General features: G+C 42.0%; 1 long non-coding RNA gene across 2 annotated transcripts; it reads right to left on the bottom strand.

Moving 5' to 3' along the window:
* Positions 1–11,747: 11,747 nt before the first annotated feature.
* LOC148315705 (uncharacterized) lies at positions 11,748–69,436 on the bottom strand. Of its 2 annotated transcripts, XR_015840665.1 has the most exons (5): positions 69,332–69,436; positions 69,156–69,256; positions 15,545–15,645; positions 15,369–15,469; positions 11,748–11,808 (listed from the first exon to the last, which is right to left on the bottom strand). It is a non-coding gene; the product is annotated as an uncharacterized LOC148315705 (long non-coding RNA). The 2 variants fall into 2 exon arrangements; XR_015840666.1 differs by lacking the exons at positions 69,156–69,256; positions 69,332–69,436 and adding an exon at positions 61,905–62,006.
* Between the last annotated feature and the right edge of the window lie 2,653 nt (positions 69,437–72,089).

Genomic DNA, 72,089 nt, shown 5'->3' with positions numbered 1-72,089 from the left:
GGGCATGCTCGCGTCACAGTAAGCCGAAGAGGAGCACCTTCCCCGGGCACGGGCGGTTCCAAGCGGCCCCTAAGTTTAACCGAATGGAAGCTCCGGAGGAGGAGGGCATGCTCGCGACACAGTAAGCCGAAGAGGAGCACCTTCCCCGGGCACGGGCGGTGCCAAGCGGCCCCTAAGTTTAACCGAATGGAAGCTCCGGGGGAGGAGGGTGGGCGTGTGTCACAGTTAAGCCGAATTGGAGCACCTCTTCCGCCCGGGCACGAGCGGAGCGCGAAGCTGTCAGTTATGAATGAATAAATGAATAAATAAATAAATAAATAAAGAATGCCACCTTTCATTTCACAGGGCACACCGGACGGCGTACCAGCAGGTAAAAGTCGGAGTAATTAAATAAATACAAAAAGAATGGCTGGGGAATAAAAAAATAATACGTTTTAATAATAATTTGTTTTTTTTGTTATAACATGAATTTCACTCTCTCTCTCCCCGTATATATATATATATATATATATACATATATATATATATATATATATATATATATATATATATATATATATGTATATATATATATATATATATATATATATATATATATATATATATATATATATATGTATATATATATATTTATATATATATATATATTGTATTTTTTTTTTAAGCATTTTTGAAGGTGCGCCGCTACTTCGCGGATTTTCAGTTTTCGCGGGTGGTCTCTGTCCCCATTAACCGCGATAACCGAGGGTTCACTGTACTCCATAAAATTTACAAAAAGCGAGGTGAAACACTCAACCAGGGCTGCTTTTTTGAACATTTCTCGAGGGCCATGGCGAGCCATTTAAAAAAAGCTGCACAACTAACGTATAAAATATTGATAAATTTGCTCTGCCTGATGTGTGTGTAAAGTTTCACGAGTTGTCGTTCATATTTAGAACCTCATAATCAGCGTTGTTTTATTGCCGAACAGTGCAATGCCACTCCCACAACTTTTCACGAAAAAGGACGAATTTCGTATTGTGACATCCTCATGGCCGAAACAGTCATCCGAGCATATATGAGGGCGACCTTGTTGAGTTGCACAGAGAAAAACATCCAAGAAAATAACTTGTATTAGCTTTTACCAGTTAGTGGCGCTACTACTACGATGAAAAATAAGTATGTAGATGTCTTCAGGGCTGAAGTATCCTCAAATGTGTACAACTTGTGTACACGGGCGGTTCCAAGCGGCCCCTAAGTTTAACCGAATGGAAGCTCCGGAGGAGGAGGGCATGCTCGCGACACAGTAAGCCGAAGAGGAGCACCTTTCCCGGGCACGGGCGGTTCCAAGCGGCCCCTAAGTTTAACCGAATGGAAGCTCCGGAGGAGGAGGGCATGCTCGCGACACAGTAAGCCGAAGAGGAGCACCTTCCCCGGGCACGGGCGGTGCCAAGCGGCCCCTAAGTTTAACCGAATGGAAGCTCCGGGGGAGGAGGGTGGGCGTGTGTCACAGTTAAGCCGAATTGGAGCACCTCTTCCGCCCGGGCACGAGCGGAGCGCGAAGCTGTCAGTTATGAATGAATAAATGAATAAATAAATAAATAAATAAAGAATGCCACCTTTCATTTCACAGGGCACACCGGACGGCGTACCAGCAGGTAAAAGTCGGAGTAATTAAATAAATACAAAAAGAATGGCTGGGGAATAAAAAAATAATACGTTTTAATAATAATTTGTTTTTTTTGTTATAACATGAATTTCACTCTCTCTCTCCCCCCGTATATATATATATATATATATATATATATATATGTACAACTTCGAGAAGATAGGATCATCTGAGTCATGTTGCCGGAGCTTTTGTTGCCACAAAGTACAATCGGACTTTTCAGCACCGTAATAGCCACGCCTTTTGCCAAAACGTCACAAAATTCGGCAGAGAGTAAGATCATTGTCTTGAGTCTTTTCTGACTAATTTTCAGTCGGATTCGTCAAAAGGGCACCGTGCAGTACGTGAAAATTAAAATAAAAACACATTTTTGATTCCACTTGGCGGCGCTGTGTGTATAACAAAATAATAACATTAAGATGTCTTCAGGTCGGGACGTTTTATTTACAGGTGAAGGTTTGGATTTTTAGGAGCATGTGCAGGGGAGTTATTAAGCATTCATTTATTTGTATTAGGTTCATTTTGTCTTCTTATTATTGATATTTGACTGATTCATTAAAAGCAGACAATTATGTTTTAGGTCAATTTTTTACCTGACATGTTTCGGCGAGTCTTTCGCCTTCTTCAGAGTGTCGCATGATGGTGTCTTGAGACCCGTCCGTCTTTATCAGCTGATGTTCCATGAGGGTGTGACTTACCTGTCAAAAAAATGAAAAATCAGAGCAGTAAAAGAACAAGCACAACATGAACATTACAAATCAGCAATCACTGACCACTGCAAAAGGGAAAACCACATCATGGACCGGGTGAAGGGCAGGGTCATCCGCACCGAAGAGAACAAACAACAGCGCTGGATCAGAGAGGCCATTGAGATCTGCAAGCGAGGCATAAAAACCATGAACAGAGACAAGGGAGCCTTCATCCTCTCTACCACCTGGAGCAGCATCTTGGCGGAGTGAACGGAAAACGGGGGGTGTGACTTGCCTTCATTCTTGTGACAGGTAAGTCACGCCCTCATGGAACATCAGCTGATAAAGACAGGTCACAAGACACCATCATGTGACACTCTGAAGAAGGCGAAAGACTTTCGTATTGTGACATCCTCAAGTCCTAAACACTCATCCGAGCAAATATAAGGTAGATTTTGTGAACCTGCCCGGAGAAAAACATCAACGAAAATAATTTGTATTTGTTTTAACCAGTTGGTGGCGCTACCACTGCGATCAAAAAGAAGTTGGCAGCCGTCTTCAGGGCCTGAATATCCTCAAATGTGAAAATTTTCGAGAAGATTGATCATCTGAATCATTTTGCAGGAACTTTTGTTGCCACGGAGAATAATCAGACTCTGCGGCACCGCAATAGCCACGCCCTTCGAAGGAAAGTCACAAAAATAGGGATAGAGTAAGATCAATGTCTTGAGTCTTTTCTAGCCAATTTTCAATCGGATTCGTTAAAAGGGCACCGTGCAGTACGTCAAAATGTAAAAAATGATATTGATTGGCGCAAGGTGTATAACAGAATATAAACATATAGATGTCTTCAGGTACCGACTCTTTATGTACATGTGAAGTTTTGGATTTTTAGCAGCATGTGCAGGAGAGTTATTAAGCATTTTGTCACAAGAAAAAGGACGAATTTCGTATTGTGACATCCTCATGGCCGAAACAGTCATCCGAGCATATATGAGGGCGACCTTGTTGAGTTGCACGGAGAAAAACATCCAAGAAAATAACTTGTATTAGCTTTTACCAGTTGGTGGCGCTACTACTACGATGAAAAATAAGTTGGTAGATGTCTTCAGGGCTGAAGTATCCTCAAATGTGTACAACTTCGAGAAGATAGGATCATCTGAGTCATGTTGCCGGAGCTTTTATTGCCACAGAGTACAATCTGACTTTTCAGCACCGTAATAGCCACGCCTTTTGCCAAAACGTCACAAAATTCGGCAGAGAGTAAGATCATTGTCTTGAGTCTTTTCTGACTAATTTTCAGTCGGATTCGTCAAAAGGGCACCGTGCATAATGTGAAAATTTAAATAATAACAAATTTTTGATTCCACTTGGCGGCGCTGTGTGTATTTAGGATCAGGGTGCAAAAGAATGACCCCTGTAAACATGCAAAAAAGGGCAAAAGTCGGACTTTCAAAAATTCATAACTCACTTCCTGTTCATATTAGACGTTAAAATATCAAATTTCTCGCCATGCCCGATGAGACTGCCAAGTTTGGTGAGTTTTTGTGCATGTTTCGGGGTCAAAAATGCGATCGTACAATCGGAAAAATAATAATAATAATAATTTCTACAAAAACAACAGGGACTTCGCAGCGGTCGCTGCTCAGGCCCTAATAATAATAATAATAATAATAATAAAAGTAATAATATTTTCTACAAAAACAATAGGGACCTCGCAGCCGTCGCAGCTCGGGCCCTAATAACAATTTCTAGAAAAACAATAGGGACCTCGCAGCGGTCACTGCTCGGGCCCTAATAATAATAATAATAATAATTTCCACAAAAACAATGGGGACCTCGTAGCGGTCGCTGCTCGGGCCCTAATAATAATTTCTACATAAACAATAGGGACCTCGCCGCGGTCGCTGCTCGGGCCCCAATAATAATTTCTACACAAAGTCCATTGTGGTGACCCGCCCCCTTTTAAGTAAATTCAAAATGGCCGACTTCCTGTAAAACCTAGCTTATTGCTCCAAGAGACTTTTTTGTAGGTCTTGGTCTTATACATACAGTGAACCCTCGCTACTTCGCGGTTCACCTTTCGCGGGTTCAGTGCTTCGCGGGTATAAAAAATATTCGGGGGCATTGTAGTTTCGCCGAGCGGCACGACGGGGCGCTGGAGCGGTTAGACGGCCGGCGTGCGCCGAAGAAGAGCGTGGGCGAAGAGGAGAGTGGACGAAGAAGAGCACGTTCCCCCGGACACGATCGGTGACGACGTTTCGCGCGGTTCGGACCGTACCAGAGCTCCGGCCGGCGTGCGTGGCAGTTAAGCCGTAGAGGAGCAATTTCCCCGGGCACGGGCGGTGCCAAGCGGCCCCTAAGTTTAACCGAATGGAAGCTCCGGAGGAGGAGGGCATGCTCGCGTCACAGTAAGCCGAAGAGGAGCACCTTCCCCGGGCACGGGCGGTTCCAAGCGGCCCCTAAGTTTAACCAAATGGAAGCTCCGGAGGAGGAGGGCATGCTCGCGTCACAGTAAGCCGAAGAGGAGCACCTTTGCCGGGCACGGGCGGTTCCAAGCGGCCCCTAAGTTTAACCGAATGGAAGCTCCGGAGGAGGCGGGCATGCTCGCGTCACAGTAAGCCGAAGAGGAGCACCTTCCCCGGGCACGGGCGGTGCCAAGCGGCCCCTAAGTTTAATGGAATGGAAGCTCCGGAGGAGGAGGGCATGCTCGCGTCAGAGTAAGCCGAAGAGGAGCACCTTCCCCGGGCATGGGCGGTTCCAAGCGGCCCCTAAGTTTAACCGAATGGAAGCTCCGGAGGAGGAGGGCATGCTCGCGACACAGTAAGCCGAAGAGGACCACCTTCCCCGGGCACGGGCGGTGCCAAGCGGCCCCTAAGTTTAACCGAATGGAAGCTCCGGGGGAGGAGGGTGGGCGTGTGTCACAGTTAAGCCGAATTGGAGCACCTCTTCCGCCCGGGCACGAGCGGAGCGCGAAGCTGTCAGTTATGAATGAATAAATTAATAAATAAATAAATAAATAAAGAATGGCACCTTTCATTGCAGAGGGCACACCGGACGGCGTACCAGCAGGTAAAAGTCGGAGTAATTAAATAAATACAAAAAGAATGGCTGGGGAATAAAAAAATAATACGTTTTAATAATAATTTGTTTTTTTTGTTATAACATGAATTTCACTCTCTCTCTCCCCGTATATATATATATATATATATATATATATATTGTATTTTTTTTTTAAGCATTTTTGAAGGTGCGCCGCTACTTCGCGGATTTTCAGTTTTCGCGGGTGGTCTCGGTCCCCATTAACCGCGATAACCGAGGGTTCACTGTACTCCATAAAATTTATAAAAAGCGAGGTGAAACACTCAACCAGGGCTGCTCTGCATGTTGTGCTGGGCCACCTGGAACAACAGCGGAGCTATGCAAGGATGCTCTTTGTGGACTACAGCTCGGCATTCAACACGATCATCCCAGACATCCTCGTCGCCAAACTGGACACTCTCGGCCTCCCTGCCCTCACACACTTCTGGATTAAGGACTTTCTGACCAACAGACCCCAGACTGTGTTGCTCGGCCCCTACACGTCCTCCACCCTCATGGTGAGCACCGGTTCCCCCCAAGGATGCGTGCTGAGCCCTCTCCTGTACGCCCTCTACACCTACGACTGCAGCCCGGCCCACGGCAACAACACCATCGTCAAGTTTGCTGACGATACGACAGTGGTCGGTCTGATCTCGGAAGGTGACGAGACAGCCTACAGAGAGGAGGTAGGGAGACTGACAACTTGGTGCAAGGACAACAGACTGCACCTTAACTCTGCTAAAACAAAGGAGATTGTCGTCGACTTCAGGAGGAACAAGACGCTGCCGCCCCCCCTCTGCATCGAAGGCGTGTGTGTGGAGAGGGTCCACACGTTCAAGTTCCTGGGAGTACAGATCTCCGATGACCTTTCTTGGAGTCACAACACCACAGCAGTGGTAAAGAAGGTCCGCCAACGTCTGCACTTCCTGAGAGTCCTCAGGAAATTCAACCTGGACAGGAAGCTGCTGCTGGCCTTCTACCACTCGTCCATCGAGAGCCTGCTGACGTACTGTGTCTCCACCTGGTACAGCGGCTGCACTGAGGCGGACAGAGTGAGGCTCCAGAGGACAGTCAAAACAGCGCAAAGGATTATTGGCTGCCCTCTCCCCTCGCTGTCGGACATCTACACCGCCCGGTGCCTCAGAAGGGCTCTCAACATCGTCAAAGACAATACCCACCCAAACTCACACCTGTTCGACCGGTTGCCCTCTGGCAGGCGCTACAGATGCATCAAATCAAGGACCAATCGACTGAGAAACAGTTTCTTTCCGAGAGCCATCTCCATACTGAACTCTCACACACACACGAGACCACCCTAACCTTGCAAAACAGCATTGTGATGTGTTTCTATATGCCCTATTCAGTACTATTCTATTCTTATTTTCTTATCTAATTTATATATTGTCTGTATTATTGTTGTATTGCACTGGAGAGGGGAGCCCTCTAATCTCGTTGCACACTTGAGTACAATGACAATAAAGGGATTTCTATTTCTATTCTATTCTTTTTTTAACTTTTCTCGAGGGCCATGGCGAGCCATTTCAAAAAAGCTGCACAACTAACGTATAAAATATTGATAAATTTGCTCTGCCTGATGTGTGTGTAAAGTTTCACGAGTTGTCGTTCATATTTAGAACCTCATAATCAGCGTTGTTTTATTGCCGAACAGTGCAATGCCACTCCCACAACTTTACACGAAAAAGGACGAATTTCGTATTGTGACATCCTCATGGCCGAAACAGTCATCCGAGCATATATGAGGGCGGCCTTGTTGAGTTGCACGGAGAAAAACATCCAAGAAAATAACTTGTATTAGCTTTTACCAGTTGGTGGCGCTACTACTACGATGAAAAATAAGTTGGTAGATGTCTTCAGGGCTGAAGTATCCTCAAATGTGTACAACTTCGAGAAGATAGGATCATCTGAGTCATGTTGCCGGAGCTTTTGTTGCCACAAAGTACAATCGGACTTTTCAGCACCGTAATAGCCACGCCTTTTGCCAAAACGTCACAAAATTCGGCAGAGAGTAAGATCATTGTCTTGAGTCTTTTCTGACTAATTTTCAGTCGGATTCGTCAAAAGGGCACCGTGCAGTACGTGAAAATTAAAATAAAAATACATTTTTGATTCCACTTGGCGGCGCTGTGTGTATAACAAAATAATAACATTAAGATGTCTTCAGGTCGGGACGTTTTATTTACAGGTGAAGGTTTGGATTTTCAGGAGCATGTGCAGGGGAGTTATTAAGCATTCATTTATTTGTATTAGGTTCATTTTGTCTTCTTATTATTGATATTTGACTGATTCATTAAAAGCAGACAATTATGTTTTAGGTGAATTTTTTACCTGACATGTTTCGGCGAGTCTTTCGCCTTCTTCAGAGTGTCGCATGATGGTGTCTTGAGACCCGTCTTTATCAGCTGATGTTCCATGTGGGTGTGACTTACCTGTCAAAAAAATGAAAAATCAGAGCAGTAAAAGAACAAGCACAACATGAACATTACAAATCAGCAATCACTGACCACTGCAAAAGGGAAAACCACATCATGGACCGGGAGAAGGGCAGGGTCATCCGCACCGAAGAGAACAAACAACAGCGCTGGATCAGAGAGGCCATTGAGATCTGCAAGCGAGGCATAAAAACCATGAACAGAGACAAGGGAGCCTTCATCCTCTCTACCACCTGGACCAGCATCTTGGCGGAGTGAACGGACAGCGGGGGGCGTGACTTGCCTTCATTCTTGTGACAGGTAAGTCACGCCCTCATGGAACATCAGCTGATAAAGACGGGTCACAAGACACCATCATGTGACACTCTGAAGAAGGCGAAAGACTTTCGTATTGTGACATCCTCAAGGCCTAAACACTCATCCGAGCAAATATAAGGTAGATTTTGTTAACCTGCCCGGAGAAAAAAATCAACGAAAATAATTTGTATTTGTTTTAACCAGTTGGTGGCGCTACCACTGTGATCAAAAATAAGTTGGCAGCCGTCTTCAGGGCCTGAATATCCTCAAATGTGAAAAATTTCGAGAAGATGGATCATCTGAATCATTTTGCAGGAACTTTTGTTGCCACGGAGAATAATCAGACTCTGCGGCACCGTAATAGCCACGCCCTTCGAAGGAAAGTCACAAAAATAGGGATAGAGTAAGATCAATGTCTTGAGTCTTTTCTAGCCAATTTTCAATCGGATTCGTTAAAAGGGCACCGTGCAGTACGTCAAAATGTAAAAAATTATATTGATTGGCGCAAGGTGTATAACAGAGTATAAACATATAGATGTCTTCAGGTACCGACTCTTTATGTACATGTGAAGTTTTGGATTTTTAGCAGCATGTGCAGGAGAGTTATTAAGCATTTTGTCCATTGCGGCGAAGGAAATCTGAAGTGAAAACTTTGAAGCCCCGCCCCCGTCATATAGTATTTCGGAAACAAAAGATTTTAGCCCCAATTTTAGCCCCAGTGTTTGTCCCAGGTCTTAAGATGCTACAGACAGAATTTTAAGGCAATCAGATGAAGCCTTTAGGATCAGGGTGCAAAAGAATGACCCCTGTAAACATGCAAAAAAGGGCAAAAGTCGGACTTTCAAAGATTCATAACTCACTTCCTGTTCATATTAGACGTTAAAATATCAAATTTCTCGCCATGCCCGATGAGACTGCCAAGTTTGGTGAGTTTTTGTGCATGTTTCGGGGGTCAAAAATGCAATCGAACAATCGGAAAAATAATAATAATAATAATTTCTACAAAAACAACAGGGACTTCGCAGCGGTCGCTGCTCAGGCCCTAATAATAATAATAATAATAATAATAATAAAAGTAATAATATTTTCTACAAAAACAATAGGGACCTTGCAGCCGTCGCAGCTCGGGCCCTAATAACAATTTCTAGAAAAACAATAGGGACCTCGCAGCGGTCACTGCTCGGGCCCTAATAATAATAATAATAATAATTTCCACAAAAACAATGGGGACCTCGTAGCGGTCGCTGCTCGGGCCCTAATAATAATTTCTACAAAAACAATAGGGACCTCGCCGCGGTCGCTGCTCGGGCCCCAATTATAATTTCTACACAAAGTCCATTGTGGTGACCCGCCCCCTTTTAAGTAAATTCAAAATGGCCGACTTCCTGTAAAACCTAGCTCATTGCTCCAAGAGACTTTTTTGTAGGTCTTGGTCTTATACATACAGTGAACCCTCGCTACTTGGCGGTTCACCTTTCGCGGGTTCAGTGCTTCGCGGGTCTAAAAAATATTCGGGGGCATTGTAGTTTCGCTGAGCGGCACGACGGGGCGCTGGAGCGGTTAGACGGCCGGTGTGCGCCGAAGAAGAGCGTGGGCGAAGAGGAGAGTGGACGAAGAAGAGCACGTTCCCCCGGACACGATCGGTGGCGACGTTTCGCGCGGTTCGGACAGTACCAGAGCTCCGGCCGGCGTGCGTGGCAGTTAAGCCGTAGAGGAGAACCTTCCCCGGGCACGGGCGGTGCCAACCGGCCCCTAAGTTTAACCGAATGGAAGCTCCGGAGGAGGAGGGCATGCTCGCGTCACAGTAAGCCGAAGAGGAGCACCTTCCCCGGGCACGGGCGATTCCAAGCGGCCCCTAAGTTTAACCGAATGGAAGCTCCGGAGGAGGAGGGCATGCTCGCGTCACAGTAAGCCGAAGAGGAGCACCTTCCCCGGGCACGGGCGGTGCCAAGCGGCCCCTAAGTTTAACCGAATGGAAGCTCCGGGGGAGGAGGGCGGGTGTGTGTCACAGTTAAGCCGAATTGGAGCACCTCTTCCGCCCGGGCACGAGCGGAGCGCGAAGCTGTCAGTTATGAATGTATAAAAGAATAAATAAATAAATGAATAAAGAATGCCACCTTTCATTTCACAGGGCACACCGGACGGCGTACCAGCAGATAAAAGTCGGAGTAATTAAATAAATACAAAAAGAATGGCTGGGGAATAAAAAAATAATACGTTTTAATAATAATTTGGTTTTTTTGTTATAACATGAATTTCACTCTCTCTCTCCCCGTATATATATATATATATATATATATATATATATATATATATATATATATATATATATATATATATATATATATTATATATTTATTATATATATTGTATATTTTTTTAAGCATTTTTGAAGGTGCGCCGCTACTTCGCGGATTTTCAGTTTTCGCGGGTGGTCTCTGTCCCCATTAACCGCGATTACCGAGGGTTCACTGTACTCCATAAAATTTACAAAAAGCGAGGTGAAACACTCAACCAGGGCTGCTTTTTTTAACATTTCTCGAGGGCCATGGCGAGCCATTTCAAAAAAGCTGCACAACTAACGTATAAAATATTGATAAATTTGCTCGGCCTGATGTGTGTGTAAAGTTTCACGAGTTGTCGTTCATATTTAGAACCTCATAATCAGCGTTGTTTTATTGCCGAACAGTGCAATGCCACTCCCACAACTTTACACGAAAAAGGACGAATTTCGTATTGTGACATCCTCATGGCCGAAACAGTCATCCGAGCATATATGAGGGCGGCCTTGTTGAGTTGCACGGAGAAAAACATCCAAGAAAATAACTTGTATTAGCTTTTACCAGTTGGTGGCGCTACTACTACGATGAAAAATAAGTTGGTAGATGTCTTCAGGGCTGAAGTATCCTCAAATGTGTACAACTTCGAGAAGATAGGATCATCTGAGTCATGTTGCCGGAGCTTTTGTTGCCACAGAGTACAATCTGACTTTTCAGCACCGTAATAGCCACGCCTTTTGCCAAAACGTCACAAAATTCGGCTGAGAGAAAGATCATTGTCTTGAGTCTTTTCTGACTAATTTTCAGTCGGATTTGTCAAAAGGGCACCGTGCAGGATGTGAAAATTAAAATAAAAACACATTTTTGATTCCACTTGGCGGCGCTGTGTGTATAACAAAATAATAACATTAAGATGTCTTCAGGTCGGGACGTTTTATTTACAGGTGAAGGTTTGGATTTTCAGGAGCATGTGCAGGGGAGTTATTAAGCATTCATTTATTTGTATTAGGTTCATTTTGTCTTCTTATTATTGATATTTGACTGATTCATTAAAAGCAGACAATTATGTTTTAGGTTAATTTTTTACCTGACATGTTTCGGCGAGTCTTTCGCCTTCTTCAGAGTGTCGCATGATGGTGTCTTGAGACCCGTCTTTATCAGCTGATGTTCCATGAGGGTGTGACTTACCTGTCAAAAAAATGAAAAATCAGAGCAGTAAAAGAACAAGCACAACATGAACATTACAAATCAGCAATCACTGACCACTGCAAAAGGGAAAACCACATCATGGACCGGGAGAAGGGCAGGGTCATCCGCACCGAAGAGAACAAACAACAGCGCTGGATCAGAGAGGCCATTGAGATCTGCAAGCGAGGCATAAAAACCATGAACAGAGACAAGGGAGCCTTCATCCTCTCTACCACCTAGAGCAGCATCTTGGCGGAGTGAACGGACAGCGGGGGGTGTGACTTGCCTTCATTCTTGTGACAGGTAAGTCACGCCCTCATGGAACATCAGCTGATAAAGACGGGTCACAAGACACCATCATGTGACACTCTGAAGAAGGCGAAAGACTTTCGTATTGTGACATCCTCAAGGCCTAAACACTCATCCGAGCAAATATAAGGTAGATTTTGTGAACCTGCCCGGAGAAAAACATCAACGAAAATAATTTGTATTTGTTTTAACCAGTTGGTGGCGCTACCACTGCGATCAAAAATAAGTTGGCAGCCGTCTTCAGGGCCTGAATATCCTCAAATGTGAAAAATTTCGAGATGGATCATCTGAATCATTTTGCAGGAACTTTTGTTGCCACGGAGAATAATCAGACTCTGCGGCACCGTAATAGCCACGCCCTTCGAAGGAAAGTCACAAAAATAGGGATAGAGTAAGATCAATGTCTTGAGTCTTTTCTAGCCAATTTTCAATCGGATTCGTTAAAAGGGCACCGTGCAGGACGTCAAAATGTAAAAAATGATATTGATTGGCGCAAGGTGTATAACAGAATATAAACATATAGATGTCTTCAGGTACCGACTCTTGATGTACATGTGAAGTTTTGGATTTTTAGCAGCATGTGCAAGAGAGTTATTAAGCATTTTGTCCATTGCGGCGAAGGAAATCTTAAGTGAAAACTTCAAAGCCCCGCCCCCGTCATATAGTATTTCGGAAACAAAAAATTTTAGCCCCAGTGTTTGTCCCAGGTCTTAAGATGCTACAGACAGAATTTTAAGGCAATCAGATGAAGCCTTTAGGATCAGGGTGCAAAAGAATGACCCCTGTAAACATGCAAAAAAGGGCAAAAGTCGGACTTTCAAAAATTCATAACTCACTTCCTGTTCATATTAGACGTTAAAATATCAAATTTTTCGCCATGCCCGATGAGACTGCCAAGTTTGGTGAATTTTTGTGCATGTTTCGGGGGGGCAAAAATGTAATCGAACAATCGGAAAAATAATAATAATAATTTCTACAAAAACAACAGGGACTTCGCAGCGGTCGCTGCTCAGGCCCTAATAATAATAATAACAATAATAATAAAAGTATTAATATTTTCTACAAAAACAATAGGGACCTCGCAGCCGTCGCAGCTCGGGCCCTAATAACAATTTCTAGAAAAACAATAGGGACCTCGCAGCGGTCACTGCTCGGGCCCTAATAATAATAATAATAATAATTTCCACAAAAACAATGGGGACCTCGTAGCGGTCGCTGCTCGGGCCCTAATAATAATTTCTACATAAACAATAGGGACCTCGCCGCGGTCGCTGCTCGGGCCCCAATAATAATTTCTACACAAAGTCCATTGTGGTGACCCGCCCCTTTTAAGTAAATTCAAAATGGCCGACTTCCTGTAAAACCTAGCTCATTGCTCCAAGAGACTTTTTTGTAGGTCTTGGTCTTATACATACAGTGAACCCTCGCTACTTCGCGGTTCACCTTTCGCGGGTTCAGTGCTTCGCGGGTATAAAAAATATTCGGGGGCATTGTAGTTTCGCCGAGCGGCACGACGGGCGCTGGAGCGGTTAGACGGCCGGCGTGCGCCGAAGAAGAGCGTGGGCGAAGAGGAGAGTGGACGAAGAAGAGCACGTTCCCCCGGACACGATCGGTGGCGACGTTTCGCGCGGTTCGGACCGTACCAGAGCTCCGGCCGGCGTGCGTGGCAGTTAAGCCGTAGAGGAGCACCTTCCCCGGGCACGGGCGGTGCCAAGCGGCCCCGAGGTTTAACCGAATGGAAGCTCCGGAGGAGGAGGGCATGCTCGCGTCACAGTAAGCCGAAGAGGAGCACCTTCCCCGGGCACGGGCGGTTCCAAGCGGCCCCTAAGTTTAACCAAATGGAAGCTCCGGAGGAGGAGGGCATGCTCGCGTCACAGTAAGCCGAAGAGGAGCACCTTCGCCGGGCACGGGCGGTTCCAAGCGGCCCCTAAGTTTAACCGAATGGAAGCTCCGGAGGAGGCGGGCATGCTCGCGTCACAGTAAGCCGAAGAGGAGCACCTTCCCTGGGCACGGGCGGTGCCAAGCGGCCCCTAAGTTTAACCGAATGGAAGCTCCGGGGGAGGAGGGCGGGCGTGTGTCACAGTTAAGCCGAATTGGAACACCTCTTCCGCCCGGGCACGAACGGAGCGCGAAGCTGTCAGTTATGAATGAATAAATGAATAAATAAATAAATAAATAAAGAATGCCACCTTTCATTTCACAGGGCACACCGGACGGCGTACCAGCAGGTAATAGTCGGAGTAATTAAATAAATACAAAAAGAATGGCTGGGGAATAAAAAAATAATACGTTTTAATAATAATTTGGTTTTTTTGTTATAACATGAATTTCACTCTCTCTCTCTCTCTCTGTATATATATATATATATATATATATATATATATATATCTATATATATATATATATATATATATATTTATTATATATATTGTATTTTTTTTTAAGCATTTTTGAAGGTGCGCCGCTACTTCGCGGATTTTCAGTTTCCGCGGGTGGTCTCGGTCCCCATTAACCGCGACAACCGAGGGTTCACTGTACTCCATAAAATTTACAAAAAGCGAGGTGAAACACTCAACCAGGGCTGCTTTTTTGAACATTTCTCGAGGGCCATGGCGAGCCATTTAAAAAAAGCTGCACAACTAACGTATAAAATATTGATAAATTTGCTCTGCCTGATGTGTGTGTCAAGTTTCACGAGTTGTCGTTCATATTTAGAACCTCATAATCAGCGTTGTTTTATTGCCGAACAGTGCAATGCCACTCCCACAACTTTTCACGAAAAAGGATGAATTTCGTATTGTGACATCCTCATGGACGAAACAGTCCTCCGAGCATATATGAGGGCGACCTTGTTGAGTTGCACGGAGAAAAACATCCAAGAAAATAACTTGTATTAGCTTTTACCAGTTGGTGGCGCTACTACTACGATGAAAAATAGGTTGGTAGATGTCTTCAGGGTTGAAGTATCCTCAAATGTGTACAACTTCGAGAAGATAGGATCATCTCAGTCATGTTGCCGGAGCTTTTGTTGCCACAAAGTACAATCGGACTTTTCAGCACCGTAATAGCCACGCCTTTTGCCAAAACGTCACAAAACTCCGCAGAGAGTAAGATCATTGTCTTGAGTCTTTTCTGACTAATTTTCAGTCGGATTCGTCAAAAGGGCACCGTGCAGTACGTGAAAATTAAAATAAAAACAAATTTTTTATTCCACTTGGCGGCGCTGTGTGTATAACAAAATAATAACATTAAGATGTCTTCAGGTCGGGACATTTTATTTACAGGTGAAGGTTTGGATTTTTAGGAGCATGTGCAGGGGAGTTATTAAGCATTCATTTATTTGTATTAGGTTCATTTTGTCTTCTTATTATTGATATTTGACAGATTCATTAAAAGCAGACAATTATGTTTTAGGTAAATTTTTTACCTGACATGTTTCGGCGAGTCTTTCGCCTTCTTCAGAGTGTCGCATGATGGTGTCTTGAGACCCGTCTTTATCAGCTGATGTTCCATGAGGGTGTGAATTACCTGTCAAAAAAATGAAAAATCATAGCAGTAAAAGAACAAGCACAACATGAACATTACAAATCAGCAATCACTGACCACTGCAAAAGGGAAAACCACATCATGGACCGGGAGAAGGGCAGGGTCATCCGCACCGAAGAGAACAAACAACAGCGCTGGATCAGAGAGGCCATTGAGATCTGAAAGCGAGGCATAAAAACCATGAACAGAGACAAGGGAGCCTTCATCCTCTCTACCACCTGGAGCAGCATCTTGGCGGAGTGAACGGACAGCGGGGGGCGTGACTTGCCTTCATTCTTGTGACAGGTAAGTCACGCCCTCATGGAACATCAGCTGATAAAGACGGGTCACAAGACACCATCATGTGACACTCTGAAGAAGGCGAAAGACTTTCGTATTGTGACATCCTCAAGGCCTAAACACTCATCCGAGCAAATATAAGGTAGATTTTGTTAACCTGCCCGGAGAAAAACATCAACGAAAATAATTTGTATTTGTTTTAACCAGTTGGTGGCGCTACCACTGCGATCAAAAATAAGTTGGCAGCCGTCTTCAGGGCCTGAATATCCTCAAATGTGAAAAATTTCGAGAAGATGGATCATCTGAATCATTTTGCAGGAACTTTTGTTGCCACGGAGATTAATCAGACTCTGCGGCACCGTAATAGCCACGCCCTTCGAAGGAAAGTCACAAAAATAGGGATAGAGTAAGATCAATGTCTTGAGTCTTTTCTAGCCAATTTTCAATCGGATTCGTTAAAAGGGCACCGTGCAGTACGTCAAAATGTAAAAAATGATATTGATTGGCGCAAGGTGTATAACTGAATATAAACATATAGATGTCTTCAGGTACCGACTCTTTATGTACATGTGAAGTTTTGGATTTTTAGCAGCATGTGCAGGAGAGTTATTAAGCATTTTGTCCATTGCGGCGAAGGAAATCTTAAGTGAAAACTTCGAAGCCCCGCCCCCGTTCATATAGTATTTCGGAAACAAAAAATTTTAGCCCCAGTGTTTGTCCCAGGTCTTAAGATGCTACAGACAGAATTTTAAGGCAATCAGATGAAGCCTTTAGGATCAGGGTGCAAAAGAATGACCCCTGTAAACATGCAAAAAAGGGCAAAAGTCCTTAAAATGTAAATTTTAGTGCTGTAAATGCATTTTCAGCTCGCGCTGTACACATTTGCTATGAGAGGCATTATCTCATAAGGGAAATATTGGACAATGAAATTAATGACTGCCCAGGCTTCAGGATGTCTTTTTACACTATATAAATGTGGAAATTTACTTTGGAAACGTTTGGTTTAGCTGTTATAAAAGTTTGGTTTTTTAGTGCTGTAAATGCATTTTCAGCTCGCGCTGTACACATTTGCTATGAGAGGCATTATCTCATAAGGGAAATATTGGACAATCAAATTAATGGCTGCCCGGGCTTCAGGATGTCTTTTTACACTATATAAAGGTGGAAATTTACATTGGAAACGTTTAGTTTAGCTGTTAATGAAGTTTCGTTTTTTTAGTGCTGAAAATTCATTGTCTGCTGGCGCTGTACACTTTTTCTAAATGTTGCAATATCTCATGAAGGAAATACTGGACAATCAAATTAATGACTTTCCAGGCTTCAGGATGCCTTTCTACACTATATAAAGGTGGAAATGTACATTGGAAACGTTTGGTTTAGCTGTTATAAAAGTTTGGTTTTTTAGTGCTGTAAATGCATTTTCAGCTCGCGCTGTACACATTTGCTATGAGAGGCATTATCTCATAAGGGAAATGTTGGACAATCAAATTAATGACTGCCCAGGCTTCAGGATGTCTTTTTACACTATATAAAGGTGGAAATTTACATTGGAAACGTTTGGTTTAGGTGTTATAAAAGTTTGGTTTTTTAGTGCTGAAAATGCATTTTCAGCTCGCACTGTACACATTTGCTATGTGAGGCATTATCTCATAAGGGAAATACTGGACAATCAAATTAATGACTTCCCAGGCTTCAGGATGCCTTTTTACACTCTATAAATGTGGAAATTTACATTGGAAACGTTTGGTTTAGCTGTTAATGAAGTTTCGTTTTTTTATTGCTGAAAATTCATTGTCTGCTGGCGCTGTACACTTTTTCTAAGTTTTGCAATATCTCATGTAGGAAATACTGGACAATCAAATTAATGACTTTCCAGGCTTCAGGATGCCTTTCTACACTTTATAAAGGTGGAAATTTACATTGGAAACGTTTGGTTTAGCTGTTATAAAAGTTTGGTTTTTTAGTGCTGTAAATGCATTTTCAGCTCGCGCTGTACACATTTCCTATGAGAGGCATTATCTCATAAGGGAAATATTGGACAATCAAATTAATGACTGCCCAGGCTTCAGGATGCCTTTCTACACTATATAAAGGTGGAAATTTACATTGGAAACGTTTGGTTTAGCTGTTATAAAAGTTTGTTTTTTTAGTGCTGTAAATGCATTTTCAGCTCGCGCTGTACACATTTGCTATGTGAGGCATTATCTCATAAGGGAAATACTGGATAATCAAATTAATGACTGCCCAGGCTTCAGGATGTCTTTTTACACTATATAAAGGTGGAAATTTACATTGGAAACGTTTGGTTTAGCTGTAATAAAAGTTTGTTTTTTTAGTGCTGAAAATGCATTTTCAGCTCGCACTGTACACATTTGCTATGTGAGGCATTATCTCATAAGGGAAATACTGGACAATCAAATTAATGACTTCCCAGGCTTCAGGATGCCTTTTTACACTCTATAAATGTGGAAATTTACATTGGAAACGTTTGGTTTAGCTGTTAATGAAGTTTCGTTTTTTTAGTGCTGAAAATTCATTGTCTGCTGGCGCTGTACACTTTTTCTAAGTGTTGCAATATCTCATGAAGGAAATACTGGACAATCAAATTAATGACTTTCCAGGCTTCATGATGCCTTTCTACACTATATAAAGGTGGAAATTTACATTGGAAACGTTTGGTTTAGCTGTTATAAAAGTTTGGTTTTTTAGTGCTGTAAATGCATTTTCAGCTCGCGCTGTACACATTTGCTATGAGAGGCATTATCTCATAAGGGAAATATTGGACAATCAAATTAATGACTGCCCAGGCTTCAGGATGTCTTTTTACACTATATAAAGGTGGAAATTTACATTGGAAACGTTTGGTTTAGCTGTTATAAAAGTTTGGTTTTTTAGTGCTGAAAATGCATTTTCAGCTCGCACTGTACACATTTGCTATGTGAGGCATTATCTCATAAGGGAAATACTGGACAATCAAATTAATGATTTCCCAGGCTTCAGGATGCCTTTTTACACTCTATAAATGTGGAAATTTACATTGGAAACGTTTGGTTTAGCTGTTAATGAAGTTTCGTTTTTTTAGTGCTGAAAATTCATTGTCTGCTGGCGCTGTACACTTTTTCTAAGTGTTGCAATTTCTCATGAAGGAAATACTGGACAATCAAATTAATGACTTTCCAGGCTTCAGGATGCCTTTCTACACTATATAAAGGTGGAAATTTACATTGGAAACGTTTGGTTTAGCTGTTATAAAAGTTTGGTTTTTTAGTGCTGTATATGCATTTTCAGCTCGCGCTGTACACATTTGCTATGAGAGGCATTATCTCATAAGGGAAATATTGGACAATCAAATTAATTACTGCCCAGGCTTCAGGATGTCTTTTTACACTATATAAAGGTGGAAATTTACATTGGAAACGTTTAGTTTAGCTGTTAATGAAGTTTCGTTTTTTTAGTGCTGAAAATTCATTGTCTGCTGGCGCTGTACACTTTTTCTAAGTGTTGCAATATCTCATGAAGGAAATACTGGACAATCAAATTAATGACTTTCCAGGCTTCAGGATGCCTTTCTACACTATATAAAGGTGGAAATGTACATTGGAAACGTTTTGTTTAGCTGTTATAAAAGTTTGGTTTTTTAGTGCTGTAAATGCATTTTCAGCTCGCGCTGTACACATTTGCTATGAGAGGCATTATCTCATAAGGGAAATATTGGACAATCAAATGAATGACTGCCCAGGCTTCAGGATGTCTTTTTACACTATATAAAGGTGGAAATTTACATTGGAAACGTTTGGTTTAGCTGTTATAAAAGTTTGGTTTTTTAGTGCTGAAAATGCATTTTCAGCTCGCACTGTACACATTTGCTATGTGAGGCATTATCTCATAAGGGAAATACTGGACAATCAAATTAATGACTTCCCAGGCTTCAGGATGCCTTTTTACACTCTATAAATGTGGAAATTTACATTGGAAACGTTTGGTTTAGCTGTTAATGAAGTTTCGTTTTTTAGTGCTGAAAATTCATTGTCTGCTGGCGCTGTACACTTTTTCTAAGTGTTGCAATATCTCATGAAGGAAATACTGGACAATCAAATTAATGACTTTCCAGGCTTCAGGATGCCTTTTTACACTATATAAAGGTGGAAATTTACATTGGAAACGTTTGGTTTAGCTGTTATAAAAGTTTGGTTTTTTAGTGCTGTAAATGCATTTTCAGCTCGCGCTGTACACATTTGCTATGAGAGGCATTATCTCATAAGGGAAATATTGGACAATCAAATTAATGACTGCCCAGGCTTCAGGATGTCTTTTTACACTATATAAAGGTGGAAATTTACATTGGAAACGTTTGGTTTAGCTGTTATAAAAGTATGGTTTTTTAGTGCTGAAAATGCATTTACAGCACGAAAAAAACAAACTTTTATAACAGCTAAACCAAACGTTTCCAATGTAAATTTCCACATTTATATAGTGTAAAAAGGCATCCTGAAGCCTGGGAAGTCATTAATTTGATTGTCCAGTATTTCCCTTATGAGATAATGCCTCACATAGCAAATGTGTACAGCGCGAGCTGAAAATGCATTTACAGCACTAAAAAAACAAACTTTTATAACAGCTAAACTAAACGTTTCCAATGTCAATTTCCACCTTTATATAGTGTAAAAAGACATCCTGAAGCCTGGGCAGTCATTAATTTGATTGTCCAATATTTCCCTTATGAGATAATGCCTCTCATAGAAAATGTGTACAGCGCGAGCTGAAAATGCATTTACAGCACTAAAAAACCAAACTTTTATAACAGCTAAACCAAACGTTTCCAATGTAAATTTCCACCTTTATATAGTGTAAAAAAACATCCTGAAGCCTGGGCAGTCATTAATTTGATTGTCCAATATTTCCCTTATGAGATAATGCCTCTCATAGCAAATGTGTACAGCGCGAGCTGAAAATGCATTTACAGCACTAAAAAACCAAACTTTTATAACAGCTAAACCAAACGTTTCCAATGTAAATTTCCACCTTTATATAGTGTAGAAAGGCATCCTGAAGCCTGGAAAGTCATTAATTTGATTGTCCAGTATTTCCTACATGAGATATTGCAACACTTAGAAAAAGTGTACAGCGCCAGCAGACAATGAATTTGCAGCACTAAAAAAACGAAACTTCATTTACAGCTAAACCAAACGTTTCCAATGTAAATTTCCACATTTATATAGTGTAAAAAGGCATCCTGAAGCCTGGGAAGTCATTAATTTGATTGTCCAGTATTTCCCTTATGAGATAATGCCTCACATAGCAAATGTGTACAGCGCGAGCTGAAAATGCATTTACAGCACTAAAAAAACAAACTTTTATAACAGCTAAACTAAACGTTTCCAATGTAAATTTTCACCTTTATATAGTGTAAAAAGACATCCAGAAGCATGGGCAGTCATTAATTTGATTGTCCAATATTTCCCTAATGAGATAATGCCTCTCATAGCAAATGTGTACAGCGCGAGCTGAAAATGCATTTACAGCACTAAAAAACCAAACTTTTATAACAGCTAAACCAAACGTTTCCAATGTAAATTTCCACCTTTATATAGTGTAGAAAGGCATCCTGAAGCCTGGAAAGTCATTAATTTGATTGTCCAGTATTTCCTTCATGAGATATTGCAACACTTAGAAAAAGTGTACAGCGCCAGCAGACAATGAATTTGCAGCACTAAAAAAACGAAACTTCATTAACAGCTAAACCAAACGTTTCCAATGTAAATTTCCACCTTTATATAGTGTAAAAAGATATCCTGAAGCCTGGGCAGTCATTAATTTGATTGTCCAATATTTTCCTTATGAGATAATGCCTCTCATAGCAAATGTGTACAGCGCGAGCTGAAAATGCATTTACAGCACTAAAAAACCAAACTTTTATAACAGCTAAACCAAACGTTTCCAATGTAAATTTCCACAATTATATAGTGTAAAAAGGTCTCCTGAAGCCTGGGAAGTCATTAATTTGATTGTCCAGCATTTCCATTATGAGATAATGTCTCACATAGCAAATGTGTACAGCGCGAGCTGAAAATGCATTTACAGCACTAAAAAACCAAACTTTTATAACAGCTAAACCAAACGTTTACAATGTAAATTTCCACCTTTATATAGTGTAAAAAGGCATCCTGAAGCCTGGAAAGTCATTAATTTGATTGTCCAGTATTTCCTTCATGAGAAAATGCAACACTTAGAAAAAGTGTACAGCGCCAGCAGACAATGAATATGCAGCACTAAAAAAACGAAACTTCATTAACAGCTAAACCAAACGTTTCCAATGTAAATTTCCACATTTATATAGTGTAAAAAGGCATCCTGAAGCCTGGGAAGTCATTAATTTGATTGTCCATTATTTCCCTTATGAGATAATGCCTCACATAGCAAATGTGTACAGCGCGAGCTGAAAATGCATTTACAGCACTAAAAAAACAAACTTTTATAACAGCTAAACTAAACGTTTCCAATGTAAATTTCCACCTCTATATAGTGTAAAAAGGTCTCCTGAAGCCTGGTAAGTCATTAATTTGATTGTCCAGTATTTCCCTTATGGGATAATGCCTCACATAGCAAATGTGTACAGCGCGAGCTGAAAATGCATTTACAGCACTAAAAAACCAAACGTTAGGAGTGTTTCCTTACACTTAGATACGTTTATACTGTGTATATTTGCATGCTTTTTCTGAATGTCTGCTGCTAATGTTATACATTAACGGCTACATTACGCCGCCGACTCTGTGTGATCTATATCTTTGCTGCTGTAACACCTCAAATTTCCCCATTGTGGGACTAATAAAGGACATCTTATCTTATCTTATCTTATGTTTATAACAGCTAAACCAAACGTTTCCAATGTAAATTTCCACCTTTATATAGTGTAGAAAGGCATCCTGAAGCCTGGAAAGTCATTAATTTGATTGTCCAGTATTTCCTTCATGAGATATTGCAACACTTAGAAAAAGTGTACAGCGCCAGCAGACAATGAATTTGCAGCACTAAAAAAACGAAACTTCATTAACAGCTAAACCAAACGTTTCCAATGTAAATTTCCACATTTATATAGTGTAAAAAGGCATCCTGAAGCCTGGGAAGTCATTAATTTGATTGTCCAGTATTTCCTTCATGAGATATTGCAACACTTAGAAAAAGTGTACAGCGCCAGCAGACAATGAATTTGCAGCACTAAAAAAACGAAACTTCATTAACAGCTAAACCAAACGTTTCCAATGTAAATTTCCACATTTATATAGTGTAAAAAGGCATCCTGAAGCCTGGGAAGTCATTAATTTGATTGTCCAGTATTTCCCTTATGAGATAATGCCTCACATAGCAAATGTGTACAGCGCGAGCTGAAAATGCATTTACAGCACTAAAAAAACTAACTTTTATAACAGCTAAACTAAACGTTTCCAATGTAAATTTCCACCTTTATATAGTGTAAAAAAGACATCCTGAAGCCTGGGCAGTCATTAATTTGATTGTCCAATATTTCCCTTATGAGATAATGCCTCACATAGCATTTACAGCACTAAAAACCAAACTTTTATAACAGCTAAACCAAACGTTTCCAATGTAAATTTCCACCTTTATATAGTGTAGAAAGGCATCCTGAAGCCTGGAAAGTCATTAATTTGATTGTCCAGTATTTCCTTCATGAGATATTGCAACACTTAGAAAAAGTGTACAGCGCCAGCAGACAATGAATTTTCAGCACTAAAAAAACGAAACTTCATTAACAGCTAAACCAAACGTTTCCAATGTAAATTTCCACATTTATATAGTGTAAAAAGGCATCCTGAACCCTGGGAAGTCATTAATTTGATTGTCCAGTATTTCCCTTATGAGATAATGCCTCACATAGCAAATGAGTACAGCGCGAGCTGAAAATGCATTTACAGCACTAAAAAACCAAACTTTTATAACAGCTAAACCAAACGTTTCCAATGTACATTTCCACCTTTATATAGTGTAAAAAGGCATCCTGAAGCCTGGGAAGTCATTAATTTGATTGTCCAGTATTTCCCTTATGAGATAATGCCTCACATAGCAAATGTGTACAGTGCGAGCTGAAAATGCATTTACAGCACGAAAAAAACAAACTTTTATAACAGCTAAACCAAACGTTTCCAATGTCAATTTCCACATTTATATAGTGTAAAAAGGCATCCTGAAGCCTGGGAAGTCATTAATTTGATTGTCCAGTATTTCCCTTATGAGATAATGCCTCACATAGCAAATGTGTACAGCGCGAGCTGAAAATGCATTTACAGCACTAAAAAACCAAACTTTTATAACAGCTAAACCAAACGTGTCCAATGTAAATTTCCACCTTTATATAGTGTAGAAAGGCATCCTGAAGCCTGGAAAGTCATGAATTTGATTGTCCAGTATTTCCTTCATGAGATATTGCAACACTTAGAAAAAGTGTACAGCGCCAGCAGACAATGAATTTGCAGCACTAAAAAAACGAAACTTCATTTCCAGCTAAACCAAACGTTTCCAATGTAAATTTCCACATTTATATAGTGTAAAAAGGCATCCTGAAGCCTGGGAAGTCATTAATTTGATTGTCCAGTATTTCCCTTATGAGATAATGCCTCACATAGCAAATGTGTACAGCGCGAGCTGAAAATGCATTTACAGCACTAAAAAAACAAACTTTTATAACAGCTAAACTAAACGTTTCCAATGTAAATTTTCACCTTTATATAGTGTAAAAAGACATCCTGAAGCCTGGGAAGTCATTAATTTGATTGTCCAGTATTTCCCTTATGAGATAATGCCTCACCATAGCAAATGTGTACAGCGCGAGCTGAAAATGCATTTACAGCACTAAAAAACCAAACTTTTATAACAGCTAAACCAAACGTTTCCAATGTAAATTTCCACCTTTATATAGTGTAAAAAGGCATCCTGAAGCCTGGGAAGTCATTAATTTGATTGTCCAGTATTTCCCTTTTGAGATAATGCCTCACATAGCAAATGTGTACAGCGCGAGCTGAAAATGCATTTACAGCACTAAAAAACCAAACTTTTATAACAGCTAAACCAAACGTTTCCAATGTAAATTTCCACCTTTATATAGTGTAAAAAGGCATCCTGAAGCCTGGGAAGTCATTAATTTGATTGTCCAGTATTTCCCTTATGAGATAATGCCTCACATAGCAAATGTGTACAGCGCGAGCTGAGAATGCATTTACAGCACTAAAAAAACAAACTTTTATAACAGCTAAACCAAACGTTTCCAATGTAAATTTCCACCTTTATATAGTGTAGAAAGGCATCCTGAAGCCTGGAAAGTCATTAATTTGATTGTCCAGTATTTCCTTCATGAGATATTGCAACACTTAGAAAAAGTGTACAGCGCCAGCAGACAATGAATTTGCAGCACTAAAAAAACGAAACTTCATTAACAGCTAAACCAAACGTTTCCAATGTAAATTTCCACATTTATATAGTGTAAAAAGGCATCCTGAAGCCTGGGAAGTCATTAATTTGATTGTCCAGTATTTCCTTCATGAGATATTGCAACACTTAGAAAAAGTGTACAGCGCCAGCAGACAATGAATTTGCAGCACTAAAAAAACGAAACTTCATTAACAGCTAAACCAAACGTTTCCAATGTAAATTTCCACATTTATATAGTGTAAAAATGCATCCTGAAGCCTGGGAAGTCATTAATTTCTTTGTCCAGTATTTCCTTCATGAGATACAGCAACACTTAGAAAAAGTCTGTGTGACAGCCTGGAGAGACTGCTGACAGGAGGGAATAGACCCCACTGGGGCTGACATGGGCTAGCTACCCATGCTGGCAGTCTCTGACACTGTGTTCAGTTTGTTGGAGACACCCGCCAAGTGCTACAGAAAGTCTACAAAGAATGACACCCCTACAGCCTGCGAGAGCGGGGGCGCAAGATGGCTCAATGACTGACCACACGGTTACAGACCTAGGAACAAACATGACTACGAGCAAGAACACGGTGCATGAGACAATGGCAGCAGGACACTCACTTCAGGTCTGCACCTGTGGCTGGGCAAAAGTAACATCAGTTACAGGGTTGAAGATCCACCAAGGAAAGAAGCGGTGTTTGGGAAAGCCGAGTCAAGGGCCTCGCATTGACCAATACTTCTTACGAAGTAATGCGTCAAATCAGTCGAGTGAAGCACAGCGACGGGAAAAAAACCAAAGTTCGCAGAGCATCAGCCCCCCTGTCACTGAGGAGGGTATTATAAACACAGAATTGCAGGAGGTAGAACCCACCCAGCCACAGAGACCTCCCAAAGAGAACAAGATCAAAGGGCACAGACAGAGTGTGAGGTGGCCCAAAACTATTGAGAAGAGAGAGTGGGAAACCGTCAATAACGACCTGGTGAAAATGTTGGAGCAACAAGTGGGCACTGCAGAGAGAAAGCTGGAACACATCGGTGACATCATCTACCACTATGGAGAGGAGCGCTTTGGAGTGAACAGCTGGAAAACCACCAACAAAATACCACCACCAACCAAACCTAGGAGGCAACAAGAGATAGAGAGACTGATCAGGGAAAGAAGGGACCTGCGGAAACAGTGGAGAAAAGCCTCTGATCCAGAGAGAGAAGGTCTCATGCTGCTCCATGGGGACATCAAGCTCCGGTTGAAAACCTTACGAAGAGCAGAGAACTTGAGGAAACTTCGCAGGAAGAAGGAACACACAAGAACCCTGTTCTATAAAAATCCCTTCAAGTTTGTCAAAGATCTCTTCGCTAAGGACAAAAGCGGGTTACTGCAAACTTCAAAGAAGGAACTTGAAGAGCACCTGGAAAAGGTCTACCAAGACACGAAAAGGCATGAACAGCTAGCCATCCCACATGATATCCCCCCCATTCGACCACCAGAGGTCAACATCGAGACCGGCCCTCCAAAATGGAAAGAAGTGGAGAACATGGTGGGCGTGCAAGATCAGGATCTGCACCAGGACCAAATGGAGTGTCATATAAGCTCTACAAGAACTCACCAGATGTCCTACGCTATCTTTGGAGGCTAATGAGAATCGTCTGGCAGAAGGGGATAATACCAAAGGCATGGCGAAGGGCTGGAGGTGTACTAATTCCAAAAGAGAAGGACGCAGATATCAGTCAATTTCGGCCAATCAGCCTTCTCAACGTTGAAGGGAAAATCTTTTTCAGCGTCTTGACACACACCACCTACCTGGAGAAAAAACGAGTACATTGACACATCCGTACAAAAGGCTGGAATTTCTGGATTCTCTGGCTGCTTGGAGCACACCAGTATGATCTGGCATCAGATTCAAGCAGCGAAGAAGAACAAAGGGGATCTTCATGTCATCTTTCTCGACCTAGCCAATGCCTTTGGTTCAGTTCCGCATAGCCTTCTCTGGGAGTCCTTCAACTTCTTCCGCGTTCCAACATCCATCACTACCTTGGTAAAATCCTACTTTGAAGACCTGCAGCTGTGCTTCACAACACCCGACTTCAAAACATCATGGCAGCAAGTAGAAGTAGGCATCATGGCAGGTTGCACGATCTCACCCCTGGCCTTTACAATGGCCATGGAGGTCATCATCAGGGCCTCAAAATGGGTGGCGGGGTGAGCGAACCAGGAACGGGATCCGCCTTCCACCGTCCGAGTATATATGGACGACATGACCACTCTGACCACCACTGCAGCTTGCACCAGGCGGCTACTTGGTAAGCTGCAGGAAAACATCAGCTGGGCCCGGATGAAAATCAAGCCGAACAAGTCACGTAGCATCTCGATAATCAAGGGAGAGCTAAAAGACGTGAAGTTCTGCATTGGTGACGAACCAATACCAACGGTGGCAGAACAACCTGTCAAAAGCCTGGGCAGATGGTATGACTCAAGTCTTAAGGATAAAAACCAGGTGCAGCAGCTAAGACAGGATATCATCAACGACCTGAACAACATCAACAAGACTCCACTACCAGGGAAGCTCAAGCTCTGGTGTCTGCAATTTGGGCTTCTCCCTCTCGTGATGTGGCCACTCACTGTCTACGAGGTCCCACTAACAACTGTGGAGAAGATGGAGCGAGCCATCACAGTATATGTGAAACAGTGGCTTGGTGTCCCACGCTGTCTGAATAACATCAGCCTCTATGGCAAAGGAGTCCTCGAACTGCCCATCACAAGTCTCACTGAAGAATACAAGTGCTCTAAAGTGAGACTACAGATGACGCTGACGGACTCCAGAGACCGGACCATCAGTGAAACGGCACCACCCCTGTCAACTGCACGGAAATGGACACCATCCAGTGCAGTGCAGCATGCCACAGCAGCCCTGAGGCACAGCGATATTGTGGGACACGTCCAGAGGGGAAGAGGAGGCTTTGGCCTTACAGCAAGCAAACCAACTTGGTGTAAGGCCTCAACCGCAGAGAGGAAAAAAATGGTCGTGGAGGAGGTGCGCCGCCAGGAAGAGGCTGAAAGGTCTGCAAAGGCTGTCTCGCTTGCCAAGCAGGGACAGTGGATGAGGTGGGAAGGCCTGGAGAAAAGAAAGCTTGGCTGGAGGGATCTCTGGGAGATGGAAGCTAGCAACATCAGCTTCATCATCAGAGCTACCAATGACGTGCTGCCATCCCCAAAAAACCTCCACCAGTGGTATGGCGAAGATCCAACCTGTGCCCTCTGCCCAACACCAGCAACTCTCAAACACATCCTGACTGGTTGTAAGACCAGCCTCACACAAGGCCGCTATACCTGGAGGCACAACCAGGTCCTCAAGAGCTTGGCAGCAGTGCTTGAAAGCAGGAGAACTACCATCAACTCCTTGCCCTTAAGAGCCACCACTACCATTACAGCACCAAAATTTGTCCGAGAGGGACAGGAAAAGCCCAACCATCCTTTTCTCAAGCCAGAAGTTGGTCAGCTAACCAAGGCTTGGGATTGGAAGATGCTGGTCGATATAGGTCAGCAACTAATCTTCCCAGCAGAGATTGCAACCACCACCCTAAGGCCAGACTTAGTGCTGTGGTCCCATTCATTGAAGACTGTCTACATTGCAGAGCTCACAGTCCCGTGGGAAAATGCAGTTGAAGAGGCCTATGAGCGTAAGAAGTTGCGCTACACTGAACTGGCGGCGGACGCACAACAACGAGGGTGGAAAGCCAAGGTCTATCCCGTCGAAGTTGGATGCAGAGGGTTTCTGGCCTCATCAACCATCAAGCTGCTGAAAGACCTGGGAATCCATGGACAGGCTCTGCGGCACACAGTCAGATCGCTCTCTAAAGCGGCTGAAAGAAGCAGCCAGTGGATCTGGATGAAGAGGAAGGACCCCTACTGGGCTCATAGATCAGCAACATGACCCCCGTCCCCCCTCCCCATCCCACCACTAATCTGCGTCATCCCACTTGAGTACCCAGGGCAGAACCATCCACCACAGTTAATTGGGCATGGGACATAAGCGCGGGCGTGATCAACCGGCCGCTGGCCACCATCGATGAGGGTGTCTAGTGATAAAGGCCGAAACACCCAGTGATTTGATGGAACACTACTGACGATGTGTCCCAAATTGACATCTTTCCCATTCCAACCATGAGACACAACCCCCATGCCACTCTCCATAGCAAGCCTAACCTCATGAGAATACCATCTATCGGCACAATGGACAGTTTACCATCACGTCCATGTTTTTATGATTCTGCTATGTGAGGCATTATCTCATAAGGGAAATACTGGACAATCAAATTAATGACTGTCCAGGCTTCAGGATGTCTTTTTCCACGATATAAAGGTGGAATCTTTCATTGGAAACGTTTGGTTTAGCTGTTATAGAAGTTTGGGTTTTTATTGTGCTGCAAATGCATTTTCAGCTTGCGCTGTGCACATTTGCAAAGTGAGGCAATATCTCATAAGGGAAATACTGGACAATCAAATTAATGACTGTCCAGTCTTCAGTATGTCAGTTTACACTATATAAAGGAAGAAATTTACATTGGAAACGTTGAATTAAGCTGTTATAGAAATGTGGTAGTTTAGTACTGCAAATGCATTTTCAGCTCGCGCTGTACACATTTTCTAAGTGAAGCATTATCTCATGAGGGAAAGACTGGACAATCAAATTAATGACTGTCCAGTCTTCAGTATGTCAGTTTACACTATTGTTAGGTTGAAGATATATTTTATCCCATATTTTACTCTATTAGTATTGCAAAAGAATTGTTCCACAGCGTGACCTATGTTTGACCATATGGATGAGAAGACTTCAAGAGAAGCGGATGCCTGAAGACAGGATCAACGTCTACAACATCAAAGGAGGTGTGCCGAGACACACCTCTGAACCAAAAGGACTGAGACTTTAGTGCCAGAGCACTAAAAGGCATATCTGCCTTTTCAATCAGTAAATGACTGCCATTGATGTCTGTCTTTCCTCTTGTGTCTGAAATGTTTACATGTTCCTGCTGGTGCTCCCCCCTTCGTTCCTTAGTGCAAATACATTGTATTGTTTAGGGACTTCCCAAATAAAATAGAGGGCTCGGCGGAGTGTGCTCCAGAACGAAGTTGGAGATGTAACTGAGCACACCTCCGTTCGTTCTCCTCGCGAGTAAAAGATCAACTCTTGTCTTCCTTTCATTCATTTTGCCTTTGTTCAGTGAATGCTTAGGTGATTGAACCTGACATTATTTTGGTCCTTCGAGCGGGAAGCCAAGATACCTGAGGATTCCAGCGGGTGTGGTGAACTCCAGAAAGACCATGGCCATGGCAGGCTCACTAGAGAGAGCCTAAAAATCCTTTTCCAGGACTGGACCTCACCCCACCAGCTGGGATCTGACGGTTGACGGCGATCCAATGGAGGGAAGACAACAGTGGTGAGATATTTTTTTTTAGGGGGGAAGTGACTGACTGGAGGTCATTGCGCGTTAAGAATAAATAAATAAGTGTTCAGAATAAATAAATGAGCATTAAGAATAAATAAATAAAAATAAAACATAAAAAAGAAAAAAAAGCAAAGAAAGACATGAAGTAGAGATGAAATAAGAAAAGAGAAAGAAAGAAAGATAGATAGAGAAAAGAGAAAGAAATTGTGTATAGATAAGAAATCCTGTGCATACTAGTCGATGGCAGGTCCATGAAGGACAGTGGAGTGAGAAATAAAAAAACCCTGTGAATACTAGTCAATGGCAGGTATATGACGGCGGAGTCCGAGAAATTCCGTGGAGAAAGTAGGACGGCGGAGTCTGTGTGTACACTTAAATTCCGTGTGTGAATGTTTGCGCAAACCGTATGTAAAGTGAGTGAACGGTGTGATTGGGGATTACAAATACCACTTGGTATTTTATCCGATGTAATACAGTAGGGTTGTACACAGCAGACTGGTGTGGATGCAAAGGCAATAATTCTCCACCTGAAAAGGTTGAATTGAGAATTACCACAACAGGAAATTTGAGTTGCTGTCCTACTGATGAGAAACCAGTTTTTAGAACACCTTAGGTGTTGACAAACTGGTCCAAATTTTCTAAAATGGGGATATTAGGTAGTAAAATAAAACCCAGGGATACGCTGCAGTGTAGAGATTGGAAGTTCATCGAAAAACAGGATCCTGATAAAACTCAGTATTTAGATACATGGATAACTGAACATGGCTTTAATGGTCAGTTAAATACACAAAAAATAGCCGCATTGCAGGGATCAATCATAGGAAAGACGAAAAAGACCCCAAAAAGATTAAGAAAAATGGCTTTGAGGAAACAGAATATTGGATGAGGGTAGCCTTAAAAAGAGAAGAGGGATACAGGAAACAAAAAGAGAATGAAAACAAAATAAGCAAAGGAAAGGAATGCGAAAAGTCAGATAGAGCAAATTACACTGAAATAGGAAGAGTAAAACAAAAGGATGATGAGACTTTTGAGCAACACAAAGTGAGAATGACAGCTGTGTTTAAAAATCACAGCGGGCTACAGGAAAATGGTAATGTAAATGGGCCATTTCAACAGCAGTTGAAGAATGCTTTACATGCAGGCTCAAGAGAGGTAATTCATAAGTGGGTAAATAAACATTTCATTTGCCTGCCAACAGGTACCCTGGAGGAGTATGTAAATCACGCCCTCCATGCTGAGAAGATAGAAAATAAAAAGAAGCAGAGGTCTATAGACAGGACAGGTCAGGTAGGACAGGTAGGACAGGAGGTCTTTTATCGAGGTGGAAAGGGCCTAGGTAGCTTTAGAGGACAAAGGGGCAGACGACAGAGAGGAGGAAGAATAGGAAGAGGAGCAAACAGGCAAAATACATCAGGCTGCTGGCGTTGTGGTAAAGAAGGCCATATAGCAAGAGATTGCCCTGAGAAAAAGCAACCTTCAGCATGACTAGGATAGGAAGCATCTAAACAGGATTTAGAGGCTGATCAAGGAACAGATGAGTTTCTAGATGAAGAGGTCCTCCTAAATTTACAAGAGATATTGGCCTTTGATGAAATAACTGAGCTGAAATAACCTTATTGGTAAATGGGTCACCAATTACCTTTTTATGTGACACTGGTGCATGTAGGATTGCTTGTAATAAATTAATTCCAAATGATAGAGCAAGAGAAATGTGTCATAGTCAGATTTGCAAGTGGAAAACTGTCTAGAGTAACAGAATTAGAACCTGTGTGGTTGAGGGACCCAGAAGGACACTGAGTTGGTTGCATGAATTGAAATTAGGTTTACTTTTACAGAACAATGAGAGCCCAAGTTGTGGGGATGTGATTAATTTACAGAAAAAGATTATTGATGGCACAATTTATACTTACATGATCCGACAGACAAGGTATATCATTCTGATGATGGGTTTTACTTAATTGTATACTTGTGTCTTTTTCAGAAAGAGAGGAGTAGGTGTTGTGAAATCTTAATTGAATGAAGAAGTGAGCATGAGAAACCCTTGTAGGAGCATAGGTGTTTCCTGATTTTGTAGTTTTTGATTTGATACCTTGATAGTTTTGAGTGGCTTTGGTAAGGCTACAGTGAATTTGGAAAATTCAAAAAAAAAAAGGAGTGAGGAAAGTTTGACAGAGGGCAATGGGTATTGGTGTAATCGTAACTCATGAGTGTGCTGTAACAAAGAGTTAACAGCTCTTTGAAGTTAGATGCTCGTTCCCAAGTAGGGGGAGGAAGTCAGAGAGAGAGTTTGGTGATTGAAGAAGGTGTGACTTGAACAAATGAATAAGGATAAGAATTAGGTTCTGCTGTAAGGATGATTTGAAGAAATAAATATGTTATGTTTCATACTTCAGTTGATGATCTTTCTATTAAGGTAACTGTAGTTAGTAACTGGAATGAAATGCACAGATGGAAATGACACGGAAAAAAAAGATGGTAATTTGATAAGAAGGGCTAGTATTTACATTAGAAATAGAAATAGAAATAGAAATAGAAATCCCTTTATTGTCATTGTACTCAAGTGTGCAACGAGATTAGAGGGCTCCCCTCTCCAGTGCAATACAACAATAATACAGACAAATATATAAATTAGATAAATAAATAAGACTGAATAGGGCATATAGAAACACATCACAATGCTGTTTTGCAAGGTTAGGGTGGTCTCGTGTGTGTGTGAGAGTTCAGTATGGAGATGGCTCTCGGAAAGAAACTGTTTCTCAGTCTATTGGTCCTTGATTTGATGCATCTGTAGCGCCTGCCAGAGGGCAACAGGTCGAACAGGTGTGAGTTTGGGTGGGTATTGTCTTTGACGATGTTGAGAGCCCTTCTGAGGCACCGGGCGGTGTAGATGTCCGACAGCGAGGGGAGAGGGCAGCCAATAATCCTTTGCGCTGTTTTGACTGTCCTCTGGAGCCTCACTCTGTCCGCCTCAGTGCAGCCGCTGTACCAGGTGGAGACAGAGTACGTCAGCAGGCTCTCGATGGACGAGTGGTAGAAGGCCAGCAGCAGCTTCCTGTCCAGGTTGAATTTCCTGAGGACTCTCAGGAAGTGCAGACGTTGGCGGACCTTCTTTACCACTGCTGTGGTGTTGTGACTCCAAGAAAGGTCATCGGAGATCTGTACTCCCAGGAACTTGAACGTGTGGACCCTCTCCACACACACGCCTTCGATGCAGAGGGGGGGCGGCAGCGTCTTGTTCCTCCTGAAGTCGACGACAATCTCCTTTGTTTTAGCAGAGTTAAGGTGCAGTCTGTTGTCCTTGCACCAAGTTGTCAGTCTCTTTACCTCCTCTCTGTAGGCTGTCTCGTAACCTTCCGAGATCAGACCGACCACTGTCGTGTCGTCAGCAAACTTGACGATGGTGTTGTTGCCGTGGGCCGGGCTGCAGTCGTAGGTGTAGAGGGCGTACAGGAGAGGGCTCAGCACGCATCCTTGGGGGGAACCGGTGCTCAGCATGAGGGTGGAGGACGTGTAGGGGCCGAGCAACACAGTCTGGGGTCTGTTGGTCAGAAAGTCCTTAATCCAGATGCGTGTGAGGGCAGGGAGGCCGAGAGTGTCCAGTTTGGCGACGAGGATGTCTGGGATGATCGTGTTGAATGCCGAGCTGTAGTCCACAAAGAGCATCCTTGCATAGCTCCGCTGTTGTTCCAGGTGGCCCAGTACAACATGCAGAGCAGTGTCGATGGCGTCCTCAGTGGATCTGTTAGCCCGGTATGCAAACTGGTAGGGGTCCAGAGTGGGAGGAAGGCAGTCCCTGATGTGCTGGAGAACCAGCCTCTCGAAGCACTTCATAATGACTGGTGTGAGAGCAACAGGACGGTAGTCATTCAGGTGGACGGCTGGTGACTTTTTGGGGACAGGAATAATGGTGGAGGTTTTCAAGCAGGAGGGGATGACTGCCTGAGCCAGGGAGCGGTTGAAGATCCTGCAGAAAACATGTGACAGTTGGTGGGCACATGCTCTGAGGACCTTGCCTGGTATTCCGTCGGATCCAGTAGCTTTTCCTGGGGTTGACCGTGTTCCTCTACGATGAGTGGGGGGGAGTTGGAGCTTGAAGTGCGGGGGTGTGATGGTTGGGGCGAGTCAAAGCGAGCGAAGAAGCAGTTAAGCTCCTCTGCCAGCGATGCACTCGGGTCTACAGAGGTCGTGCTGCTGCCACGGAAGTTGGTGATGCTCCGTAGACCCTGCCACACCTCCCGTGGTCTGTTACTGGCAAGGTGGGCCTCCAGCCTCCCCTTGTAGGTTGCCTTTGCTAGCTTGATGCCTTTGCTCAGGTCAGCACGAGCCACCCTGTACTGGGCTTTGTCGCCTGACCTGAAGGCAGCGTCACGGGCCTTGAGGAGAGCGCGAACCCTGCTGGACATCCAGGGCTTCGCATTTGGGAAGGTCCGTATAGTCTTTTGTTGGGACACAGTTTCCATGCAGAACTTGATGTAGTCCAGTACACAATGCGTGTAGACATCAAGGTCCTGATGATCAAAGAGGTCCCAGTTTGTGTCATGAAAGCAGTCCTGTAATTCACTCATGGCGTCGTCACGCCAGGTTTTCACAGTCTTTGTGGTAGGCCTGAATCTGCGCCTGAGAGGGGTGTACGCAGGTGCGAGCTGCAAGGACAGGTGGTCTGACTGGCCGAGGGGGGCGAGTGGGAGGGCTCTGTATGCGTGCTTGATGTTCGAGTACACATGGTCGAGAGTGTTGTCTCCCCTCGTCGGGCACTTGACATGCTGGTGAAACTCTGGGAGTACAGTCTTTAAATTGGCCTTATTAAAGTCTCCCGCTACAATGTGACCGCCATCAGGGTGCGCCCGCTGATGTTTATTGATGACGCACGCGAGTAGCGAGAGCGCCGTGCTAGTGCTAGCGTCGGGAGGGATGTAAACAGCTGTGAGAATCACTACCGTTAGCTCCCTCGGGAGAAAATAAGGCCGGCATTTAACGGACATGAACTCGATGTCGGGGGAAGAGTGCTTCTCGACGATCGTGCTATCGCCGCACCAGTTCTCATGCACGTAAACACAGAGCCCCCCGCCCCTCCTCTTACCGGTGTCCCTCGTCCGATCCGCGCGATGTAGCGAGCGCCCGGCCAGCTGGATGCTAGCGTCGGGGACGTCTGCGTGCAGCCAGGTTTCCGTGACGACGATCACACTGCTATCGCGCACATAGCGGTTTCCCAGGATTTGTAATCCCAGGTCGTCGATTTTGTGGACCACGGATCTGGCGTTGGTGAGGTGCAGACTCGGTAGTGGTTGCCTATGGGGCTGCCGTCGCAGCCGTTGCAAGACACCGGACCTGCAGCCTCGCTTCTGCTTCCTCTCTCTGCGTCGCCTGCGCCGCCTCCCGGTCCCGATGACCAGCCACGGTGAGCCGGGCAGCCTCGCCAGTTTGTTCGGAATTTTGCGATCATAGCAAAATTCCTCTGTGATGGTTATTTCGCATCGATATCCAATGTTCACGATGTCCTGGCGGGTATATCGATGTTGTGCCTCAGTTGATGCCAATAAGAGCAAGCAAACACTAATAAAAAGTAATAAGGAGCACTGTGAGGGGGAGCTGTTAGCCGCTGCGTCCATGCGCGCCGCCATCTTAACATCCAAGGAATTAAAGCAGAGAAGAAATTAGAGACTACAAATAACATTGATGTGTACTTGTTCACTTTGAGGTAGAACTGGTTGAAGTAAAATGAGTCATAAAGTTAGAAAAATAGGAAATAAAAATAAAATTAACATGCTTAAGATTAACAAATTATTGTAAAGTCTGAGTTCCAAATTATGCAGAAATTACTGTGCCACTGAGTAAAATGATGAATGAGGAAAACCTCTAAATGACATTGTCCTTACACTGGACTGATAAAGCATATTCAGCTTTTGTGAAAGGAAACAAGTGTTCGTATTAAGTATGGCACTGACCCTTTGTCCAGATGCAAAAGGCCTTAGTTTTAGTGTAGAAACATGGAGATAAGATGAAACCAATCGCATACTTCTATTCCAAACTAGACAACGTAGAATGTGCATTGAAGCACTGCATGAGAACAGTTAATGCAGTATCTATTGCTGTAGATATAAGATTAAGATAAAGATGGTCTTTTATTAGTCCCACAATCTGGAAATTGCAGAAACAAGTGCAACCATAGTTTTGTTCCATCCTCTGGTTTTGAGAGTACCACGTGCGGTTTCTGCATTGCTTTTGCTGATGAACATGACGTTTTTGTCACCGGCGGGACATTTATAGTGTATGAATACATTGTTATCAAAACCACATCTGATTATAGAGAGATGTACAACATTAAACCCGGCTGTCATTATTATGTCAGGAGGATGGTACAAAACTAGATTGTTATGAGTTAGTAGAAAAAAGTAACCAAAAGTAAAGGCATCAAAAAGATTCGCCTTCAGAAAACGGAGAAGTGCTATTTGTAGATGGAAATAAATAAATAAATAAATGAATAAAATACTGTAGTTGTATCAAATGACACTGGGAAAAAGAACTTAGCAGTTACTCCTCAAATTACTCAGCTCATGCAACAGAATTAGTATCTTAAACAAAAGCGTGTAAACTAAAGAGAGTAAATTGTGTTACTATTTACACATATAGTCGTCTTAAAATGTGTAGCGCATACATTGCATAAGTGTTTTCCTTGAATACACATTGCAGACAATACAGCTAAAGAAGCTGTTGCGGACATACACGTTTTAGTGATAGAAGTCCCAAAGTTAAACAAAGGCTTTGGAGGAAAATGGTGTAACATCGCTACGTGATCTCTGTATGACCAAACAATAATCTTTACAAATGGGCTGCTATATTGAGTCATGGGATAACACATGTCTCAACAGGGGAAATGGTGCATCAGATATTACGTTATTATACGGCTTACGGCTTTAATGCTTATTCGAAACATTTTTGTAGGGCATGTTTAACGTGTGCGAAACACAATTCACAAGGTAATTTGAGTCCACGCAGAGGACGCTTTCCTACACCACAATATCCATTTCAAATTATTCATATGGACTTATTTGATAAAAACCAAAGTGAAGAAAAAAAATAAAATAAATGTTTGGTCATCATAGATGTGAATTCGAAATGGTTAGAACTCTTTCTAACCAACAAATCCAGATGCATTGACAGTGGCAAAAGTACTTTGTAAGGATATCATTCCGAGATATGGTATTCCTGAAAATAATAAACAGTGATAATAGTACCCATTTTGTTAACTAACTTGTGAAAGAGATAGGAATGTTTCACGTTGATTTGAAAGATAATTGTGCTTACCACCCTCAAAGCTCTGGATTGGTGAAAAGAATGAACAAAAAAAAAAAAGTGAAAAGGCTATGCATTGAGGAAACGGGGAGGCAGTGGACACAGTGTATGGAAATTAGTAAAACTGTTTGTAAAAACGACAAGCACTGTGACTTTCCATTGAATGTTATGCGAGTCGCCTCTCTGTCCACTTTTAAACCTCGCTTGAAGATGAATATTCGGGCCTTTGACTCAGCATGAGACTGTTGCTGTTCTGTTGTTTTTCTGGTATCTACTGTAAATGTGTTTATGTGAGTTAATTTGAGTTATATACAGAGAGTTGCACTGTATTGTATTTCATTGTATTTAGGACCGAGACGTTGTAAAACATTGTTTGGAAGGCCTTATAGAATACCTCAAATTTAAGAACAAATGGGAAATAGATGCTGAAGCAACTTTAGCTGACTACATGTGAAAAGTGTTAGAAAAACAAAGACAGGCACAAATTTAGAGTGGTGAGGATCTTTCTGTCTCCTAGCAGGGCACTAAACTAGTGGAGCCAGGAGACTGGATGCTTGAAAGAAGTTTGAAGATAAGACATATGTAATTACCCAAGGGGGAATGCCATGTTTAGTTTTATTGACAGCTCTCACAGCTGTAAATATAGTAGAAGAGTCAACATTGGTTCATTTGACACATGTAAAAAGGTCATTTTGGTTGAAATCTCCTACAAAGGAGATGAGCGGAAGTCTGATGATAGGGTGGTCTTATTTCATAAGACACCAGACTAAGTAGAGGGGATATTTCAGACAAAATGACCCTGAAGTGGTTAAAAGCAGCTGTTCTATGTTGGATGTATACAATTTTATTCTGATATTTTTGTTGTTGTGTTATATGTGGGAACAACCCAGAGTTACATAAACAAACTATGATGTGACTATAGTACAATACCAACAGTAAGAATCCCAATTACTAATCAAAATGGATTTGCAAACACCAAGCAGATAATTGAAAAAAAAAAAGTGATGGGACATATTTGTGGAGCTTGGACGACATGTTGATAGATTTGAGTTGGAACCATGAGTAATACTCAAGTGGGCAACTATTGGTCCACAGAACAAAGTTACAGGAGAAAGTCTGTACTTTCGTGAAAAGATAGCAATTGGACAACGAGATATCCAAAATAAGCAAATGAAATTGTATTATTGATATTATATTAATGCTTATCTTGATAATACATGTATGGATTGGGTCAGCGTGTATCCTGTGACTAGAGTTGATGTAGATGAACATGTTTTCTATGATAGTTGCTCTTGAAAATTTAAATAGCATTAATGTTGCTGACAGAGCTAAGCGGTTAGGAATCTTTTCACCACCACTGTGTCTGGTTTTGATAGTGGTTGAAATAAACTTCAATCACTATCAAGAGGGGAAATCTGGTGGTGGTGTGGATATGATAGATCATTTGATAAATCACCCAAAAATGTAAAAGGTTTTGAGACTTAGTGCATATCTGTATGTGTTTTTCATAACTAGGCCCTGCTTATAAATTATTGGTAGTTTCTGGAGAGTGCCATTTCACAAAATGTAATTGATTGATCGTAAATGGTATGTTTTATATTGTTTGTTAATAAACTGTGTGAACTGTCCAATGTCATGACAGGACATCGGTGACGTTAAAAAAGAGAAAGCAGAGTATCACGGCAAAAAAAAAAAAAAAAATGATTCAACATACATGGAAGCCATCGGTGTTCTCCTTAGTGTAAGTAAGTAAGTAAGTGTAAATTAACAGATCAAGTAACAGGATTTGAGTCCTCGAACGAAGAACAAAGAACGCAGACAGGTCAACTGCATCATCACAACGTGCAAAAATTAGGTAATTGGACGCAAAGTGGGTTTGAAACTGTGCATGAACGGCTATCAACCAATCTCTAATGGCATTCCGAAACAGGATGACTGTTGATGTATTGTTGAATGAGAGAGGTGGTGTTTGTGCTATGTTCGGTGAACAATGTTGCACATTTATTCCCAACAACACAGCGGTGGGTGGTCGTCTAACCAGGGCCATAGAGGTCTCAGGACTCTTCATGGTAAAATGAAAGGACAACTGGTCTGTGTATATATATATATATACACATATATATACACATATATATATATATATATATATATATATATTTGTTACTTTGGAATAAAGACATTAAATTGATGTAATTTTGTTTTAGAAAAATGCTGTAGTTTTTTTCTCTGAATACAACCTACAAACGGTTAAAAAGGACATTCTGAAATGGTTTTTTTTTGGGCTATCAAATATTTAGTTTGACACTCAAACCGCACACTATTCGTGTCAATTTGTTTGGTTCTATCTCCATGAGTATTTTTTTGTGGTGCATCAAAAGCGTGTTTTAACTTACTTAGGTAAGACAGGTTTAGTGGAGAGATGAGGCCAAACAGCATCACACATCTATGTGCAAGAGATGGCAACTGACAAAGAACCTTCACACCTACAATAACTGCCCCGATGTAATGTGGTGGCTGAAGATCCTCTTCCTCCCGGACAACAAACACCACCATGGTGCACTTGGCAGGCTCTTGATCCAATTCATCCTACAGACCACCATGATAAAAGACAAATTCATTAGAGTTATTTAGATGAAATTTTTTTCCACCATGAAAAAAAAACAAACAACATATATATGTGTGTGTGTGTGTGTGTGTGTGTGTGTGTGTGTGTGTTTATATATATATATATATATATATATATATTTTTTTTTTGGAAGCATCTTTCAGGACACTCAAGGCCGCTGTACAGAGTAAAATACGAAAGTAAAAACACAAATACGGGTAGAAACACCAACACGTAAATCAAGCAGGATAAAATACAATAAAGTGGATGAGGGACATATCTGGAATTGGAGAGAGTAATTAAGGCGGAACAGATTGGTTTTGAGTTTAGTTTTAAACACAGGGAGGGTGGTGCAATTACAGAGGTCAGGTGGAGAGAGTTCCAGAGCTGGAGAACCGAATCGCTGAAGGCTCTGTCCCCCATGGTGGCAGGCAAGGGGTGGAGTGAGGAGGATGAAGACCGGAGAGCGCGGGATGGAGTGGGAATATGGATGATGTCTGAAAGGTAGGGAGGGGCGAGGTTGTGAAGAGATTTGAAAGTCATGTGTCATGTCATTATCCACACCGCTTATCCGGTACAGGGTCACGGGAGGGTGCTGGAGCCTATCCCAGCTGACTACGGGCGAAAGGCGCACTACACCCTGAACTGGTCGCCAGCCATAGATTTGAAAATATATAGAAGAATTTTGAAAATGATTTGTTGATTGACTGGAAGCCAGTGGATCTGCTGAAGGATGGGGGGTTGATGTGATAGGTGGAAGGTGATTGGAATCCATTGCACATCCTTGAGGCACCCTAAAGCTCCCGTATGTCTGTCACTGAGTCTTGAATTTTTACTTAGTAAACTGAATTTGAGCATATGCAGTATTGAATTTTTGGTGAGGAGACCTTTTTTTTGAGGAATTAAAAACGCATTTTAAAGTCCTACATTCAAGTTTATTGGGATATAGTTCTTAACAAAAACATTATGATCGAAAAATTCAGAATCAAATTAAAAATATACAATTTATGTAATTCGAATTCAGTTTTTCAATTCAATAATTCAGTGTTCAATTCAAAACATTCAGGTTTCAATTCAAATATCAAAGTTAAGATATTCACATTCAAATAACCAATATTCAGATTTAGTTTCAAGTGGGACAAATATCAGACCATAGTCCAGCAATTAATCCAAACTCTGTGTCAAATTAAGTGATGATTGTACTGCCTTTATTATTTTAGAGGAGGAGTAATACCTGCTGCTGTATCTTCTAGTGCTGGACGATTAATCAAAATTTAAATCGTGATTTAGATTTCTTAATTTTGAAAATGTTCTAATTGAGGGAAAAATGTTTCAGATTAAGAAAGAGTTCAAACAAATTACATATGTTCAATTTGAGAGAACCTGGCTAACCAAGATGGAACTTTACACCCTGGAATTGAAGGAGATACTTGGAAAAAAAGGCCGAGTTACTGGCACTGAAATAAGACCTATGCTCAGTTCACTCAGTCATGTAAGAGGGTTGTGTTTTATTACTGCAAATATAATTTGCATCAAACTATTTTGGATAAGTCCATCATAAGCATTAACAGAATAAAACAATAAAAGATCTGTTAGAGCTTATGGATATCTTGCTATTTTTTTTATTTAAAGTTGAGATGCACTTTTTGGGATGTAAGCAATGCATATGTGAGCTTTTATTTATTTAAGACACTTAATCATCTTGTGTCTTTTTAAATAGCAAAACGTTGAAGCTGGAAGGCATAATCCATTCCTTGATGAAATTCCTCGGACAGTCTGCAGAGGAACTCATCACGGACTACCAGGTAAATTACAACAGTATTACGTTTTTAAAGCTGCAATTAACTCATAGACTGTGCAGCAAACATTTTTATTTGTCACAATATTCAAATAAATTAATTGCTGCCAGTATGTGACCTGCTCTGGCTAAAGGGTTGGCATTTGGCAAAGGTTACTTTCGGGTAATTGACAAAATAAATCAGAAGGTCCAAAGTTTCGATTTTGAGATTTCGACAAAAATCCTATCCTTGAGGTTGAGGTTTCTATTTTAATTTCCGTTTTCATTGCCCTTTTTATTTATTTTTTGATTCTCATATATGCTGTTATAAACATGTAATGCAGATTGCAAATACTGTCACATATCACTGGTGTCCGGCTGAAACATGTTGTCATAATTTGAGTAATTTCATGTTTTTCTAGATCTAATCTATTGGTCAATCCACACGAGTGGGTGTTACTTGTAAATATTACTGACCAATCTCAAATGTTGAAAATGGTTTGCTCTCTTTGGATGATGCAGTGTTAATGATTGCAAAAACGTGCCATTGGAAGTCTCCTGCAAGGTGAAGATTCTGGAGCTTCTTGGATACTGCCTGAAGACAGCGATATTCAGAACTATAAAAAGCAAACACAAATTTGGGACATTATGCACCTAACCATGGATGTATATGCTCTTTCAGGAAGTCAGCAGAGAACAAGCAAAAGAGGACCAGGCCAAGCAAGTACTGAAGGTCTATGTCAGGGGTGTCAAACTCATTTTTATAAAGATAAAGATGTCCTTTATTAGTCCCACAATGGGGAAATTTGAAGTGTTACAGCAGCAAAGATATAGATCACACAGAGTCGGCGGCGTAATGTAGCCGTTAATGTATAACATTAGCAGCAGACATTCATAAAAAGCATGCAAATATACACAGTATAAACGTATCTAAGTGTAAGGAAACACTCCTAATGCCTGTCCATTATACAGAGGGGGAAACACTGTAATGATAAAAACTACTGAATGATTGAAAATACTGCAATCATAAAAATATTGCAATGATAAAAGTACTGTAATGGTAAGAGTACTGAAATGATAGAAAAGTACTGCATGATAGAAAATACTGCAATGGTAAAAGTACTGTAATAGTAAAAGTACTGCAACGATAGAAAAATACTGCAATGATGAAAGTACTGCAATGGTAAAAGTACTGCAATGGTAAAAGTACTGTAATAGTAAAAGTACCGCAATGATAGAAAAATACTGCAATGATAAAAGTACTGCAATGATAAAAGTACTGTAATAGTGAACATCCTGCAGTGGTAGAAATACTACAGTGATAGAAGTATTGTAATAAGAATACTGTAATGGTAAACAAAATACATCATTGGTCGATGTTTAAGTACACCCTTGGCTGAAAGTAAAGTAGTAGTGTATATTGCATTCTAGGACTGCACAATTGCACTAATGCCCTCCTGTTTGTAGGCCTGACCCAATGTTCTTGTTAAAAAGCCTGACAGCAGTCGGCAGGAAGGAGCGGCGAAATCTCTCTTTGGTACAGCGAGGGTGTAAAAGTCTGTCACTGAAGGAGCTGTAGAGTGTTCTCAGAGTGTCATTGAATGGGTGGGCTGGTTTGTCCAGCATTGATGACAGTTTTGCCGTCATCCTTCTGCCCCCCACTGAGTCCACAGAGTCCAGGGAGCAGCCCAGGACAGAGCTGGCCCTCCTCACCAGTTTGTCCAGTCTCTTTTTGTCTCGGCCCGAGATGCCTCCTGCCCAGGAGACCACTCCATAGAAGATGACTGATGAAACCACCGAGTCATAGAAGTTCCTGAGGAGTGTTCCCCGAACGCCAAAGGACCTCAGCCTCCTGAGTAGGAAGAGTCTGCTCTGACCCTTCCTATAGAGAGCGTCTGTGTTGTCGCTCCAGGATGGACGGGCCACATCGTAGTTGTGGTTTCCCTCAGAGGGACTGTGAACCCATATAAATTGATTGGAAAGCCAGTTTTGAAATCAGAAGCTAGTAAGTAATTGTTCAACAATTTTTCAATTTATTTTAAAAGGGGAGGATTGGTAACAAATAATTGGCAATATCTCATATCTCAGTGTTGTTGTGAAGAAAATATGCTAGAAACAGGAAGTTGATGCAGATGATTTGCCCTTTGCGGGCAACATAAAATTAGGTTGTGGGCCAGATCTGGCCCCGGGCCTTGAGTTTGACACACGTACTCTATGTCTTCCAAGCAAGTGAGGGACAAGAAGACACATCCCATGCCTCTGTTTCCATTGTTGCTTAAGAAAATGAGGTTGTGGAAATGTTGCCAGTCTCCTGCTCATGGGAATTAACTATGCGCTGAACTTACTAAATTTGCAGTACCCGTTTGAGGTGCATCAGAAGCTCTTTCTTGAGATAGATGGCCTGAAACTTGCACTCGGAGTCCATTCCCTGACTCTCCATTGAATGTTAGGCAAGCCCCCTCTCTGTCCACTTTTAAAACGTTTTGAAGACACATTTTTATTCTTTAGCTTTCGACTCAACATGTGACTGTCGTTGTTCTTCTTGTATCTACTGTACGTGTTTTAATTTGTGTTCTAATTTCCTGCTAATTTATACAACACCGTATGAAAAACACTTTGTTACAGCTCCAACTATTATAATTGCAAGTTATTTGTACATGGGTATTTCTTGTTTCGTGGACTAATACTGTGCGCAAATGCAAATGCTCGGCCTTTTATCACAAAAAATGTCCGAAGGGCAAGATCTTAATTCCTCCTCTAATATAAAACCTTCCCGAAGAACAAATCGTATAATTCTAACTTGCTAGATTTAGTCCAATGCACGATACATTTAGGCTAACTCGACGTCGCTCCAGTCAGTAAAGCACGCTTTATAGTTCACCAAAATGCATACCGTGAAATTCTTACCTTGTTTATGCGACGAGGATATTATCCCGTAAGGAGTTACACTGACGCTGTACTGCTTCTTTTTGTATTTCTCTGTTCAGGTCGTCCCTCCCGCATTTCGCCCAAAGTCAGACGGGATAGGCGGCAGCACCTCCCCGCAAGCCAGTACAAGATAGGCGGTGTGGAAGATAAAGATAACACGTCCCTCCGTTTGGATCGGGTGTTGTGTTTTCTTTAGAGCTTTTGGTTCGTGTGCACTGTGCAACACAGTCTGAGCGCAAATACAAATGCTCGGCCTTTTATAAATAAAAAAAAAATCCGAAGAACAAGACCATCCTCGTCTAATATAAAACCTTCCCGATGAACGAACCTTATAAAACTTGCCCTCCGTCACAGCAAAACAATTTCTGCAACAATTTCATAATCCATTTGTAAAAAGACAACGGTAAGATTTCGTCCAGTGTACGATCAGTTTAAGCAAACTGGGTTTAGCTAGTCAGTAAAACACTCTTTATAGTGTAGCAACGTTAGTAACGCTAAATTCTTACCTAGTTTATGAGACGAGTGCTGTACTTGACTATTTTTTGTAATTTATTATTATTATTATTTTTTTAATGCTTTATAGAGCAAATTGCACCTATGACAGTTGTTATTACCACAGAAGCCATCTCAAATGGTTGCAAACTCTGAGGGTGACTTTGAACCGGAAGTCCCGCCTCAATCGTCATCTGATTGACAGCGGAATCCTGGAGCCAGAGAAGAGAAAAGAATCAGACACGAAGTTGAAGAAGCGAAAAAAAATAAACATCGAATCTCCAAGTTCTCGCAACGAGGGTGACTGTTGGGGTCTGGAGAAGTGACCGGGAGATGGAGAGCCCCGTATTTTGGTCTTGGTAAGAGGGTAACTCACTTGATGTTGACGAGGGAACCTATGCCGCTATGCTATATACCGACGTGAGAAAACTACGGCCCGGGGGCCACATGCGGCCCGTTAAACGTTTTAATCCGGCCCGCCGAATTTGAAAAAAAAAAAAAAAAACCTTGTTAATGTTTTATTTTCAAAATAGTGTGGTTTTTCAAAGACAAGCTTTTGTTCACTTTCATTTAAAATTAAATGTATTTTTTTTCTCAGATGAGATGAGGTTACCAAAACACTCCATCCATCTGCTCCTGGTCCAGCCCCTCTGTCAAATTTTAGAACCCATTGTGGCCCGCCAATAAAAAAGTTTTCCCATCCCTGCTATATACTATAAGCTATGTTAATGTCGTCAGGCCATTATAGAGTATTTCTTCTGACATTTTGAAGGAGAAATAAAACTCAACGTTTTATTTTTTTATGATGTTTGAGGCATTCTGACTGAAATACAGTTCAATTGAGGTTACCAGTAGTCATTTCCATTACCTGTCAATGTAAATTAGAATGTAACTTACTACAGTGAACCCTCGGTTATCGCGGTTAATGGGGACCGAGACCACCCGCGAAAACTGAAAATCCGCGAAGTAGCGGCGCACCTTCAAAAATGCTTAAAAAAAAAAAAGTGCGAAGTAGCGGCGCACCTTCAAAAATGCTTTTAAAAAAAAGTGCGAAGTAGCGGCGCACCTTCAAAAATGCTTAAAAAAATAAATAAATAAAATAATATATATATATATATATATATATATATATATACGGGTAGAGAGAGAGAGGGTGAAATTCATGTTATAACAAAAAAAAAAATTATTAAAACATTTTTTTATTCCCCAGCCATTATTTTTGTATTTATTCAATTACTTCTTTTTGTATTTATTTAATTACTTCGACTTTTACCTGCTGGTACGCCGTCCGGTGTGCCCTGGCATTCTTCATTTATTTATTCATTTATTCATTCATAACTGACAGCCTCGCGCTCCGCTCATGCCCGGGCGGAAGGTGTTCCTCTTCGGCTTAACAACCACGCACGCCGGCCGGTCTCCTCCGGAGCTCTCGCACGGTCCCGAACGGAGCGAAATGTCGCCCCGCTAGTGCCCGGGCGGAAGTTGTTCCTCTTCGGCTTAACTGCCACGCACGCTGGCCGGAGCTCTGGTACGGTCCGAACCGCGCGAAACGTCGCCCCAAATCGTGCCCGGGGGAACGTGCTCTTCTTTGTCCACTCTCCTCTTCGCCCACGTTCTTCTTCGGCGGACGCCAGCCGTCTAACCACTCCAGCGCCCCGTCGTGCCGCTCGGCGAAACTACAATGCCCCCGAATATTTTTTAGACCCGCGAAGCACTGAACCCGCGAAAGGTGAACCGCGAAGTAGCGAGGGTTCACTGTATTGCAACCAGATACCTATAAAATGTCATTTAATTTGCACTGTTTTGATCGCCACTGTTTTGCTCATTGAACAACAAATGAAAAGATGAATCATACACAGTGTTTGTAAAGATAATTGTCAATGTTTTATTAAATGAAATTCCAATGTAAAATTGTGTAATATTGTGTTATATAATGGGTCTACAACATACATTTCTCACAGACAAGTAGAGCTTTTTCTCATGAAATGTGTTGAAAAAAAACTAACATTTGAACATTGTTTTGCGTTACAACATCCGTGTTTACTGGTCATAAATTATTAACTTAAGTTTAATATACACTACACGAGCTGGGTAGCCACCACGCCTCAACCACCATAACAAGTTCGCTAACCCTTTAAGTCGAACGAGGTAGCTAACATATCGGGTTCAATTTGTACCAAAAATATGCTGTTGTGCCTTGTGTCTCTGTATATGTCGTCATGACGTGTCATTTGACAAAGCCTTGTGTCGATGTTAGTTGTCGATGTAACAGTCTATGTTAGATGTCAATGTATGTCTATGTTAGATCTCAATGTGTCGATGTTAGATGTCAATCTATGTGTCTATATTAGATGTGTTTATGTTAGATGTCTATGTAAATGTTTGTTAGATGTCGATGTGTGTAAGATGTCTATGTAGAGGTTGGTTAGATGTCGATGTCTATGTAAATGTTTATGATGGATGTCGATGTGTCTGTTAGATGTCCGTGTTTGTTAGATGTGATTGTAATGGTTTATGTTATAGACGTCAATGTAAGTGTCAATGTTAGATGCCCATGCATGTTTGTTAGATGTCGATATATGTGTCATTGTTACATTTCAACGTAAATGTTGTTCGTGCAAGTTTCCAGTCCTCCAGCTACGTGACATCATGCGCGTCAAAGTGATAACTCGTACATTTCACGGAGGGAAAAAAAACAGACACCATTGGTAGTTTTGACCGGGAAAAAAAAAAATCATTTATTTTTTTCGAACACCTCATGTCTCTTTCAGCGTAAGAATAAACATGACACGACCAAAATAAAATATACCAACACAGGCAAATATTTAAGGAGCACTCAAGAGATACACTTCAGCTCATTTAATCCCACCTATTTTTACTAACGCAAACCCTTCAATTCTAGCGCCCACAGAATAGTGTGCTATAATGCTATAAAAATATGGAGCCTTTACCTGACAGCGTTTGAATATAACTGAATTCCCATTGCTCACGAAAAACTGAGAAACTAAGAACAAACATTTCAAGCACAAGCTTGACTTGACTTCAACAGTTCTATTTTTTCTTTTGTGACAGCTCAGACATCAAAATAATGCTTTCCTTCTATAAAATAAAAACAGCATGACAAAAGGTGCTGAAATAAACTATATACGGAAGTGCGTGAGTGACAGTGTGTGCATGTGTTTTTGCAACGCATGTGTACACCCCGCCATACAAATTACACAATTCGTTGGGTATGTGGTATACACTTAAAAACAATTGCCTTGGAGCAAGTGAACACAACACGTCTCACACTGTATACATGCTGTAGAAGGGCTGGGCGATATGACCTCAAATCAATATCGCGAGAAATCGAGCAATTTTACCTCGATAACGATAAATGCACAATAAATTCCCACGTGGACTAAAATCAAAATAAATGCAGGAATTGCATATTGACTGTTTTTTTTATTGACCAACTGGTACACTTTACTTTCAATGAAAAATAAAAGTACAAAAATCATTTGTATGAACATTCCAAATAGCTTGCAGGGTTCGCGGTTAACTTTAAAAACTGCTTGCCCATAGGGCAAGTGCCACTAAAATTTGCCTTGCCCGAGTGGCCAAATTACTTGCCCGACTTGGGCAAGTGACAATTTTTTTTCTCTAAGAATAAAATGTTTATGGTTGTAAAATGTGCGCCACAAATGTAAATAAACATATAATCTGATAAGCATAAATTAATCTTGTTTTCATCATCAACCATGAAACCCTACTCACAAGAGCAAATGTATCATCCTGTGCAGTTATTGAAAATGTTAATTGTAGTTTTAATAATTAACAAATCTGCATGTTAAATTGGGAAAATGATATTACAGCAATCCAGATGATCAATTTTAAGTCCAGGAGAGCGTATTAATTGAGGAATCACATGAGTAAATTATGAGTGTGGCAAATTTGTGTATTCCTTTAAGACCAGTGCCTGTGGTGCTGCCTCCATAAATTTCATAGCATAAACAGAACACAGTCACTGACACTATGTCAGGTCACATCATGGAGCTAATGAATTAACAGCCAATAATCAAATATTACTCCCTTCCTTACTCACAACTGAATTGTCTACTTAAAAATATTCGAGCTATTTTAGTCATGTCAGAGGAATCCGAAATGTTCGGATTTGAACGAACTCGTCGCCACTCGTAAACATGCGCAGAAGGTAAGAAAACTTCCGGCTGTCAATTTTCGGCCAAAATATCGTAGGTTTTTGTTGTGTTTTTCAAACTTCAAATGAGGATGCTACGACAGCGAGTTCCAATACTGCGGGATTTATTGACGTCCACTTTAACTCGACATTCACTGAACTAACTGATCCCCGTAGCGCCCGCCCATTACCCCCGATAAGGCCAATGGACCATACCAAAACATAAGGGGTTGTCTGGGTTAAACCATCACCATACAGTGCACACAAACAGATCACACCACCGTTTTCGTCAAAATTAAAGATATTTGGCTGCTTTAAAAAATGCTTGCCCGGTCGGGCAAGTTGCCCATAATTTTACCTTGCCCGTGGCCAAATTTCACTTGCCCCGGGCAATCGGGAAGCGGTTAACCGCGAACCCTGAGCTTGCTTTGCATGACTTGAACAATGTCACAAAGAAAAAGGGTACCTCTTGCGAAATCTTTTTCTGCAAATAGATTGCGCCATGATGCTCTCATGATGTAAATAATGGCAAATAAAAAAACGCGAAATAAAATGAAAGAAAATGTCAATGCAAGCCAAATAAACAAGTGGGTATTATCGGGGAAAATGTGCCATCTCGAGTACTCTGCTGCGCAGTCGCCACTTGTCATCTATGTAATGCACAGTTAGGCTCAATCAGGGATCCATGTTGCGACCCGACCACAAGTCGGATGTAGATGCAAAATGCTTGACATGTCTAAGCTCCCGGCCCGATGTAGTCCATATCGGGAAATACGGCTTTCATGAAGCGTTTAAATCCTGTGCGCGCCACGTAACTAGAGGAGCTTTATCTTTAGCTATGTGCTAGGCTATCGCGTCCACCTCTGAGACGTTCTCTCGTATGGTGTCGCCTCCGTTCATGGGCTGTTGTCACTTGTCGAACCTTGCTTCTCACTTTGAACTTTCAGCACAGCATGGTTGTGTTGTGGGTGGTGAGAAAGCTTCTGGATTTGAATCGCCAGCAACGAGAGCGACAGACGGGTGGAGTCACATGACTAGAGGCGCTGTAGCGGTCTTAAAGGGGCATGAACATTGCCGCAGACAAAAGGCTTTTCTTTTTTTATTCATCGAATTTACCGACATGGGCAAAATGATTTCGGTCATTGTAATAAATTTCGGTAACGGTAAATTTTCGGTTTATCGCCCAGCCTAGCATGGCTTTCTTTGCCGTGGGTGTCAAATATTTTACTTTGTTTTCAGAGTGCTTACAGACCTCTTGGTTTTGCCTCAAAATAATTGTCTGCAAAGCAGTCTGTGCCATCCGCATCATTGATGTGCAGGAGTAGCTTGTTGGTAATAAATAGCTGCAAGAAGTCCGCTGTTTGCCGCAGCATCCAGTGGTCCAGCGCTCGCAGTGAAAGTCTTGTCTGGCAGCCCGAACCATCCCCAAACATTTCGAGATGCACGCCCACTAAATTCCAGAAATATAAACATGGACAAACTTGACATTCTTCCAGATTCTGTCTCTTTGCATTGTTTTGAAGTTACTCCTGCAACTTTTCCACTTCTTCGATCCTCCCCATTGTCTGAAAAAGAAGTGTATATTTTGATTTGAAATAATGACCTCAACATACCAATACATTTGTTTATCATCTGAACTGGATTATTTTGAAACAACATTTGGGATGGACATCTGGGATTTGTTGTTGTGTATATTCAGAGTAATCCTTTTCTTGTATATAGCTAAAGCAATAGTCGCTGGCCTTGAAAATGGGTACAAGACTTGACCAAATTAAGATGCCATAAGGTCTAATTTGCCCCTTCTCTACCACAACCGATTTAGAGGCCATTAGTAACAGATTTGAGAAGACCACTTTTAAAGATATGAAGCCAGAGCTCGGCACCGGACCCATTTTTATTATTTATTATAATTTTAATGTATTATTGAGCAAATGACACAATATGTCAGTAGTGATTACCACAGAAGTCATGTCAAAATAGTGCAAATTCTGAGGTCGACTTCAAATCAGACAGGCGGAGACGAGCGCCAGAGAAGAGATGAGAATCAGAAGAGATGTTGAAGAAGCTAATAACAAAAAAAACAAAAAAACACATCAAATCTCCATGTAGTAGCAACGGGGATGGCTCATGGGGTCAGGAGAAGTGAGCGGGAGATGGGGAGTATGAGGTGCCGTTGGGGACAAAAGTCAGGAATCGCTTCACACTTCTGAAATGCACTCTTACACACCAGTGAAATTGTTGTTGCTCATGCATACTTATGAAACGCTATCATACATACGAGTGAAACGCTCTCATACACACTAGTGAAATAGTTGTTGCTCATACACTCGTCAAATGCGCTCATACACATAGGTGAAACATTCTCATACACACCAGTGAAAGGCGCTCAGGCACAATTGTGAAATTATTGTTATTCATAAATACAACTGAAACATGCTCATGCCCATACACGAGTGAAATGCTTTCATACAAACACCCACACTGTTGAAAATGCTGTCATGAACACAAGATCGCTTACAAATACTAAAATGTAAAAATTAATCATTTATTTAGCAGGGATGCATGGTGGGCGACTTGTTAGCACGATGGTCTCACAATGCAGAGGTCGCGGGATTGATTCCGGCTTTCCTGTTTGGAGTTTGCATGTTTCCCACACGCCTGCGTGGGTTCTCCGGTTTCCTCCCACATTCCAAACACATGCATGGCAGGTTGTTTGGACACCCTAAATTGGTGTGAGTGTGAGCGCGGATGGTTGTTTGTCTTTGTGTGACCTGCGATTGGCTGGCAACCAGTTTAGGGTGTACCCCACCTACTGCCCCAAGATAGCTGGGATAGGCTCCAGCACCCCCCGCAACCCTTGTGAGGAGAAGCCGTACAGATAATGGATGGTGGGATGGCATTCATAATGGACGGCCGCCACGGTGGGCGACTTGTGAGCACGATGGTCTCACAATGCAGAGGTTGTGGGATCGATTCCGGCTCCGGCCTTCCTGTGTAGAGTTTGCATGTTCTCCCAAGCCTGCGTAGTTTTCTCTGAGTTCGCCAGTTTCCTCGCACATTGCAAAAACATGCATCCATTTACTCTGATGCCAATGTTTTCTGTACCTTATGGCAGATTTTTCTCTTTGCCGAAGACTATTAGCACTTGTAGAGCGAGGACCTGTGCCACAGTCGTCAACTGCACCCTAAAATCAGATCATTTTGTATTTTAGACATTACACACTACACAGTTAAAGATGGTCCAAAAAAGAAAAATGGATTAATGTATTTCAACTTACATAATACTCTTTAAAGAGCTGACCAGCTCATTCCCAGAGGTACGTATTGGGGCGTATTGGTCGTCTTTACAGAAGACTCCAGGAGGTAACTCAGGTTTGACCTTCAGCCACAACAGAGTGTTGGGTGTGAGTGCTTCCAAGTCGTTGAGGTCGGAAGATGTCCTTGTGATAGGCCTGCTGTTTATAACTGCTTCAGCCTCACCAAGCAAGGTATATTGACTTTCTTCACCCGAAATTTGTTCTTTTACAGTGACATTCAGGATTTTTCTCACAGACCAAATAAGTCGCTCACAGCTTCCTCCGTGGTGGGAACCTGCTGGGGGATTGCTATGCCACTGAATACCTTTTTGCAGCATGTGTTTCTCGATTTACTTAGTGTTCCATTCTTTGATTGATTTCTTCATTTCACTGTCAGCTGATCTAAAGTTGGTTCCGTTATCAGAATACATCTCTCTCACTTGTCCTCTTCTGACAAGAAATCTTCGGATTGCGTTGAGACAAGCATCTGTGTCACGTGAAGATGCAATTTCCAGATGTACGGCTCGTACAGCGAGACATGTAAAAATCACGCCGTATCTCTTTACTTGTCCTCTAACCCTACTTACTTAGAATGGACCAAAATAATCAACGCCAATTCTCTTGAAAGGCGGATCGTCAGGTAGCACTCTTCTGATGACTCTAGCAGCTCGAGGTATCCAAAACTGTTGATGCAGATTAGCCATCATGTGGTTCCTTCCAGCGTGAGCTGTAATCTCATGAATGTATCTCAGGACTAGCTTTGTGTTATGTGAATCCTTGGCAAGATGGCTTGCTGTTTTGCTGTTTCAGGCATGGCTGCGTGGCTCAACTGTCCACCAACCCTCATGACACCATCTTGAAGTACTATATTGAACTTGTAAAGTGGGCTACTTTTCTTCACCCTTTTTTGTTTTTCAAATATGGCTAAATCTTTTTTGAAACTTCGCCTTTGACAGTATTTCACAAGTTCTCTTTCTGCTTTATCCAAGTCGTCGCAGGTCAAATACTTTCCTTTGACAGTTCTCTTGAATAAATTCATCTTGCCTTCTTCACCTAATGTGATTAACTCCTTTCTATTTTCCTTTACTCTGTCAGTAAGTCTTTCAGCTTTAGAAACCAGGCTACGGCCTGCTTCAATGCTGTCCAAGACGAATAATGGTTCATCCACTGGCCCAGAGAATCTTTGGGCTACAGTGACTGAATTACATGCACTTGAGTCACTCATTTGACCTCCAGGTCATTAATTGGTAATTTGAAGTGGTTTTTGTGTTTAACTAAATTCCTGGACACTGCCTGATTTTTTTCAGAGCTGTACAACCACTAGAAAGGGTGGTTCCCACAATGTGAGTTTTGCTCAGGTGGCCCAACAATGTCAAAAAAAACAAGTAGGGGTGTGTGTGTGTGTTTGTATAAGCTACATGTTGGGGACCAACATCGGACAGCACACCCACTGTAGGGGACCAAAATTTTTGTGGGGACCAAAAATCTGGGCCCCACAAAAAAGAGCATTGAATTCAGTGATAAGAAGCTCAGGGGGAGGTCCTGTCAAAGTTTCAGGGCTTCCCAGGAAGGTCACAAAAACAAGACGAGTGTGCTAGAAATGTGTGTGCGAAAAATTACTCAGGATCGCTGTCTAGTGGTCGGTCCCGGTACTGCACTTACGCACACTTCACACACTCGGCTGGTCTGCGCATGTGCAGGACAGTCTGCTTTTTGTCAGGCAGCCACCCTCCCCTCCCCCACAGCCCAACCCGAAAAATTGAGATGTTAGTTAAGTATTTATTCCTATTATTGAGTGAGATTACATATTTTTACTTGGCAGCTGGCACAACAGCTAAGCTTGGAGCACAGTTATTGCAAAATAAAATAAATAAACAGTAACAACAATAACGATTGTTAATATTGTTATACTTTATAGCGTAACCTATTTATACAAATTTTCTGTATGCAATTTCAAGTGCAACTAATATAGTTGTGCATATAGATAGCCACCAAACTCCATACATTAGATAAAAATAAGAGCCACGATGTTAACCAATTAACAGTTCAAGAAAAAAGCAGACATCCAAGAACTTGCTTTGTTACTTTTGCGTGGCCAGAACTACAAACCCCAAAGCAGAGCAAACCCAAAACATCAGAGAAAGTACAATACTTTTGTCAAGGAGTGGTGCTGCTGCTTTGCGATCGCTGCCACCATAGTGAACGCGCTCCCACATTCGTGCACACGCACACATGCCACACACCTGTTTTCCACGTCCTGTCAGTCCACTCCGTCGGTCCGCATTTATTTCGTTGGTCAGCCATCACGGTTGGGTGCGCACTAGATCGCTGTTAAACCATCTTCTACGCCACAGTCCTCGTGTTCAACAAACATTTCTCCCGAATTCGCCTACCATGCACAACTCTCCACTTTCAAACCGAGCGCCGCTGTTACTTCCGGGTTTTTAGCGCCAAGCACTTGACGCTAGCGTGTGACGTCATGGCGAAATACTAGGTTTTAAAATAAAAATTTTCTTTTTTTTGTACAGTCTAAGTGCATGGGGTTATGATAGATCGAATGAGTATACCTTTATGTACTCACTAACATTTATGTTGATCATAAAATGTTGTTTTGATGAAGAAAACTGTTATTTTTTAGAATCAATTGGCTTAGGGCACTTGGGCAAACTACGGCCCGGGGGCCACTTGTGGCCCGTTAAACGTTTCAATCCAGCCCCCCAAACTTGAAAAAAATTAAATGAATAAGCCTTGTTAATGGTTTATTTTCTAAATACTGTGGTTTTTCAAAGACATATATATTGTTGTAATGCTTTTGTTCACTTTCGTTTAAAATTAAATGTATTTTAGGACTCATTGTGCCCCCCCCCCTCCCAATCAAAAAGTTTGCCCATCCCTGGCATAGTGGATGGGCCGAGGAGTTTAAAAGGCACACATCATGCATTTTTCAGTCAGTTTTAGCCAGGGCTTGGTATGGGGAAGACCAGCTGGTTTACATGTAATCATTAAATTTTCCCAAGTTTTATTTAAGTTAATTGGACAAAACAAAAAAACGCAATATTCTTCTGCCAGAGAGTATGTAATATTCTTCTGCCATTTTATTGTAGAGGGCCATTTTGAGCCCCTAACAATATTATTCAACCAAGAGATCATGAGTCGTCGCCCACTTACTTTCTGAAGTCAGCTGGGATGTCACGGCTGTGACCCTCGTGAGGATAAAGTGGTTCAGATGGAAAAGTAGGACTAAGGGCTTTTTCTCAGGTTTCCATGCGCAAATCCATGTATATTAGGTTAATTGGAGACTCTAAATTCTCTACTCATCAAATGACATTCGTGACTCTGATGGATAGATAAAATAGATTATTAATCTGCCATGGGAAGTCCAAGGTGTCTGGTAGAAAGAAATGCATTCATACACTCATTACACAGTCAACCAAGCAAAGACACAAAGCCTAGGGCAGGGGCGGGCAAACTTTTTGATTGGAGGACCACAATGGGTTCTAAAATATGACAGAGGGGCCGGACCAGGAGCAGATGGATGGAGTGTTTTGGAAACCTCATCTCATCTGAGAAAAAAAATACATTTAATTTTATATGAAAGTGAATAAAAGCATTCCAACAATAATATTTGTCTTTGAAAACCACAGTGTTTAGAAAATAAAACATTAACAAGGTTTATTCATTAAATTTTTTTCAAGTTCGGCGGCCCGGATTAAAACTTTTAACGGGCCGCATGTGGCCCCCGGGCCGTAGTTTGCCCTCGCCTGGCCTAGGGCATAAACACATACATGTAATATCCAATCCGCTTATTCTCACAAGGATAGCGTGCTGGAGCCTACCCAGCTGTCAACGGGCAGTAGGCGGGGCACACCCTGAAGTGGTTGCCAGCCAATCGCAGGGCACGCAAAGACGAACAACCATCTGCGCTCAAACTCACTCACAAATGCAACCTCCACACAGGAAAGCTGGGTCCCGGGATCGAACCCTGCACCTTGGGACTGCGAGCCGGATGTCCTAACCAGTCTTAACTCATTAAATACCAGCCATTTTCACTGGAGCAACCCACTCAATCCCAGAGTTTTCCTGGGTTTTGACTAATATTGCAAGGCCCACAGAATATTGTATTCTAATGCTATATAGACATGGAGCACACCCGAAGAAAGATGAGACTCTCTTCTTTCAACAGAAAAAAAATGTTTGTTCCTATCTTTTTCCATTCTTGAACAATCGGCATTTGAAAATAGCTAAATTTCATGAAAACTCCAATCCCTGGGGAAAAAACTGAGAAAATGAGCTTTTTGTAAACTGATGCATTTTGACCATAATTTGAACTTTGACACTATTATTTATGGCTTTTATGACACCTCTAACATCTAAATAATGCATGCCTTCTATAAAATAAAAAAAAGCACAAAAAACATGTTTTTGATAAAATAAATTTATTTGCACATAACACTAAACGACTGAACTGTTGAACTATGTACAAAAATGAAATACATCAGTGTCATACATACTTTTTTTTTGTGTGATATAAAATAAAACAGTTGCCTTGATGCAAGGGCACACAACATAGTTCACACCACATTCTTGTTTCACTCCGTTTGCCTTTGCGCAAACAGACCCGACACTTTCGTTGTGGTCTGGCTTTGCTGGTCCGTGGAAAATAGGCGAGCTTGTGTTTGTCCACTGGGGTTTGTGTGAAAATAATTGTCTGGGAAGTGATTGCTGTCATCCGCGATGTGCTGCAGAAGCTCATCCGTGAGAAACAGCTGCAGGAAATCAGCTGGCTCCTCAGACTCCAAATGGGCAGCGGCATTCAGTGGTCCAGGGGTTGCTGTAAAGTCGATTTTCCTCGGTTGCCATCCAGTGTGACGCCATCCGGAACCACTGCTTCCTGATGCACAACCTGTAAATTACAGAAATATAAACAATTGGAAATATATATTTATTGCTGCATTTTATTGCTGGCGTGTGAAGTTTCATATTATAATTTACCTTTCTTTACACCAACAAGACGAGGAGGAACTTTCTTGCCGCGGGATGCACAATCTGTGAATTTTAGAAAGTATGCATGATTACCACACCATTCAGTATTGTTGTTTCCTCGTCGGGGAGGAGATACGCTCGCGTCTAACTGCACATTTATGCGACATTTTCTGCCCGCAAGATGCATGATATGTACAATAAAAGCATGAGGGGTAAAACCACATGTTCAATGGTAACTTGCGAGCGCTTACCTCCTCGTTCGGGGGGATCTGGTGAGGACTCTCAGCTGCTTTGGCTATTGTCCGAAGGCAGGCGATGCAGGCCGCAAGGCACGCGCACCCTCTTTAGACGCCTGTTTGTTGAGACGACGACGAAGCGTCATCCTCTCAACCAAAGCGTCTCCATCGCCTTGATGCTTTTAGGAAGCTTTTTTTTTTACAAAAAAGCATTCCTCGATCGTCATTTGCTTGGAGGATTTCATTGCTAACGCTACTAATACGACTGCTGCTAGTGCTGCCGATGCTGCTGCTACCCACGCTGCTCTCCACACTTATAAGTCTACCCCAGGATCCCGCCCCCCATTTGTACCTCTGGCGCAGATTCAAGGCGGATCTTTTGCACCTCTGCCCCCTGCTGGGTGATTTTTACATGATTCACAATGCGGACAAGGCTGATTCTCAGTCAGAGGTTGCATCAGACCCTTATGTACACTATGACGTAAAAAAGACAGGAAACGAATATAAACATATAGATGTCTTCAGGTACCGACTCTTTATGTACATGTGAAGTTTTGGATTTTTAGCAGCATGTGCATGAGAGTTATTAAGCATTTTGTCCATTGCGGCGAAGGAAATCTTAAGTGAAAACTTTGAAGCCCCGCCCCCGTCATATCGTATTTCGGAAACAAAAGATTTTAGCCCCAGTGTTTGTCCCAGGTCTTAAGATGCTACAGACAGAATTTTAAGGCAATCAGATGAAGCCTTTAGGATCAGGGTGCAAAAGAATGACCCCTGTAAACATGCAAAAAAGGGCAAAAGTCGGACTTTCAAAAATTCATAACTCACTTCCTGTTCATATTAGACGTTAAAATATCAAATTTTTCGCCATGCCCGATGAGATTGCCAAGTTTGGTGAGTTTTTGTGCATGTTTCGGGGGTCAAAAATGCGATCGAACAATCGGAAAAATAATAATAATAATAATTTCAACAAAAACAATAGCGACTTCGCAGCGGTCGCTGCTCAGGCCCTAATAATAATAATAATAATAATAATAAAAGTAATAATATTTTCTACAAAAACATTAGGGACCTCGCAGCCGTCGCAGCTCGGGCCCTAATAACAATTTCTACAAAAACAATAGCGACTTCGCAGCGGTCGCTGCTCAGGCCCTAATAATAATAATAATAATAATAATAAAAGTAATAATAATTTCCACAAAAACAATGGGGACCTCGTAGCGGTTGCTGCTCGGGCCCTAATAATAATTTCTACATAAACAATAGGGACCTCGCCGCGGTCGCTGCTCGGGCCCCAATAATAATTTCTACACAAAGTCCATTTTGGTGACCCGCCCCTTTTAAGTAAATTCAAAATGGCCGACTTCCTGTAAAACCTAGCTCATTGCTCCAAGAGACTTTTTGTAGGTCTTGGTCTTATACATACAGTGAACCCTCGCTACTTCGCGGTTCACCTTTCGCGGGTTCAGTGCTTCGCGGGTATAAAAAATATTCGGGGGCATTGTAGTTTCGCCGAGCGGCACGACGGGCGCTGGAGCGGTTAGACGGCCGGCGTGCGCCGAAGAAGAGCGTGGGCGAAGAGGAGAGTGGACGAAGAAGAGCACGTTCCCCCGGACACGATCGGTGGCGACGTTTCGCGCGGTTCGGACCGTACCAGGGCTCCGGCCGGCGTGCGTGGCAGTTAAGCCGTAGAGGAGCACCGTCCCCGGGCACGGGCGGTGCCAAGCGGCCCCTAAGTTTAACCGAATGGAAGCTCTGGAGGAGGAGGGCATGCTCGCGTCACAGTAAGCCGAAGAGGAGCACCTTCCCCGGGCACGGGCGGTTCCAAGCGGCCCCTAAGTTTAACCAAATGGAAGCTCCGGAGGAGGAGGGCATGCTCGCGTCACAGTAAGCCGAAGAGGAGCACCTTCGCCGGGCACGGGCGGTTCCAAGCGGCCCCTAAGTTTAACCGAATGGAAGCTCCGGAGGAGGCGGGCATGCTCGCGTCACAGTAAGCCGAAGAGGAGCACCTTCCCCGGGCACGGGCGGTGCCAAGCGGCCCCTAAGTTTAACCGAATGGAAGCTCCGGGGGAGGAGGGCGGGCGTGTGTCACAGTTAAGCCGAATTGGAACACCTCTTCCGCCCGGGCACGAACGGAGCGCGAAGCTGTCAGTTATGAATGAATAAATGAATAAATAAATAAATAAATAAAGAATGCCACCTTTCATTTCACAGGGAACACCGGACGGCGTACCAGCAGGTAAAAGTCGGAGTAATTAAATAAATACAAAAAGAATGGCTGGGGAATAAAAAAATAATACGTTTTAATAATAATTTGTTTTTTTTGTTATAACATGAATTTCACTCTCTCTCTCTCCCCGTATATATATATACATATATATATATATATATATATATATATATATATACATATATATATATATATATATATATATATACAGATATATATATATATATATATATATATATATATATTTATTATATATATTGTATTTTCTTTTAAGCATTTTTGAAGGTGCGCCGCTACTTCGCGGATTTTCAGTTTCCGCGGGTGGTCTCGGTCCCCATTAACCGCGATAACCGAGGGTTCACTGTACTCCATAAAATTTACAAAAAGCGAGGTGAAACACTCAACCAGGGCTGCTTTTTTGAACATTTCTCGAGGGCCATGGCGAGCCATTTCAAAAAAGCTGCACAACTAACGTATAAAATATTGATAAATTTGCTCTGCCTGATGTGTGTGTCAAGTTTCACGAGTTGTCGTTTATATTTAGAACCTCATAATCAGCGTTGTTTTATTGCCAAAAAGTGCAATGCCACTCCCACAAATTTTCACGAAAAAGGATGAATTTCGTATTGTGACATCCTCATGGCCGAAACAGTCCTCCGAGCATATATGAGGGCGACCTTGTTGAGTTGCACGGAGAAAAACATCCAAGAAAATAACTTGTATTAGCTTTTACCAGTTGGTGGCGCTACTACTACGATGAAAAATAAGTTGGCAGATGTCTTCAGGGCTGAAGTATCCTCAAATGTGTACAACTTCGAGAAGATAGGATCATCTGAGTCATGTTGCCGGAGCTTTTGTTGCCACAGAGTACAATCTGACTTTTCAGCACCGTAATAGCCACGCCTTTTGCCAAAACGTCACAAAATTCGGCAGAGAGTAAGATCATTGTCTTGAGTCTTTTCTGACTAATTTTCAGTCGGATTCGTCAAAAGGGCACCGTGCAGTATGTGAAAATTAAAATAAAAACACATTTTTGATTCCACTTGGCGGCGCTGTGTGTATAACAAAATAATAACATTAAGATGTCTTCAGGTCGGGACGTTTTATTTACAGGTGAAGGTTTGGATTTTTAGGAGCATGTGCAGGGGAGTTATTAAGCATTCATTTATTTGTATTAGGTTCATTTTGTCTTCTTATTATTGATATTTGACTGATTCATTAAAAGCAGACAATTATGTTTTAGGTTAATTTTTTACCTGACATGTTTCGGCGAGTCTTTCGCCTTCTTCAGAGTGTCGCATGATGGTGTCTTGAGACCCGTCTTTATCAGCTGATGTTCCATGAGGGTGTGACTTACCTGTCAAAAAAATTAAAAATCAGAGCAGTAAAAGAACAAGCACAACATGAACATTACAAATCAGCAATCACTGACCACTGCAAAAGGGAAAACCACATCATGGACCGGGAGAAGGGCAGGGTCATCCGCACCGAAGAGAACAAACAACAGCGCTGGATCAGAGAGGCCATTGAGATCTGCAAGCGAGGCATAAAAACCATGAACAGAGACAAGGGAGCCTTCATCCTCTCTACCACCTGGAGCAGCATCTTGGCAGAGTGAACGAACAGCGGGGGGCGTGACTTGCCTTCATTCTTGTGACAGGTAAGTCACGCCCTCATGGAACATCAGCTGATAAAGACGGGTCACAAGACACCATCATGTGACACTCTGAAGAAGGCGAAAGACTTTCGTATTGTGACATCCTCAAGGCCTAAACACTCATCCGAGCAAATATAAGGTAGATTTTGTTAACCTGCCCGGAGAAAAACATAAACGAAAATAATTTGTATTTGTTTTAACCAGTTGGTGGCGCTACCACTGCGATCAAAAATAAGTTGGCAGCCGTCTTCAGGGCCTGAATATCCTCAAATGTGAAAAATTTCGAGAAGATGGATCATCTGAATCATTTTGCAGGAACTTTTGTTGCCACGGAGATTAATCAGACTCTGCGGCACCGTAATAGCCACGCCCTTCGAAGGAAAGTCACAAAAATAGGGATAGAGTAAGATCAATGTCTTGAGTCTTTTCTAGCCAATTTTCAATCGGATTCGTTAAAAGGGCACCGTGCAGTACGTCAAAATGTAAAAAATGATATTGATTGGCGCAAGGTGTATAACTGAATATAAACATATAGATGTCTTCAGGTACCGACTCTTTATGTACATGTGAAGTTTTGGATTTTTAGCTGCATGTGCAGGAGAGTTATTAAGCATTTTGTCCATTGCGGCGAAGGAAATCTTAAGTGAAAACTTCGAAGCCCCGCCCCCGTTCATATAGTATTTCGGAAACAAAAAATTTTAGCCCCAGTGTTTGTCCCAGGTCTTAAGATGCTACAGACAGAATTTTAAGGCAATCAGATGAAGCCTTTAGGATCAGGGTGCAAAAGAATGACCCCTGTAAACATGCAAAAAAGGGCAAAAGTCGGACTTTCAAAAATTCATAACTCACTTCCTGTTCATATTAGACGTTAAAATATCAAATTTTTCGCCATGCCCGATGAGACTGCCAAGTTTGGTGAATTTTTGTGCATGTTTCGGGGGTCAAAAATGCGATCGAACAATCGGAAAAATAATAATAAGAATAATTTCTACAAAAACAATAGGGACTTCGCAGCGGTCGCTGCTCAGGCCCTAATAATAATAATAATAATAATAATAAAAGTAATAATATTTTCTACAAAAACAATAGGGACCTCGCAGCCGTCGCAGCTCGGGCCCTAATAACAATAGGGACCTCGCAGCGGTCACTGCTCGGGCCCTAATAATAATAATAATAATAATTTCCACAAAAACAATGGGGACCTCGTAGCGGTCGCTGCTCGGGCCCTAATAATAATTTCTACATAAACAATAGGGACCTCGCCGCGGTCGCTGCTCGGGCCCCAATAATAATTTCTACACAAAGTCCATTGTGGTGACCCGCCCCCTTTTAAGTAAATTCAAAATGGCCGACTTCCTGTAAAACCTATCTCATTGCTCCAAGAGACTTTTTTGTAGGTCTTGGTCTTATACATACAGTGAACCCTCGCTACTTCGCGGTTCACCTTTCGCGGGTTCAGTGCTTCGCGGGTATAAAAAATATTCGGGGGCATTGTAGTTTCGCCGAGCGGCACGACGGGGCGCTGGAGCGGTTAGACGGCCGGCGTGCGCCGAAGAAGAGCGTGGGCGAAGAGGAGAGTGGACGAAGAAGAGCACGTTCCCCCGGACACGATCGGTGGCGACGTTTCGCGCGGTTCGGACCGTACCAGAGCTCCGGCCGGCGTGCGTGGCAGTTAAGCCGTAGAGGAGCACCTTCCCCGGGCACGGGCGGTGCCAAGCGGCCCCTAAGTTTAACCGAATGGAAGCTCCGGAGGAGGAGGGCATGCTCGCGACACAGTAAGCCGAAGAGGAGCACCTTCCCCGGGCACGGGCGGTGCCAAGCGGCCCCTAAGTTTAACCGAATGGAAGCTCCGGGGGAGGAGGGTGGGCGTGTGTCACAGTTAAGCCGAATCGGAGCACCTCTTCCGCGCACGAGCGGAGCGCGAAGCTGTCAGTTATGAATGAATAAATGAATAAATAAATAAATAAATAAAGAATGGCACCTTTCATTTCACAGGGCACACCGGACGGCGTACCAGCAGGTAAAAGTCAGAGTAATTAAATAAATTAAAAAAGAATGGCTGGGGAATAAAAAAATAATACGTTTGAATAATAATTTGGTTTTTTTGTTATAACATGAATTTCACTCTCTCTCTCTCTCCCCGTATATATATATATATATATATATATATATTTATATATTTATTATATATATTGTATTTTTTTTTAAGCATTTTTGAAGGTGCGCCGCTACTTCGCGGATTTTCAGTTTTCGCGGGTGGTCTCGGTCCCCATTAACCGCGATAACCGAGGGTTCACTGTACTCCATAAAATTTACAAAAAGCGAGGTGAAACACTCAACCAGGGCTGCTTTTTTGAACATTTCTCGAGGGCCATGGCGAGCCATTTCAAAAAAGCTGCACAACTAACGTATAAAATATTGATAAATTTGCTCTGCCTGATGTGTGTGTAAAGTTTCACGAGTTGTCGTTCATATTTAGAACCTCATAATCAGCGTTGTTTTATTGCCGAACAGTGCAATGCCACTCCCACAACTTTTCACGAAAAAGGATGAATTTCGTATTGTGACATCCTCATGGCCGAAACAGTCATCCGAGCATATATGAGGGCGACCTTGTTGAGTTGCACGGAGAAAAACATCCAAGAAAATAACTTGTATTAGCTTTTACCAGTTGGTGGCGCTACTACTACGATGAAAAATAAGTTGGTAGATGTCTTCAGGGCTGAAGTATCCTCAAATGTGTACAACTTCGAGAAGATAGGATCATCTGAGTCATGTTGCCGGAGCTTTTGTTGCCACAAAGTACAATCGGACTTTTCAGCACCGTAATAGCCACGCCTTTTGCCAAAACGTCACAAAATTCGGCAGAGAGTAAGATCATTGTCTTGAGTCTTTTCTGACTAATTTTCAGTCGGATTCGTCAAAAGGGCACGTTGCAGTACGTGAAAATTAAAATAAAAACACATTTTTTATTCCACTTGGCGGCGCTGTGTGTATAACAAAATAATAACATTAAGATGTCTTCAGGTCGGGACGTTTTATTTACAGGTGAAGGTTTGGATTTTTAGGAGCATGTGCAGGGGAGTTATTAAGCATTCATTTATTTGTATTAGGTACATTTTGTCTTCTTATTATTGATATTTGACTGATTCATTAAAAGCAGACAATTATGTTTTAGGTTAATTTTTTACCTGACATGTTTCGGCGAGTCTTTCGCCTTCTTCAGAGTGTCGCATGATGGTGTCTTGAGACCCGTCTTTATCAGCTGATGTTCCATGAGGGTGTGACTTACCTGTCAAAAAAATGAAAAATCAGAGCAGTAAAAGAACAAGCACAACATGAACATTACAAATCAGCAATCACTGACCACTGCAAAAGGGAAAACCACATCATGGACCGGGAGAAGGGCAGGGTCATCCGCACCGAAGAGAACAAACAACAGCGCTGGATCAGAAGGCCATTGCGATCTGCAAGCGAGGCATAAAAACCATGAACAGAGACAAGGGAGCCTTCATCCTCTCTACCACCTGGAGCAACATCTTGGCGGAGTGAACGGACAGCGGGGGGCGTGACTTGCCTTCATTCTTGTGAATGGTAAGTCACGCCCTCATGGAACATCAGCTGATAAAGACGGGCCACAAGACACCATCATGTGACACTCTGAAGAAGGCGAAAGACTTTCGTATTGTGACATCCTCAAGGCTTAAACACTCATCCGAGCAAATATAAGGTAGATTTTGTAAACCTGCCCGGAGAAAAACATCAACGAAAATAATTTGTATTTGTTTTAACCAGTTGGTGGCGCTACCACTGCGATAAAAAATAAGTTGGCAGCCGTCTTCAGGGCCTGAATATCCTCAAATGTGAAAAATTTCAAGAAGATGGATCATCTGAATCATTTTGCAGGAACTTTTGTTGCCACGGAGAATAATCAGACTCTGCGGCACCGTAATAGCCACGCCCTTCGAAGGAAAGTCACAAAAATAGGGATAGAGTAAGATCAATGTCTTGAGTCTTTTCTAGCCAATTTTCAATCGGATTCGTTAAAAGGGCACCGTGCAGTACGTCAAAATGTAAAAAATTATATTGATTGGCGCAAGGTGTATAACAGAATATAAACATATAGATGTCTTCAGGTACCGACTCTTTATGTACATGTGAAGTTTTGGATTTTTAGCAGCATGTGCAGGAGAGTTATTAAGCATTTTGTCCATTGCGGCGAAGTAAATCTTAAGTGAAAACTTTGAAGCCCCGCCCCCGTCATATAGTATTTCGGAAACAAAAGATTTTAGCCCCAATTTTAGCCCCAGTGTTTGTCCTAGGTCTTAAGATGCTACAGACAGAATTTTAAGGCAATCAGATGAAGCCTTTAGGATCAGGGTGCAAAAGAATGACCCCTGTAAACATGCAAAAAAGGGCAAAAGTCGGACTTTCAAAAATTCATAACTCACTTCCTATTCATATTAGACATTAAAATATCAAATTTTTCGCCATGCCCGATGAGACTGCCAAGTTTGGTGAATTTTTGTGCATGTTTCGGGGGTCAAAAATGCAATCGAACAATCGGAAAAATAATAATAATAATAATTTCTACAAAAACAATAGGGACTTCGCAGCGGTCGCTGCTCAGGCCCTAATAATAATAATAATAATAAGAGAAGATAAGATAAGATGTCCTTTATTAGTCCCACAATGGGGAAATTTGAAAGTAATAATATTTTCTACAAAAACAATAGGGACCTCGCAGCCGTCGCAGCTCGGGCCCTAATAACAATTTCTAGAAAAACAATAGGGACCTCGCAGCGGTCACTGCTCGGGCCCTAATAATAATAATAATAATAATTTCCACAAAAACAATGGGGACCTCGTAGCGGTCGCTGCTCGGGCCCTAATAATAATTTCTACATAAACAATAGGGACCTCGCCGCGGTCGCTGCTCGGGCCCCAATAATAATTTCTACACAAAGTCCATTGTGGTGACCCGCCCCCTTTTAATAAATTCAAAATGGCCGACTTCCTGTAAAACCTAGCTCATTGCTCCAAGAGACTTTTTTGTAGGTCTTGGTCTTATACATACAGTGAACCCTCGCTACTTCGCGGTTCACCTTTCGCGGGTTCAGTGCTTCGCGGGTATAAAAAATATTCGGGGGCATTGTAGTTTCGCCGAGCGGCACGACGGGGCGCTGGAGCGGTTAGACGGCCGGCGTGCGCCGAAGAAGAGCGTGGGCGAAGAGGAGAGTGGACGAAGAAGAGCACGTTCCCCCGGACACGATCGGTGGCGACGTTTCGCGCGGTTCGGACCGTACCAGAGCTCCGGCCGGCGTGCGTGGCAGTTAAGCCGTAGAGGAGCACCTTCCCCGGGCACGGGCGGTGCCAAGCGGCCCCTAAGTTTAACCGAATGGAAGCTCCGGAGGAGGAGGGCATGCTCGCGACACAGTAAGCCGAAGAGGAGCACCTTCCCCGGGCACGGGCGGTGCCAAGCGGCCCCTAAGTTTAACCGAATGGAAGCTCCGGGGGAGGAGGGTGGGCGTGTGTCACAGTTAAGCCGAATCGGAGCACCTCTTCCGCGCACGAGCGGAGCGCGAAGCTGTCAGTTATGAATGAATAAATGAATAAATAAATAAATAAATAAAGAATGGCACCTTTCATTTCACAGGGCACACCGGACGGCGTACCAGCAGGTAAAAGTCAGAGTAATTAAATAAATTAAAAAAGAATGGCTGGGAAATAAAAAAATAATACGTTTGAATAATAATTTGTTTTTTTTGTTATAACATGAATTTCACTCTCTCTCTCTCTCCCCGTATATAAATATATATATATATATATATTTATATATTTATTATATATATTGTATATTTTTTTAAGCATTTTTGAAGGTGCGCCGCTACTTCGCGGATTTTCAGTTTTCGCGGGTGGTCTCTGTCCCCATTAACCGCGATTACCGAGGGTTCACTGTACTCCATAAAATTTACAAAAAGCGAGGTGAAACACTCAACCAGGGCTGCTTTTTTTAACATTTCTCGAGGGCCATGGCGAGCCATTTCAAAAAAGCTGCACAACTAACGTATAAAATATTGATAAATTTGCTCGGCCTGATGTGTGTGTAAAGTTTCACGAGTTGTCGTTCATATTTAGAACCTCATAATCAGCGTTGTTTTATTGCCGAACAGTGCAATGCCACTCCCACAACTTTTCACGAAAAAGGATGAATTTCGTATTGTGACATCCTCATGGACGAAACAGTCCTCCGAGCATATATGAGGGCGACCTTGTTGAGTTGCACGGAGAAAAACATCCAAGAAAATAACTTGTATTAGCTTTTACCAGTTGGTGGCGCTACTACTACGATGAAAAATAGGTTGGTAGATGTCTTCAGGGTTGAAGTATCCTCAAATGTGTACAACTTCGAGAAGATAGGATCATCTCAGTCATGTTGCCGGAGCTTTTGTTGCCACAAAGTACAATCGGACTTTTCAGCACCGTAATAGCCACGCCTTTTGCCAAAACGTCACAAAACTCCGCAGAGAGTAAGATCATTGTCTTGAGTCTTTTCTGACTAATTTTCAGTCGGATTCGTCAAAAGGGCACCGTGCAGTAGGTGAAAATTAAAATAAAAACAAATTTTTTATTCCACTTGGCGGCGCTGTGTGTATAACAAAATAATAACATTAAGATGTCTTCAGGTCGGGACATTTTATTTACAGGTGAAGGTTTGGATTTTTAGGAGCATGTGCAGGGGAGTTATTAAGCATTCATTTATTTGTATTAGGTTCATTTTGTCTTCTTATTATTGATATTTGACAGATTCATTAAAAGCAGACAATTATGTTTTAGGTAAATTTTTTACCTGACATGTTTCGGCGAGTCTTTCGCCTTCTTCAGAGTGTCGCATGATGGTGTCTTGAGACCCGTCTTTATCAGCTGATGTTCCATGAGGGTGTGAATTACCTGTCAAAAAAATGAAAAATCATAGCAGTAAAAGAACAAGCACAACATGAACATTACAAATCAGCAATCACTGACCACTGCAAAAGGGAAAACCACATCATGGACCGGGAGAAGGGCAGGGTCATCCGCACCGAAGAGAACAAACAACAGCGCTGGATCAGAGAGGCCATTGAGATCTGAAAGCGAGGCATAAAAACCATGAACAGAGACAAGGGAGCCTTCATCCTCTCTACCACCTGGAGCAGCATCTTGGCGGAGTGAACGGACAGCGGGGGGCGTGACTTGCCTTCATTCTTGTGACAGGTAAGTCACGCCCTCATGGAACATCAGCTGATAAAGACGGGTCACAAGACACCATCATGTGACACTCTGAAGAAGGCGAAAGACTTTCGTATTGTGACATCCTCAAGGCCTAAACACTCATCCGAGCAAATATAAGGTAGATTTTGTTAACCTGCCCGGAGAAAAACATCAACGAAAATAATTTGTATTTGTTTTAACCAGTTGGTGGCGCTACCACTGCGATCAAAAATAAGTTGGCAGCCGTCTTCAGGGCCTGAATATCCTCAAATGTGAAAAATTTCGAGAAGATGGATCATCTGAATCATTTTGCAGGAACTTTTGTTGCCACGGAGATTAATCAGACTCTGCGGCACCGTAATAGCCACGCCCTTCGAAGGAAAGTCACAAAAATAGGGATAGAGTAAGATCAATGTCTTGAGTCTTTTCTAGCCAATTTTCAATCGGATTCGTTAAAAGGGCACCGTGCAGTACGTCAAAATGTAAAAAATGATATTGATTGGCGCAAGGTGTATAACTGAATATAAACATATAGATGTCTTCAGGTACCGACTCTTTATGTACATGTGAAGTTTTGGATTTTTAGCAGCATGTGCAGGAAAGTTATTAAGCATTTTGTCCATTGCGGCGAAGGAAATCTTAAGTGAAAACTTCGAAGCCCCGCCCCCGTTCATATAGTATTTCGGAAACAAAAAATTTTAGCCCCAGTGTTTGTCCCAGGTCTTAAGATGCTACAGACAGAATTTTAAGGCAATCAGATGAAGCCTTTAGGATCAGGGTGCAAAAGAATGACCCCTGTAAACATGCAAAAAAGGGCAAAAGTCCTTAAAATGTAAATTTTAGTGCTGTAAATGCATTTTCAGCTCGCGCTGTACACATTTGCTATGAGAGGCATTATCTCATAAGGGAAATATTGGACAATGAAATTAATGACTGCCCAGGCTTCAGGATGTCTTTTTACACTATATAAATGTGGAAATTTACTTTGGAAACGTTTGGTTTAGCTGTTATAAAAGTTTGGTTTTTTAGTGCTGCAAATGCATTTTCAGCTCGCGCTGTACACATTTGCTATGAGAGGCATTATCTCATAAGGGAAATATTGGACAATCAAATTAATGGCTGCCCGGGCTTCAGGATGTCTTTTTACACTATATAAAGGTGGAAATTTACATTGGAAACGTTTAGTTTAGCTGTTAATGAAGTTTCGTTTTTTTAGTGCTGAAAATTCATTGTCTGCTGGCGCTGTACACTTTTTCTAAATGTTGCAATATCTCATGAAGGAAATACTGGACAATCAAATTAATGACTTTCCAGGCTTCAGGATGCCTTTCTACACTATATAAAGGTGGAAATGTACATTGGAAACGTTTGGTTTAGCTGTTATAAAAGTTTGGTTTTTTAGTGCTGTAAATGCATTTTCAGCTCGCGCTGTACACATTTGCTATGAGAGGCATTATCTCATAAGGGAAATGTTGGACAATCAAATTAATGACTGCCCAGGCTTCAGGATGTCTTTTTACACTATATAAAGGTGGAAATTTACATTGGAAACGTTTGGTTTAGGTGTTATAAAAGTTTGGTTTTTTAGTGCTGAAAATGCATTTTCAGCTCGCACTGTACACATTTGCTATGTGAGGCATTATCTCATAAGGGAAATACTGGACAATCAAATTAATGACTTCCCAGGCTTCAGGATGCCTTTTTACACTCTATAAATGTGGAAATTTACATTGGAAACGTTTGGTTTAGCTGTTAATGAAGTTTCGTTTTTTTATTGCTGAAAATTCATTGTCTGCTGGCGCTGTACACTTTTTCTAAGTTTTGCAATATCTCATGTAGGAAATACTGGACAATCAAATTAATGACTTTCCAGGCTTCAGGATGCCTTTCTACACTTTATAAAGGTGGAAATTTACATTGGAAACGTTTGGTTTAGCTGTTATAAAAGTTTGGTTTTTTAGTGCTGTAAATGCATTTTCAGCTCGCGCTGTACACATTTCCTATGAGAGGCATTATCTCATAAGGGAAATATTGGACAATCAAATTAATGACTGCCCAGGCTTCAGGATGCCTTTCTACACTATATAAAGGTGGAAATTTACATTGGAAACGTTTGGTTTAGCTGTTATAAAAGTTTGTTTTTTTAGTGCTGTAAATGCATTTTCAGCTCGCGCTGTACACATTTGCTATGTGAGGCATTATCTCATAAGGGAAATACTGGATAATCAAATTAATGACTGCCCAGGCTTCAGGATGTCTTTTTACACTATATAAAGGTGGAAATTTACATTGGAAACGTTTGGTTTAGCTGTAATAAAAGTTTGTTTTTTTAGTGCTGAAAATGCATTTTCAGCTCGCACTGTACACATTTGCTATGTGAGGCATTATCTCATAAGGGAAATACTGGACAATCAAATTAATGACTTCCCAGGCTTCAGGATGCCTTTTTACACTCTATAAATGTGGAAATTTACATTGGAAACGTTTGGTTTAGCTGTTAATGAAGTTTCGTTTTTTTAGTGCTGAAAATTCA

Source organism: Idiotropiscis lumnitzeri, unplaced genomic scaffold, assembly GCF_059441095.1.
Source record: "Idiotropiscis lumnitzeri isolate Australia: NSW breed Sydney's pygmy pipehorse unplaced genomic scaffold, RoL_Ilum_1.0 HiC_scaffold_52, whole genome shotgun sequence".
NCBI classification, from domain to species: domain Eukaryota; kingdom Metazoa; phylum Chordata; class Actinopteri; order Syngnathiformes; family Syngnathidae; genus Idiotropiscis; species Idiotropiscis lumnitzeri.
This window is presented reverse-complemented; position numbering and strand designations above follow the sequence as displayed.